Below are 72,089 nucleotides of genomic sequence, written 5' to 3'. Positions count from 1 at the left end.
AAGACGTGTGAAGGCAACATTTTCAATTTTTCTTAACAAGAGTTATAGTTTTATTCAACTAATTCATGAAGACATTGGAAGACAAAAATTCTGATTTGTAGAACATTTGAAGAACAAAGCTTCATAAACTCAGTGGGGAAAAGACAAGCTAAAATGAAATTTCTATGTAACATACAAAAGGGTTCCTATTGTACAAGGTGATACAATTGCAAACTGTGTTTTATTCTATACCATCTTCTCCATCTCCCTTAAAATCCAGTTTACCAACTCTCCCTTCAAGTTAATCTCCAGTTCTACAGGGCTGTAAAAACTCTAATTCTGATTATTATTCAAGGGTACAATCCTCAAAAGACTCAGAGGATGGTCAAGAATTCTCAATAGATATAGTAGTTAGATAATAACAGCATGATACTAAGATTAAAGTAATTATTTTTCACTGTTTTAAAGTGAAAATAATATATTCTTTTTCAGAAATGGGTAGATGTGCTTATTCAATTTTTGATCAATGTTTACCTCTGGGAAGTAATTGTTGACTTATAGAGTTCCCAGAGCTGGTCAGTCGGAGGGGCCGCACAGCTGCCCTTCTCATTCTGCCTCCTCCTTGCTCCAAATAAATACTGAAAGGCTTTCTGTCACTTGGAGGACATCAAAGACAGTTCTGAGCTACCTTTTGTTGACATGTTTTATAATTACAGCAAAAGGCATGCAATACTATCTCTGCCTCACCCCATCCCATCCTACCTACAGGATTCATAGAGTTCCAGAAATGTCTCCACCTAAAGAACAAATACTGAAGTAATTCCTTCAGCCACTGCCACAGATTTGCTCTGCATCTCACAGTTATAATTAGGAATACTCTTGTCCTCTCCTGACAGCAGAAACAGAGAGTCCTCCCCTCATAACCCAAAGACACATTGGGTAAGAGAAGTGGGATATTGTTGAGCTCCTTGATGGCAGAGACAAACACCAAAGCTTATAAATAATGTTTACACAGCCACCAGCATTGAGAGGGAGCATTAAGTAATGACATGCTTCTGGAGAGGCTCCTAAAAACAGCAACATGCAGTTATAGGACAGACATTCATGGCTCCCCTTCAATGTCTGGCAACAGCTATCTCCTCCACCACCTACCCATGTGAAAATGAGCTGCACAGAATTAACTGAGAACCAGGTCAGTGGTTCAGTAGTCAAAGAGAATATAATTAAAAGAGATTCCAGGGCTGGGAGCAGTGGCTTACACCTGTAATCCTAGCACTCTGAGAGGGCAAGGCAGCTGGATTGCCTAAACTCCCTACTTCCAGATCTGACTGAGCAAGAGCAAGACTCTGTCTCTAAAAATAGTCAGACTTTGTGTCGGGGGCCTATAGTCCCAGCTACTTGGGAGGCTGAAGCAAAAGAATCACTTGAGCCCATGAGTTTGGGGTGCTGTGAGCTGTGACGCTACAGCACTCTATCAAGGGTGACAAAGTGAGACTCTGTCTCAAAAAACAAAAACAAAAACAACAGTAACAACAACAACAACAACAAAAAAGAGATTCCAAGTAACAGTGGGTTGAGTTTTCAAGTGTAGGGCTTCATGGCATTTATTCAGTTTGTTTATCAAGAGACTGCTTCAGGAAATGGCTAAAACAGAAACTGAAGAAGAAGGGGGGGTGGAGTAAGAGAGGGTGTTGAGAATAGGAGGCCAGCCTCCACAGAAGAGGCAGGGTGGGACAGGACACAGTAGGTACACAGGGGAGGACATTTTGGAGGAAATGGGTGGGGCTGTGGATGCTCAAAAAACATTGGGTTGAGCCTTAGGAGTCAGAAAGGATAAATCCAGACTTGAGCGTTCTTGTAATTGATTTTCGGAAAAGCACAAAGTGGCAGACAACCCAGCAAGAGACAGAAATTCTAAATGCATTATGGTCTTTAAGAACATCTTATATCAAATAAACACTTCACACAGGACTGCCAAAGGGTTAAGTTCAATTGTTCTTCATTATGTTTCTGGCTTACAGGCAGCTTCACTTCATGTTTAAAAGTCTCTCTTTTCCAAAGTTGTGATATATGCACGATTCCAACAAATTTTTCAACAGATCAAGGAATTTTTCTAGTTATTTATTAATTTTCAGTGGAAAAATCCAATTCTTAAATGTTGTAAATAGCTAGAAGTGCTACAGGAGAGATCTAGGTATAATAAAACTCCCAGAGTCTATGGTAGATTTAATATTGTATGTGATATTCTCAAGTCCACTCCCAGATAAGTATAAATATTCACACTTTATATATGGTAATACTTTCTGAGAAAGGATAAACACGAGGCAGATTGTTATTTCTAGTATAACTTTTGACTTCCTTCGAAGTGACATGTGTTAACTCCCTCAAAGGCCATTAGAGCCTGTTATGCAAGCCTTTGTTTACTACATAAGCATCTGTACCCCACTGCAATATTGGGCAGTTATTCTCCCTGTGCATTCAATAGTAATAAATTTGTATTCATTAATCACTTACTAAACTGCCTTTCTGTGAGGTGACTTTCCAGCAAAAAGGTCAATGGAGAAGCTTTTTCTCTTCTTCATCAGTACACTACTATAAGGAAAATAGCATTCACAGATCTTTAGTAGTGTGTCTATCAGGGAGGAACTTGGGTAGGATATTTATAGGACTTTAGAGACTGAGCTGGGTATTAAAATTGCCTAGAGTCTTTCAGAAGCAGGACAAGTTGGGACTAATCTATGATGTAATAGGTCTAGATTCCTGGAGACAGCTAGGTAAAGGTCTTAAAACAAACCTTGATAAGTAAGCTCTTAGTCTTAATAAGTAAGTTGTTTTGGTTCAGTCTTTTATTTCTGAAGCACTTATTTCCTGAATCAAGTAGTTGTTGTTTTGATTTGTTCTTAGGATTGTTCAGCAAAAATAGGAAAGTGTTTTTATCTCAGGATTGCTTAACACAGAGATAGGGAAAATATATTTGACCAAAGAAATGTTTAGCATTGTGGCATGGGAAGTATGCTTGATCATAGCAGTGTTTACCCTAAGGACAAAAATTTATTTTCAGTTTAGTTCCCATAAAAATATATAGAACAACAGAAATGACTCAGGTTTAGATGAAGAGAATATTGAGGTTAACAGCAGAAATTTCAAGGCACACATAAAAATTTGCATATGCAAATTCATAAAATGTATGAATACATGTATCTGTAAATACACCTGTTACTCCAACCTATGGGATAATCTCCATGCCCTTTCCTAAATCCCAGGAGATTATAATCTTATTGACCAAATCTTTCCTCTGTATTGATTTTAATTTTATACAGAGAGAATGATATTTAAATTGGCAACCATAGCTTAGACAAATTAAGATAGCAAATTAAAATATTTTGAAAAGTAACTGTTTAAACAACCTCATTGTTTTTAGTGATTTTATTTTGAAACATAGGGACTTCTGAGCTGCTCTATGGTTATCTTCTAGATGACTATACACAGAGGTTTTTTGAGGTATTAAAGACATGGTAGGTAATAAATGTTTCTTATTTTTATATTTTAGCCATTATAATTATAAACTGCCTTGAACCTGTGTGCTAAAAGAAAGATGTTTTGGGACGCTGAGAGTGTCAAAGCATTAGGTCTGAATTTGAAGAAAACAAATCTTTGTACCAATACCCACTTGACTTCTTTTTCTTCAGAAAGAATACTCATTTTTGTGCTAGTAAGGAAAAAAATATCTTTTCAAGCCGAAGGTAGGAGATTCAGGAGAAATGTACATTTATCAACAAAATGTATAACAAATCTATTATAAATTGATACTAAAATTTTCATGGATACTTTTATCTCTTATAAATATTTTAAAATAAGGCATATTAAAAAATAAAGTGATTTTGATTGAAATAAAAAACTTAAATTCAGAGCAGTGTTTAGATACAATCCCAGAAATGAACATTAGTTACTGAGAGGTAAAAAAATATTCAGAGAATCGGATGGGCCTAGAAATATTTAGTGTTCTGCCTGGATAATACCACATTATTTGCAATGAAATTTCAAAAATCATGTAGTAGACAAACTTGATTGACCTAAATTAAATTGTGCCCATACTAATCAGAGCACCTGCTGGCTTTCTAGATAGTGACAGTCATTCATTAAGGAGAGGTACTGCATACTATAGCTGGGAATAATGACTGAGAACTTGATTGCAAAAACCTCAAAGCCAACCTAGAGAGGTCTGAGAGAATATTGGGGTCATTTATTCATTCATCCTTTTAACATGTATTCATACAGTGTCTTGTATGTGCTCAAGCACACAATATTCTAGAAAGAAGTTTTAACAAAGTAAGAAAGATTAAAATTCCTGTTATAATCTCATTTGCAAAGCATTTTGTGGAACATATTTTTAAAAGGTAAGACACAGATGGAGGATTCTGGGAAGCTGGTGAAGCAGGAAGTACCAGGAATCTGTCTCCCCATGTAGACAATAATTGCACTGGCAAAATCTGTCTGATGTAACTATTTTGGAGCTATGGAAATTAGTGAAGACTTGCAACTTTCAAGGGGACTATTGGAGGGTAAATTGTAGTAAATTTTTCTAACCAAGCACATTACAAAATAACAGAGTGTAAAAATGATGCTGAAGCTCAGCCTTGGCAAAGATTTTGGAGATGGACACTCTTTGCATGGCTTCAAGCCATGAATTCTTGTCTCTAAATACTTCCCTATAACCTGCAGTGAGGGGGTGGAAGGATGCAGTCTGAATCCACACTGACATGTTCTGAGGGAGATTTCATGTATCCGGCATCCCTAACCCCAGTCAAGGGTGTAACTGATACTAGAATGGAGGGAGATGTTAACTATAGAAAAGATAATTCATTTCTTTCCTCTACTAGAAATATAAATAAGCCAATGAGAGGGAAATAAAGGGGAAAAAAACTTGCAACATCATAAATTTCAGAACACAAATACAATTTTTTTTTGGAAATCAAGTACTTCCTAGTAACTTATTTCCAAAATACCTCTGAACCTACACCTGCATAACAATGTTTCCATTGTGTACCTGGATCCTTGGGAAATATACAGATTTAGAAAATAAAAGCAATATCACTGCCCCCATTCCTCTAGAAACCAGGCTTCACTCTCAAAAGGCTTAGGAGATTCTTCCCTTTGCACACAAAGGAAGAAGGGTGCAGGAGCACGAGAAGAAAAAGCAAGAGGGTGTCACAGTCACATGAAATGTGGCTACCTGAGGAGCAGGCAGAGCTCAACATGAGAGGGAAAGGATAACCCGAGTGTGAAGGTCTAACTGCCCTGCCCTCCACTTGATGCAGAAAAAGCTTTTGATAATATCCAGCATCCTTTCATGATTAGAACACTTAAGAAAATTGGCATAGAAGGGACATTTCTCAAATTAATAGAGGCCATCTACATCAAACCCACAGCCAATATTGTATTGAATGGAGTAAAATTGAAATCATTTCCACTCAGATGAGGAATGAAGCAAGGTTGCCCATTGTCTCTATTGCTCTTTAACATTGTAAGGGAAGTTTTAGCAATCGCAATTAGGGAAGAAAAGGCAATCAAGGGTATCCATATAGGATCAGAAGAGATTAAACTTTCACTCTTCACAGATGACATGATTATATACCTAGAAAATACCAGGGATTCTACTACAAAATTCTTAGAAGTGATCAAGGAATAAAGCCGCATCTTAGGTTACAAAATCAACACTCATAAATCAGTAGCCTTTATATATACCCACAACAGTCAAGCTAAAAAAATAGTCAAGAACTCTACTCCGTTTACAGTAGTGCCAAAGAAGATGAAATATCTGGGAGTTTACCTAACAAAGGATGTGAAAGACCTCTATAAAGAGAACTGTGAAACTCTAAGAAAAGAAATAGCTGAAGATGTTAACAAATGGAAAAACATACCATGCTCATGGCTGGGAAGAATTAACATTGTTAAAATGTACATACTACCCAAAGCAATAAATAATTTTAATGCAATCCCTATTTAAGTTCCATTGTCATACTTTAAAGATCTTGAAAAAATAATAGTTTATTTTATATAGAATCAGAAAAAAACCTCAAATAGCCAAGACATTACTCAGAAATAAAAACAAAGCAGGAGGAATCATGCTACCAGACATTTTATACTATAAATCCATAGTGATCAAAACAGCATGGTATTGGTACAAAAACAGAGAGGTAGATGAAGAGGACCCCCCAGGCAATTGAAGCAACATAAAAAATACACTACTGGGACCTCATCAAATTATAAAGCTTCTGTGCAGCCAAAAGCATAGGAAGTAAAGTAAGCAGATAGCCCTCAGAATGGGAGAAGATATATGCTGGTTATGTCTCCAACAAAGGTTTAATAATCAGAATCCACAGAGAATGCAAACATATTAGCAGGAAGAGAACAAGTCACGCCCTCTCAGGGTGGGCAAGGGACTTGAAGAGAAACTTCTCTGAAGAAGACAGGTGCATGGCCTACAGGTATATGAAAAAATGCTCACCACCCTTAATAATCAGAGAAATGCAAATCAAAACTACTTTGAGATATCATCTAACACCAGTAAGATTAGCCCATATCACAAAATCACAAAATCACAGATGCTGGTGTGGTTGTGGAGAAAAGGGAACACTTCTGCACTGCTGGTGGGATTGCATTCCAAAACATTCCTTTTTGAAAGACATCTGGAGAACACTTAGAGAACTAAAAATAGACCTGCCATTTGATCCTATAATTCCTCTATTAGATATATATCCAGAAGACCAAAAATCACACTACAATAAAGATATTTGTTTCACAATGTTCATTGCAGCCCAATTCATAATTTCTAGGTCATGTAAGAAGCCCAAGAGCCCATCAATCCACAAATGGATCAATAAATTATGGTATATGTACACCATGGAATACTATGCAGCCATTAAGAAAGATGGAGACTTTACCTCCTTCATGTTTACATGGATGGAGCTGGAAATATTCTTTTTAGCAAAGTATCCCAAGAATGGAAGAAAAAGTATCCAATGTACTCAGCCCTACTATGAAACTAATTTATAGCTTTCATATGAAAGCTATAACTCAATTTTAGCCCAGGAATACGGGGAGAAGGAGGGGAGTGGAGGGGGGAAATTAGGTGGAGGGAGGGTGATTGGTGGGATCACTCCTATGGTTCATCCTATAAGGGTACATGTGAATCTCTCTAAATGTAGAATATAAATGTCTTAAGCCAATAACCAAGAAAAAGATATGAAGGTTATGTTAACCAGTTGGATGAAGGTATTTAAAATTGTATATAGAAACAGCACACTGTACCCCATGATAGTATTAATGTACACTGCTATGACTTAATAAAAAAAATTTTTTTAAATGCAGGGAAGGGGAAGGAGAGGGGAGGGGAGGGGTTCGATAGAGGGAGGGTTGGTAGTGGGATCACAGCTATGGAGCATATTGCAAGTACAAATTGGATCTATCAGGTATAGAGCATAAATGTCATACTCCTGTAATTGGGTAAATGAGAGGAAGGCTATATTGTTTAGTAGGATGTAAGCATTCCAATTTGTACAAATAATCAACAAATTGAATCCCATAATGGCATAAATATACCTATGATTAATGTATGAAAGACTTAAAAAATGCACAGATTACAACTGGGTCATGAAGGCTGTTAATAAAGATAAATAAAGCAGATTTAATTTAATCTGCTAGTAAAATAAAAGCCTCCCACTCTTATCATCCAACTAAGAGAAAACATTTCTCATTCCAGCATTTGCAATACATTTGCTTTTCTTTTAGTCATTTAGGAATAGCAAATAGTTGATTTTAGCCTCAGAACTGAGCAAAGATAAAAGTTTTGGTCAGGAGAATAACTCAATGATCCCCAAATACAAAATTGGTAGAGAAGTCATTCAGATAAAATATTTATTTTAATAAAGTCTCTATTATTTCATCAGAATGACTCAAGTACATTTTTGTTCTGAGAGCCTCTATTCTCTTCCAGATTACATATATTTTAAAATAAATGAAACCACTTGGCCTCTGTCTCATTAACCTTTAATCATGTGCATGCCACTATGCACTCAGTAGTAACCAATATAAGGTTTTCTTGGGAAAAACTGAAAGTTTATTTATTTATTTATTTAGAGACAGAATCTCTTCTTATCACCCGTGGTAGAGTGCTGTGGCATCATAACTCATAGCAACCTCAAACTCTTGGGCTCAAGAAATTCTCTTGCCTCAGACTCCGGAGCTGTTGAGACTATAGGCACCCACCACAACATCCAGCTATTTTTAGAGATGCGGTCTTGCTCTGGCTTAGGCTGGTCTCAAACCTGTGAGCTCAGGCAATCTACCCACCTCAACTTCCCAGAGTACTAGGATTATAGGCGTGAGCCACCGTTTCCAACCTGAAAGCATATTTATTTGAATAAATATAAATGTAATGCAAGATTTACTTTTCTATCAAATTTCTACAATTTATTGTACCATTTTGTCTTCATAATATCCTCAGCAGAGAACAGCTTGGACTAATAAAATTATCAGTGATTTGGGGAGACTTGACGGTTACAATTTAGAAAAAAGGTTATAAAGCCCTTAGTTATTCCAAACATGTATATTTTATGTTGATAGTTGCAGATTGTATAATAATCAAGATAGTGAGTAAACTTTAAGCATTAAGCCTCTTGGGTTTGTGGTTTGTTGGTATTGACAAAGGTTGCTTGGCCAAACCTTAGTAAGGTTCTGCAACGTTCTCCTAGACCTAACTATACATTTCCTTGTAAAATCCAGCTTTAGCAAAGAACTCTGCTAAGTTAGTTTAGCAAGAACCTTCCACCCTTTATATTGATCACCACTGATATCTGGCCAGATTCTTTATTCTTCACCATCCCTCAGGTGATGTCTGATCACTTAACTAGAGTCCTATTAAGTTGGTTTAGCTGGAACCCTCCTCACTCTTGATGTTTCCTCACAGTAATTTTCTCTTATAGGAGTCAAGGCCCATGGCCCCTTGGAGGTTGGCTAACAATCACTGACTTGAGGCAGAAGGATGAATAGGGAAAAAAGTATACAAATTTATTTCACATGTATACACGAGAGCATTCAGAAAGAAGACCAATCCTCAAATGGGGTACAAAAACAGAAGCTTACCATCTTGGGGTTACAAAAATAATAGGGGCTTAGATCATGGTAAAACAGGCAATGGGAGGGAAGAGAAGAGGAGTTCAGTTGAGAGGAAATAAATGATTCTATAAGGGAGTTTTCAATGGGCGTGAAGAACACATAATGGTCTGGAACCTGCAGAATAGACAATGGCATATGACACATGTCTAGCCAGGTTTCTTGACAGACTTTAGACTTTCTTTCTGCAACATGAGTTCAGTTCATGACAACTCAGGGAAGAGACTGGAGGCAACTGTTTTTTTCTTTGGTAGGTGCAGATAGCAGGCAGATAAGGGAACTTTGGAGAATCCTATGCTTTGGGAGAGATAGTGGTGATGGAAGAGAGAAGGTCGTAGGAACTTTGAGGTTTCTACAGCTCTGTATGTCAGAATGCCATATTTTGGGGTATCAGTTTCTGAACCTGAACTCTGTCCACTGACACTCCCCCTCTCCCACTCCTGGGCCATAATTTCCCACTTGCCCATGGTATATTTAGAGTCAAGTTCAATCTCTCTCCTTTACTGCAAGACATCTATACCTATTGTGATAATCTGAGTAAAGTCTTCCTTACCAAGCTTTAACAAACATCATGAAATAAGTTTTTCTTTGGCAGTATACTTGCTTCTTTAACTATTTAGTTAGTCTAGCTCACCTGGACTGAATATGATGAACACACATTCTCTTCTAAATAAAAAGAGTAAAGAAAAGGTAAAGGACTCTAAGCCTCATGAGAAGTGGATCCCATACCCCACTCCTGAACTCTAAAGGGAACGGCTGCCCCTTTAACTGTGCACCAAGAAGGCAGCAGCTCCAAGACCCTTCAAAGATTCCTTCATCACACCTTACATTTCATTATGTATTGCTTTATAAAGTGAGAAACAAAAATATACCTCCCCAAAATATGCCTCGCTAGCATAAGGATTATTTTGAACTGATTGTTTTAGAAACAGCAGATATAGGAGAGGCTCTAAAAAAAGTATAAGTTATTGATATCTTTTTCTAAGACAAAATTTACATCTATCAAGTATATCTCCACTTATAATGGTGTTTTCCTCTCTGTGCCAATAAGAGAAGAATGACTAAATACTGGAAACTCTTACCAAGGAAGAAAGTACCAACTTAAATCCACACAACAAACCTTACTCATATTTGCTTTGCTTTTCCTGGTCATTTCCCCATAACCTTCCATCCTACACTCTCCTTTCTTTGTTTCAACTGAAGATGATATTTAAGCCTGATGTCTAAACCCTCTCTTTGGGATTTACTTATTTTTTTTTCTTATCTTTTTTTCTTTACTTTTTCTTTCTTTTTTTTTAATATAAGAGTCTCTCCCTGTTGCCCAGGCTAGAGTGCCATGGCATCAGACTAGCTCACAGCAACCTCAAACTCCTGGGTTCAAGCGACTCTCCTGCCTCAGCCCCCTAAGTAGCTGGGACTACAGGTACCTGCCACAGTGCCCAACTAATTTTTCTATTTTTCTTTTTGGTAGTGATGGGGTCTCATTCTTGCTCAGCCTGGTCTCAGTTCCTGAGCTCAAGCAATCCTCCCCCTTGGTCCTCCCAGAGTGCTAGGATTACAGGCATGAGGCACTGCACTGGACCAACTTATTTTTCATATATACCTACTTTGTTAAAACTTGGGTCTAGCATAGTTTGTGGGTTTCTTTAAAAAATTATTTGAGATATGTTACCTGAGGCAATAGGTCAATGTTAAGTAAAATTGGCTTAGTTAATGTGACTTAGTTAATGTTGTTATAGAAACTGAAGTTCTTTATCTGCCTTTCTGGTATAATGCTTTTGTTATTTGGTATAGAAACAAGGTTCTTGATTTAGACAAGGGGGGTGGGTGGGCATGGGGGTGTGGCTTGGGTGGGGAATTGGTGGGGAAATTATTTGATGACATATATAAACTTTTCCAGTTGGAAAATCTAGTCGTCTCAGCCTGCCCCCAGAATCCTGTGAAAAACTTATACCCAAAGCTGATTTGGAAGGGTAAATAAGAAAAATAAGTAAATTTGGGGGGGTACCTCCCATATATACATAAGGTATACATGTTGATGGTCTCAAATAAGAATCATTCTGAGGAACAGGTAGCTAAAACTCACTGTAGGGAAAGGAAGATCCTCTGATGGTTTGCTATCTTTAGTCTATGAAATAACTAACCACAGAAGAAAAGGTAAATACATTTGGTACATGCTCAGGAGCTTCCTAGGAAAGAAAGAAAAGTGAATACCCACAAAAGCAGTGAGATTTTGGACTTTGTATACTTTCTTCATTGGAAAGTGGTTGGGGAGGGGATGTAGGCAACTTAGGGATGAGGAAATGATTTTGGAGAAAGACTAATGACACTTAATCTACTCTGGCTGTTGGCTGTTAAACCTCTGGGGAGGGGTTTGATGACAATTGAGGTTTTTATGGAGTATTTGTTTTTATGCAGATGGGGGAGTTCAGAGGAAGCCTTTTTTTACATTTGCTTTTCAAGTGCCTTCAGTTCTAAGCAATCAAGTTATCAAAGCAGCATATTTTGGGGTGGCATTTTCTGGTTTCCTTCAAAAAGTAAACAATAGATATACGCATATGTCACTGATGTCAAAGTCTACCATACCTTGCAACACAAGCCTCCTGATTCCAAGGCACTAAGCAAGTTTAGACATGGACATGTCAGCTGTCAGTGGTGACATGACAAACCACAATGAGGTATCACCTCATACTTGTTAAATGGTTATATAAAAGACAAAAGATAAGTGTTTGTGAGGATTTGGAGGAAAGGAATCCTTTTGCACTGTTGATGGTAATGTAAATTAATATAGCCACTATGGAGAGCAGTATGGAAGTTCCTTAAAAAACTAAAATTAGAATTACCATATGTTCCAGCCAGCCCATTTCTGGGTATATATCCAAAAGAATTGAAATCAGTATGCAGAAGAGTTAGCTATATTCTCATATTCATTGTAGTGTTATTTACAATGGCTAAGATATGAAAGCAAACTTAATGTTTATCATCAGATTAATGCATATGGGAAACATGATATGTATATACAATACAAAAAGGGAAATGTTGTCACTTGCAACAACATGAATAAGCAAAGAGGATGTTATGCTAAGTGAAATGAAATAGACACAGAAATACAAATATTCTATAATCCCACTTATATGTAGAATTTAAAAACATCCAATCATAGAGAGTAGAATGGTGGTTACCAGAGGCTGGGGCGGAGATAAAATTGATGATGGAGAAGTGGATCAAAGGATATACATTTTTAGTTAAATAGGAGAAATAAACCTTAGTAATCTATTGCATAGAATGATGACTATAATAAATAATAACTATTGTATATTTCAAAATTACTCAAAGGGTAAATTTGAAATGTTTTCTCCACAAAAAAAGATAAATATATGAAGTGATGGATTTGTTAATTAAGCTTGATTTATTCATTTCACAATGTAAATATATATCAAAACATCACACTCACCCCATAAATATAAATAATTGTCATTTGCTAATAAAAAAATTTGAAAAGCACTCAAAACTAAAACAAAAATTGACAAAAATTAACAAACAGCTTGCATGCATACACACACAATTGGTAACTACATGGAGTGATGAATGTTTTAATTAACTTGACTATGGCAATCATGTCACAATGTGTATATAAATATACCAAATCATCACATGTGCTTCTTGAATAGATATAATTTTTATTTGTCAATTCTATTTCAATGAAGTTTGAAAAACATTAGCAAACTGAATCTTTTTACACTATGTAAAAAGAATTATACTGCATGACTAAGGGTGATTCATTCTGGGTATGAAAGTCTGATTTAACATTTGAAAATAAATTCAATCCACCAAAGCAACAAGCTGAAGGATACAAACCATATCTTCATAATGATCATACCATTAGATGTAGAAAAAGAATTTGACAAAACCCAATACCCACTCATGGTTTTAAAATTCTCAGCAAACTAGAAGAAAGAGGAATTTCCTCAGCTTCATAAAAAGTCTACAAAACCCTTACAGTTATTATCATAATCAATGAGGATAGATGCTTTTCCACTGAGATCAGGAAAAAGGAAAAGATGTCTTTTTTTAGCATTTCTACTCAAATCATACTAGAATACCTGGCTAATGCAATAAGACAAGAGAAGGATATGGGGGAAGGTACACAGATTGAGAAGAAAAGAAAAAACCTCTCTTGTTTCACAGATGACTAGATTACGTAGAAAATGTCAAAGAATCAACAACAGAAAAAAAATTCTGGAACTAATAAATGATTTTAGTAGGAATTCATGATACTAGATCAAGAAAAGTCACTTGCTTTCTGTTATGCTAGTAATACATAATTGAGATTTGAAATTAAAAACAATATCAATGACATTAGCACTAAAGAAAAATAAGTATAACAAAATTTGAACAAGAACTATCTGAGGAAAATGTAAAATTCTATTAAGGAAGACAAGACAAATCCAATAAATTGGGAGACATTCCATATTCATGTATAGAAAAGTTCAATAGTGTTAATATGTCAGTTCTTCCCAATTTGATCTATAAATTTAGTGATTAATAAAAATGCTTACAAGTTTAAATATTGTCAAACTGATAATAAAATTTTCATAGAAAAGCAAAAAACCTAGAATAGTCAATACAGTAATGAAGAAAATGACCAAAGTCAGAGAACTGCTCTTACCCAACTTCAAGGCTTACCATAAAGCTACAGTACTCTAGGCAGTGTGGTGTTGATGAAAGAATAGAAAAATAGTTGAAGAAAACTGAATGATGAGTCCATAAATAGATGCACACAAGTATAGCCAATGGATCTTTGGCAACATGGAAGGGAAATTCAATGGAGGAAAAAAATCTTTTCAACAAATTGCTAAAACATTTGGATATTCATATGCAAAAAGAAATTGAATCTAGATACAGACTTTAAAATTTTATAAAAATTAACTCAAAATGGACCACAAATCAAAATATAAAACTATAACATTTCTGTAAGATATGTCATCTGTAAGATGTATTATTCATAAGACAACATAAGGGAAACTCTAGGTGACTTTTCATTTGGTTGTGACTTTTTATATCCAATACCAAAAGCTTTCATTAAAATTAGAAACTTCTTTAAAGAGACTATTCAAAGGATGAAAGGACAAAAAATTATGGAAAATCTTTGAAAAACATGTATTTGATAAAGGATTGGTATTTAAAATATATGTAAAAAAACTCTAAGAACTAAATGAAAAGAAAATAAAAGGTCTAAATTGACATCTTACTAATGAAGTTATACAGACGGCAAATAAATGTTCAAAATACAGAAGGCAAATAAATGTTTAAAATAAAAGTTAATCAACATCAAATGTCATTAGGGAATCACAAATTAAAACAATGCTGTGATGTTACATATGTATTAAAGTGGCTAAATTTTAAAAACTGACAGTACCAGTTGCTGAGAAGGATGTGGAGCACCAGAAACTTCTCATTCACTTTTAGTGGGGATGCAAATGAAACAAACATTTTGAACAACAGTTTGACAATTTCTTAGAAAACTAAATGTGGTCTTGCCATATGAGTCAGCAATTACACTCCTAGTTATTTACTTAAATGAGTTTAAACTTAGGTCCACACAAAAATTAGCATGTGAATGTTTATTGCAGATTATTCATAATTGTCAATAATTGGTATCAACCAATCTGTCCTTCAAAAGACAAATGGGTAAACAAACTTGGTACATCCATATATTTAAAAATTAGGCATTAATGAAAAGAAATTAATTATCAAGCCATGAAAAGACAGGACAAAATCTTTGATACATGTTGCTTAGTACTATAAGTCAGTCTGAAATGGCTATATGCTATATGATTCCAATTATATGACATTCTGGAAAAAGCAACTATAGAGACACTAAAAATACTACTAGTTGCCAAGTTGTGGGTGCAGAGGAGGAGAGGGATGAAAAGATGGAGTATAGGGGAATTTTAGGCCAGTGAAACTATTCTGTTTGATATAGTGGGGCTTACATAGCATTATACATTTGTACAAACCTGTAATGCTATATAGCACAAAGAATGAACCCTAGTTGTGGACTATGTTTAATAATTTATAACCTTATATTAATCTGAAATTTAAAAAAATTACCAGTGTTGCTTCACCATTTGTAAAAAACATACTATGCTAATGCTAGACACTAATAATAGAAGAAACTGTAATGGGGGAGATGAGGTATATGAGAACTCTGTACTATCTGCTTAATTTTCTGTAAACCTCAAACTGCTCTAAAAATAATCTATTAAATTTATTTTGAAAAGCCTACAGTCTCCAGTGATACATGCTGTTACCCCCAAGTGTCATTTCCTCTCAGCTAAAGGTCTCTCTCTTTGTCACAGAAAGCACAAGGTGTCCTTCAAAATAAATATATATGAGCAAACCATCTGCAGACACACTAAATTGCAACTGGAGAGTCCAATTTCCAATATATTTTCTCTAAGAAAAAAGAAGGTTTTAAGTATATCTCTTCCAATTGCTAGTCAATCACTGGTTAAACACAAATCTTCCAGATAAGAACACGGAAAATTAATTCTCTTTTTTCACATCTAGTGAAAAATTCAGTAATTTAAAATAAAAAATCGCTTATGAAGAAAATAAGTGAATTTATCTCCAGAATGCACTCATCTGAGGTCCATTTTCTTTTCAGAATGCATTTCTCTCTATTGGAGTGATTCTCTTGGGCTTTGCTATGATTTCTCATTTAGCGAAATGCTCCTTAATACATCTTAATGTTCCTATCACCTCTCAGTTCCTGGGAGCAGCTGACAAAAGGCAAACTTTGTATCCACTTTAAAGCTCTTCTGGACAGACTTCTGATTTCACCCTATACAAACTGTAGGGCTGAAGAAATTGTGAGGAAAGTGAAAATATAAGGTTAGCCAAGGAATTGTTTGTTCGAAGTTGCTCACATAAGCAGATTTTATTCGAGGGAAAGATTTACCTGTCAGATTCCTGGTATACAAAGAATATGTTCCTGGTTATACAAGGTTTACCGCTAAGTAGCAGTTGCTGGTTTGAAGTTTGCTGGATGGTCTCCTGTCTGTGCCTGGCCATTAGACAGACACAGATTCTAATCCTGGCTCTGTCAGTTCTGACTGTGTGATCTCACCCACATGCTGAAAAAATAATTTCCCTCCTATTCAATTGAGATAATAAGTTTTATTCGTAGAGCTTTTACAAGAATTTGAGCTGATAAATGTGATGTCTCTGTCAAGGTATTCAGCATTGAAAATATACATTTTTAAATAGTTGTTACTATTATATTATCTTCCATACTATATAAAAGAATGCCTTGTAAGTACTTGAATGATTTGTGAATGAAACACTTAATTTATCCTAAAAAATATAACTTTTATTTGCTTAGCAAATTTGGAATATTTCCCTTCTCTTTCTGGAGATAAGTAGAAGTAAAGGAATAGAAAAGGGAAATGGAGAAAGGAAGAAATCATCATAGTTTTTGTTACTGGAGAGGTAAAGTGCGGATTAGCTGTCTTTTTAATTTTTGATCTGATTTAGACCCAATAATGGTAATATTCTGATAGCTGGGCAAAATAAGATAAAGCACTAATTTAAAATTAGAATGTGAAATTTATATAAAGAACTAGCATTGCCCTCAACATTATATCCTACCCTAGTCACTTACCACCAATTTTAACAATATCCAGCTGATCATTTTCCCTATTCAGGTCCCATATTTACATCTGCCATGATGATCACAGTTGAACCTCTTGAAACAGGAATCATCACCATGACCAGTTTCTCTGGGAAGACTGCATTTAATGCTGTCCATTACAATATGTACATGATGGGCTTTAGCACAAGGAAAGTGCCCTAACTTAAACAAAAGATGTCTGGCAGGCTATGGGATATCAGGAAGTCCCTTTTTCAAGCCAGAGAATGTGCCTGTTTAAAGACATTTCATTATAGCCTGTTGAGGCTGGGTAGCATGGAAGATCTGCTCAGTTTCCTCATTCTGCTGGTGAAGGAACTGAGGCTACAGAAGGGTTGGGCCAGATTCCTTTGCTTTGCATATAATGGAATTTTAATCATACTTGAGTCCAGGTGGGTGACTTTTAAATTGTGAAAGGCTGAACTTTAACACATAGGATCCTTGATAAATTGAACAGCTGATGCAGGGTATTGACAATCACATTACATTTTTTTTTAACGTTATTCAGCATTGCTTTTTAGTCTACACATTTTGGTATTTTCAGCTCATTCTTGGCCTCAGACACTAAGCCAAGAGCACTTTCAGTTTAACTACTCTTTGGTGTACAGAATTCATTCACTCTTCAACAACCTTCACCCAGTGTACAACCATACGCCTGGCACTATGCTAGGCACTTTGATAGAGGAGTAAGAAAAAGGCATGGTCTCTGCCCACATGGAGCTAGCATATCAAATGTCAGTCCAGTAGGGGACAGAAATAACAAGGAAACAACCTAACTAAAAAATGGTTTCAGTGTTATGAAGGAAATGGGTGGAATGATGGCAGCTTCCTAGAAAAAGGGAGCTTGTATCTGAGAAAGAGTGCATATAAATAGTCTGGTTTTACTTTATGGAGACTTATTCATGATTTATTTAAATGTCATTTCAAGCCTTAATAGAACATACTGAAAATTCAAATTTCTTTTCACCTCAAACTTCATTAAGATATAATAGACAAATAAGAACAATTCATCACATCAGCTTTCATTAGTGTTTGTGTATTCATGTGTGGTCCAAGACAAGTCCTCTTCCAATGTGCAGCAGAAAAGAAAAAGGGTTGGACAGCCATAAGTCCTGGCAACCATCATTGTACTCTCTGCTTCTAAGAATTCTACTTTATTTAGATTCCATATATAAGTAAAATTGTGTAGTCATTCTGTGCCTGGTTTATTTCATTCACTATAATGTCCTCCAGGTTTATTTATATTGTTACAAATGAAAGGATTTCCTTCTTTTTCAAGGCTAACTAATGTTTGTTTTTTTTTTTTTTATGCCTATACTGCATTTTCTTTATCCATTCACTTGTTGACAATCATTTAGGTTGTTTTGGTAACTTGACTATTGTGAATATGTTGCGATGAATATAGGAGTGCAGATATCTCTTCAAGATAGTGATTTCATTACCATTAGATATATATCAATAATGGGATTGCTGAATCATACAGTAATTCTATTTTTAATTTTTTTAAGAACCTGTTTTGGAGGAACTAACCATTAGAGAAACCTATGTTGTTTTCTATAAAAACTGTAATAATTTATATTCCCACCAATGGTGTACAAGGTTCCCCATTTTTCCATATCTTTACTGCTTATCTTTCATCTTTTTAATAACAATCACTCTAATGAGATAACATCTCATTGTGGTTAATTTTCATTTTTAATGACTAGTAATTTGGAGCATTTCTTCATACATCTGTTGGCCATACATGTGTACTGTGGAGAAATATTTATTTAAGTTCCTTGCCCATTTTTTAATTGATTTAATTATTTGTTGCTTGAGTTCCTTATATATTTTGGATATTAATTCCTTATCAGATATTTGGTTTGCAAATATTTTCTCCCATTCTGTAAGTTGTTTCTTCACTCTGTTGATTATTCTCTTTGTAGTGTAGAGTTTTTTTGGTTTGATGTAATCCCATTTGTCTATTTTTGCTTTTGTAGCCTGTGCTTTTAAAGTCATAGCCAAAAAATCATTTAGCATGATAATATCAAGAAGATTTTTCCCAATGTATTCCTCTAGTAGTTTTACATTACATTGTTAGGTATTATGTTTAAGCCTTTAATCAATTTTGAGTTCATTTTGCATACAGTGTACAATAAGGATCCACTTTCATTCTTCTGCATATGATTATTCAGTTTTCACAACATCTTTTATTGAAAAGACTATCTTTTCTCCAAATGCATTCTTAGCACTTTGTTGAAGATCAGTTTACTGTAATTGAGTGGATTTATTTCTGAGTTTTCTGTTGGTCTATATATCTGATGTATGCCAGTATCATATTGTTTGATTAATATAACTTCATAATATATTTTTAAATTGCATACTCTAATGCCTTCAGTTTTATTTTTCTTGATAAAAATTGCTTTGTCTATTTGAGGTCAGTTATGGTTTCATATGGATTTTAACATTGTTATTTCTATTTCTTTAAAATATTCCATTGGAATTTAAATAAGAATTGCATAAAATCTGTAGGTCATGGGTAGTGTGAAGTTTAACAGTATTAATTCTTCTAATCCATGTACACAGGGTATTCTTCCATTTTTGTTCTGTTATTGTTGTTGTTGTTGCAGTTTGACCAGGGCCAGGTCTGAACCTGCCACCCCTGGTACATGGGGCCAGGGTCGTATCCACTGAGCCATAGGCATGGCCCCCTTTTATTTTTTGAGACAGAATCTCAACCTATTGCCCTGGGTAGAGTGCCGTGGCATCACAGCTCACAGCAACCTCCAACCCTTGAGCTCAAACAATCCACTTACCTCACTTTTTCTATTTTTAGTAGAGATGGAGTCTTGCTTTTGCTCAGGCTGGTCTCCAATTCATGACCTCAAACAATCCACTCACCTCAGCCTCCCAGAGTGCTAGGATTACAGGCATGAGCTACTGCATCTGGCCTGTTCCACTTTTTGTGTCTTCTTTAAATTCTTTTATCAATGTTTTATAATGTTGAGTGTATACATTTTTCATCTTCTATTAAATTAATTTGTAAGTATTTTTATAATGCTATTACTCATGGGATTCAAAAATTCTTATTCAGGTAATTTGTCATTAACATAGAAACACAAGTGATTTTTGCATGTCAATGTGTATTCTGAAATTTTATTGAATTTTTGTATGCTAATAATTTTTTGGTGTAGTCTTTAGTAATTTCTATATATTAGATTATGTCATCTGCAAACAAAGATAATTTAACTTCTTCTTTTCCAATCTGGATACATTTTATTCCATTTTCTTACTTACTGTGGTTAGGACTTCCAATGTGGTAAGTGTGGGCATCCTTGTGTTATTCCTAATTAGAGGAAAAACTCTCAACTTGATTACATATAATATTTTTTGGTGAATATATCTTCATGTCTAATCTATTTGAAATTCCTTGGGTGGTCATAAATTTGGGTTTTTATTTTATTCATTATTTTCTCAAAGAAGATTTTCTCCCCTTTCTCTTTCTCTGCTCTTTCTGGGACTATGATTATGCATACATGCATAAAGGTTTGCTTGATGTTGTCTCATAAGTCTTCTGGCTTTCTTCACACTTTTCATTCTTTTTTCCTTTTGTTCCTGTGAATAAGTAATTTTATTTACTTATTTATTTTTTTGAGACAAAGTCTCATTATGTCACCTTCAGTAGAGTACCATGGCTTCACAGCTCACAGCAACCTCCAACTCTTGGGCTTAAGCGATTCTTTTGCCTCATCCTCCCAAGTAGCTGGGTCTACAGGTGCCCACCACAATGCCTGGCTATTTTTTGGTTGCAGTTGTTTAGCTGACCAGGACCAGGTTCAAGCCTGCCACCCTCGGTGTACATGGCTGGTGCCATAAACACCGTACTACAGGCGCTGAGCCTGAATAAATTTTAAATGACCAATCTCTGGGATCACTGATTCTTTCTTCTACTTGATGAAGTCTACTGCTGAAGCTTTCTATGGAATTTTTCAGTTCAGTCATAATGTTCTTCAGTTTCAGAATTTCTGTTTGATTAGTTTTATTATTTTCTATCTCTTTATTGAACTTCTCATTTTATTCACTTACTGTTTTCCTGATTTCATTCAGTTGGCTTTCTGTCTTCTTTTATATTTCATTGAGCTTGTTTAAGAAAATTATTTTGAATTTTTTCAGGCAGTTTATAGATATCTATTTCTTTAGAGTTGGCTAATGATTGTCTATTTTTTTCCTGTGGAGGTGTCAGGTTCCCCTAAGCATTCATGTTCCTTATGGCCTTGCATTGGTATCTGCTCATTTGAAGAAGTGGGTACCTCTTACAAGCTTTAAGAGGGTAGGGAAATCCTTCTACCAGTCAACTTATCTAGAGATTGTAGGCAAGCCAATTGGCAATGTCCATGAGTGAGCTTGTTGCTGGATTCTTTCAGGGGTACCTGGGTCAGTGGGTATGTGGTCCAGGCACCTGAATCCATAATCCCCAGGGGCAGGTCTGGAGCCTGGCTACACATGGGCCAATCTGATATAGAAGTAGGCCTTAAGCCTGAGTCCACAGGCTCTGGCCTAGAACTCAGCAAGGTTGGAGCCTGAATCATGGGGATTGGAACAATACTAAGTATATCAGGGCCAGCTATGTACCAGAGTCCTTCAGGACAGGCTTGGTACCTGATTCCATTGAGGCAAGCCTAGTAGCTAAGACCGTGAAGACAAGCCTGGAATTAAAGTCCATGGGTGAGGCCTTGTGCTAAAGTAGCCCTAAAACCTGCAATTGCAGGGACTACTATCCTTGAGCTTAAAACTGTGTACCAGTCTAACTCTAGATTAACTTGGAGTCAGGGGTCATATAAGTTGGCCTGGAGCCTGGGGCCACAGGGGCTATCCTAGAGCAGGTGTTGGCCTTGTGCCTAGGGCTGCAGGGTCTGGGTTGGTCCTAAGGTGATCCTGGAGCCTGAACCCTTGGGGATGAAGCCTTATACTGAGTCCATGGGGGTCCCTCTGGCTTTAGGATACACTGGGACAGTCCTGATACCTGATTCCTTGGAGGGAGAGCAGATGCATGAGACTATGAGGGTGGTCCTGGAGTCTGGGGCAAAAGAGCTGGCCTGATGCCAAGATTCACTGGTGGGAGCCCAGTGCTGGAGTTGATGCAAAGTTGGGTGCCTGGGTCTTTTTCCTTCCCCCCCCGTGCAGAAGGTGTCTCTATGCAAACTTGGGGTAGATATTACATAGGTAATTGGAAATTGTCCTTCCCTCCTCTTCAATGTACCTTTTTAAATTTATGTACTCTATATAGGTGCTATAATCCTCCCACAGCAGGATACCTTAGCTCCTATGAAAGTATTTTCATTCATGGATGGTTGTTCAAATTGCTTTTTCTCTAAGCAGATGAGTTCTGAAAACCCTTATTTTACCGTCTCATTAAAATCACTCAAAAATTGAAATTTTGTCTTATGATGCTGATTTATGGATGTCTTTACAGAACCCAGCCTTATAAAGAGGCAGGGAATGAACACATTCCAAGCAGAGGAAATAGCAATTGATGGAGAAATTTAGTGATTTCAAAAAACTGAAATGATGAATGTAGATCTCCAATTTATAGAGAATTAAAAATGATAAAGAGACCAGAATAGATAATGGTGGAGATGTAATGGGAAGGTATACAGCCATACATGACCTTGAATGTCATGATTGTAGGTTAAATAATGTTTGGTTTCATATGTTATTTTTTAACATCAAAACTTACAAAATCATTTCAAAAGTTGCTAAGTGACCAAAGCAATTCTGAAAAAAGCTATAGACCTTTTAAAGATTATTAAAGTGACTAAGTGAGCAAGTTCTAGATTTTAACTGTTTTCTAGAGGTTTGGTTTGGTACAAATTAAGATTTTCCTGTATGTCCTGCTTATACTGGACATTTACTTACAGACATGCTTTACCTCTAAACTAGTTCTACCATGTGTGTTTTATGTAAAAAAGAGGTTTACAGGAAAATACATCTGGTAAATACTAATTCTAAACAAATGTCCTTTTTGAGCCCTTGATCTGGTGAAACATATCAAAAATCGCTAAAAATGGTATGGAAATGGATCATTTGCTACATTTACTTGGGCACTACTCACACTTTTATTGAAATATATTGAAAGATTAGATTATAAAACACAATCTCTGGGTATTTTCTGTTTCTACTAAGTAACACAGACTATACAACAAGTGTCATGATAAGGGTATTAGCTATAGTAATAGTAGTAAGCCATTTCTTTTATCTGTTTTTTTATTGCACTAATTTAGAAAATCTTACTCTGAAAGAGTACTATATGAACTTCTTACTCATTTTGCCAGAATGGGTAGACTAATTCAATCAGCTTATTTGGATTTTGGTTTTAACAAAGGCACAAGCTAACTCAGGGCCTGGAACAAGGACAGAGTCAGGAGCTTCTGCTTAGCTCCAGCTCACCTTAGTTCATTTTTTGCAGAGCTAATACCTGGAATCCACAGGGATTATAGCATATAGCATATTAATTAGGCTGTACGTTATGGTGACCAATTATTTTAAAAAATACTAACTTAAACCTCAATAGAACACATTGAAAACTCAGATTCTATCTGATAGCCCTGGGATTAAAGAATATCTTCTAAGGAAATGTTTCACCTAAGGGACTTCAATGAAGGTAGCTGGAAATAATTTAATAGCTATCCACCACTAAATACTATGACTTTACTTATGATATGAGATAACAGATTATAGTATGAAATACTAATTAAATACTTGGAAGTGCTTCACAATGTTTACATGCAATCTATATTTACTTCTTTTTTTTTTTTTTTTTTAAGACAGAGATTCACTCTGTTGCCCTAGGTAGAGTGTTGTGGAGTCATCATATCTCACAGGAACTTCAAATTCTTGAGCTTGAGCCTTGCCTCAGCCTCCCAAGTATTTGGGACTATAGGAATGTGCCACCATGCCAGGCCAGTTTTTTTTATTTTTAGTAGAAATGGGATATCGTCCTTGCTCATGTCTCTAGCTTCTGAGCTCAAGAAATCCACTGGCCTCAGCCTCCAAGAATGTTAGGATTACAGGTGTGAGCCCCTACACCCAGCCTATATTTAATTTTTTGGTGCCAGTCATCACAGGATAATTATATTTATTTCACTACGCTGACTGACCAGTTCACAAATTCTTCTTAAAGTTTACTTCAGGTTTAAGAACAAGTTAAGAAAATAATGTGACCACATGAAAGATGATCCTCAGTCAATAAATGGAGGTTGGGCAAAAAAAAGAAAAGAAAAAATGATGTCCCTTTCATGTATTTTCAGACCACACACTTTAGCCAGTGCTTCCTACAACTGTTGTGGTCAAATTAGACACACAGCTAAGGGTCATGAAGCTGTGGATACATGGCTATGGATCTTACTTGCCCTTCTTCTAAACTTTCTCACTTTCTCAGAGTTGTCTTTGGTTCTGGCCTCGTTTTTTTCAGAGGTCTGGGTTAAGTGTATTGGCTAATATGGGTGCACACAGAAACTCTTTAGGGTTCAATAAAAATTACTCACTCTAGGTACAGTGTTAAAACCAAAACAGTGAGCAAGATTTTGCAGTCCTGATCATCTGTGCTCAGGAAGACAGACCTGATATTTTATCCAAAATATCATTTTGATTTCATTATTCTCTTTAAAGATTTAAGCTTCATAATATGGCAAAATCTGATGATTTTTAAGATTTCATGTCTTGTTCTAACATTTCCCAATTTGTTGGTAACAGCCTGTCTGGGAATCTTGGTTTCCCTGTACTTTGTCCTACATGCTCTTAGATCTGTCTTTTTTGTATTACATTTAATGTCAGTTGAGCTGATTAAACAAAATTCAGAATACTTAAATAAATTGTAAGTAAATTGAATAAAATTATGATCTATTCCCTCAAATTTGGATTTTCTTTCTCCAGTTAAAATTGGTAACATTTTCAGTATAATAGAGAAAGCAATTTTGCAAGAAGGGAGTTCTTTTGTCAAATTACACATCTTCACAAATGTAAGACCATGTCCAAAGCATGCACACTTCCCCTTAGACTAAGACCCTTTGGGATTATGTATAACAAATCCTCACAGTATGAAGCACTGTAAGCATGTTGTTGGCCAGACTGCTTTAATTGGTACTTTATTACACATAAAGGGTGGACATAAAGTTTGTGTGCAATTTAAAATAGTTTAACATAGTAAATTGCACATGAACTTTATGTTCATCCTATATATCAACTGACAACCCAAGTGTGTCTATGAAGGACAGATTAGAATTTGTTAGTCATTATAAATGAAGTTTTTCTCTTTATCTTTCTCTGATTACTATAAAAACTTTCTCTTAGTTTATTTTGGAAGAAAACAGAAACCTACATTAAAAACAAAAGAGTTTTTTTTTAATATAATATATACCCCTGAGCAAATGCATCACAGGAAAAATGTTAATTATAAATGAGCTGTCATTCCCACCTAAGATTTAATTTATCTGAACACAAACTTTAGCAGTCAAGCTCAAAGATAATGCTAATTTTTTTTATAGCCATGAATACTTAATGCTAGGAAAACTGTCATTTTGTTTTAAAATATTCCCTAGAATGTAGTATTTCATTTCTATGACATTTCATAAGAATACAAAAATACATACCTTCTGATATTTATAATGACAAAAAAATCCTTCAGGTGTGATATTTTGGCAGAAATAAAGCAGAATGTTCCAACTTTTGAATAAATTAATTTTAAATGTTTTTTCTACAGTTAAAAAATAAAACAAAAATTCTGATGTTAGACTAGAGCCATGTTAAATTGGTTCTGCATCCTCTCTTGATTACTCACTTCTTTATATTCTTATTGAAGAAAAGTTTATCAGTGAAAACTTGCTAATATTTCTATACAAGCTGAAGTCATCTCTGTGAACTTAAAACAATTTAATATCACTATTCCATCAGTAATTTACAAAAATGCAACTAGAGTTCTACCAGTATACTTCTGTATCTGTGGTTTGATTTTTGTTATAATTTCCAACCTTCCTATATGCCTGGGGATGTTTTGAATGAGTATATGTCTTATCATAACTATTATTAGAACCCACAATCAGCATCTTAAAATGGATTCATGCATCTTTTCTTTATATTCCCTATGATATCATTTATACCAAACACATGCTTTTTAGCAGAATGATCAACATAATTCATATTAAAATTATCACTCAGTTTTATTAAGTTCTAGCCACTAATATCTTTATCAAAATGTGAAATGTGTCTGAACCTCTAACAATTATGTAGTGAACACCAAGTATATGTAGGCAGTAACTTTGACTCTATACTAGGGTGGAAAAGTAGGAACAGTCTAAAATAGCTAGAAGACTTAGTAAATGATATATTTTTTTCAGTGATTTAAGTGCTAAGCTGGAAATCTGGGATTTATTTTGCAATTTATATTTAGTAGATTGTCCTAAGAAGCAGTATTAAAGAGGAAAACTATTTGGTAGCACTATATACATTAGATTAGAAGGATCACCTAACCGGAGGGTGGGTTAGTGAAAGAATTCATAATCATTTAGCTCAATGTGTGGTGGGGAGAGCTTCAGTAAAGACTATTTTCAAAAACTAAATGTGAGGAAAAGTAGCAGAATTATATATGAGTATTCTGTACTCATTTAAAGACATAGGTTATAGGGCTTTCAGACAAATCATTTTATTTCTGGAAAGTCACTGTGGTTCATTCTCTATTTTGGTCTATTTCATACTGAATATTCAATGTCTTCATTGTACAGTGTCTAGATTTCAGTGCAGAAGTTGTAATTAGGTTCAGTATCCTTTTATATAGAGAAATATCGAGTATTTTACTGAAATAACTCACTCATTCATTCGAATAAAGTCTTCATTATTCACTGCCTCCCTTCTCTCACACGTACCTCTTCCAGACTTCCCAGTATGGGTGAATGTTGGCACCAACCTTCATGTGCACAGATCAGAAGGTCTTACAGTCAGCATTGACTCCTTTTCCTCTTAGCCTGCACATCCACTCTCTCAGCACACCCTTGAAGATCTATATTTAAACCAAATCCAAATTCTCTCACCTGGATTGTTATAATAGCCTCCAAAATAATCTTACTGCTTTAGTCTTTGCTAAAAATTCTCCAAGAAGCAGCCTCTGTGCTCTTTTATAAAAAATCAGACCATGTCTTTTAAAGAAGAAGAAAACCCAAAGTAAATTTCATGCTGTAAAAGACCTTTGGTGATCTGCCACTAGCTACCTATGGTTTGCTAGCTTACTACATTCAAGTTCCTACCCTGATGGCCTGTCAGGAAGGCCTTCTATGGCCAATCTTGGTAAAGCTGACAGTCCTCAAACATGGGGTGACTCTTTCAATTGTAGTCCTACCTCTTCTGCATTTGATTTCTAATGCATTGATGCTTTTTATTCATAATTGTCTCTCCACATTGGAACAGAGCTCCTTGGAAGCACTGACTTTTGTTCGCAGCCATATCCTCTTGACCAATAATATCTTAACTCATAAAGTTGTTCAACAATTACTAGCTTATTCTCTCAATAAGTGTTTTGGACTGGGCATGATGCTTGGGGCACAGTGGTGAACAAAGTAGATCTGGATTTGACCTCAAGAAGCACATGATTTATTCAGAGATCTGCTTTAATCAAATACATAAACAGAGGCAAAATTAAACCTAGGTTAGTGTTTAAAGGAAGGACATAAGACTCCTTGGAAGCATAAAATAGAAGGGCCTGACTTACTATAGGGACTCAAAATTATTTCCCTAAGGAGTGACATTGAGCTGAGGCCTGAAGAATGAAGGGAAAGTAATGTGAGAGTTTTTTGTAGTGAGAAAAGAAATTCAGAAAATAGAAAGCAAAATTGCTGCAGGGGGGAGAGCAAAGTGTGTCTCCCTGAGGAAAGTTTGGTGTAACACAATGAACAGAGGATGGGGATCCTTGGTGTGGTTAGTCTGGGGAGAAGGACAAACCATGTGAGGTTTTGGATTTATTTTCTAGGAATTGATATAATCCTAAATGATTAACACAACTGGAATAATTGACACTGTTTTCTTATTTTTATTTTTATTTTTTTGAGACAGAATCTCACTCTGTTGCCCAGGCTAGGGTGCCATGGCATCAGCCTAGCTCACAGCAACCTCAAACTCCTGGGCTCAAGCTATCCTCTTGCCTCAGCCTCACAAGTAGCTGTGACCACAGGTGTCTTCCTAACAATCCCAGCTAATTTTTCTATTTTTAGTAGATACAGGGTCTCACTGTTGCTCAGACTAGTCCCCAACTCCTGAGCTCAAGTGATACACCTCCCAGAGTTCTAGGATTACAGGCTTTGCACCATGTCTGGCCAGTTGGCACTGCTCTAAACATGTGGATGACATGATAAGGTTTTCATTTCAAAAATAATTTTGGATACATTGAGGTTAATTAGCATGAAATGATCAAGAGTATGTGCATCCATGGAGGTAATGGCAGTTATAGAGAAAATATAGATCAGCTCTAGAGGTAGAACTGACTGGTTGAATAGACACAAGTGTGAGGAAGACAGAAAAAGTCAGGAATGTCTCATGGGTTGCTCATCTTCAAAGGTGGGGGTCATTTTTGACACTTTTTGAAATTGAGAATGGTTACCAATATGGGGTGAGAGGAGAAATGGTGACTTTGGTCACCATTTACCTACTTTTCTCATGCTTTTCTCATGGTTTTAGAGTCTATTTTACTGTTCTTAGAGAAACCTTGATCTCTGAATTATAAAAATGTGCTTGGTAAAATGCTTTTGCTAAATTTGAGAAGTTGATAATGAGACTATATTTTTTTCTTAACAGTATAGTTCAAAACTGTTCTTAAAAGTGTTCTTTTTAAGCTTACTTTTCTTTTGTTGTACTGCAAAATAGTAATTTACTCATGCTTATCTTCATGATTGAGTGGGAGAATTTGAAACTCAAGATGACTTTTTGTGTGTGTGTGTGGTTTTTGCTGGGGCTGGGTTTGAACCCACCCCCTCTGAAATATGGGGCCAGTGCCTTACTCCTTTGAGCCACAGGCACCGCAGACTTCTTTTTTTTTTTTTTTTTTTTTTAGAGACAGAGTCTCACTTTGTTACCCTCAGTAGAATGCCATGGCGTCATAGCTCACAGCAACCTCCAGCTCTTGGGCTTAGGTGATTCTCTTGCCTCAGCCTCCTGAGTAGCTAGGACTATAGGTGCCCACCACAGTGCCCAACTATTTTTTGTTGCTGTTCAGCCAGGGCCGGGTTGGAACCCTCCACCCTTGGCATATGGGGCCAGAGCCCTACTCACTAAGCCACAGGTGCCACCCCTCAAGACGACTTTTAAAAATATTATTTATCACCAAGAGAAGTAATCTTTAAAACATGGAATGACAAGTAATATGCTGTCTGAAAATAGTTCTGTGTAAAAAAAATTTTTTAAGAGGTGCCTGTGGCTCAAGGAATAGGGCACCGGCCCCATATGCCTGAGGTGGTGGGTTCAAACCCAGCCCTGGCCAAAAAAAAAAAAAAAAATTATTTTAATTATTAGATTGTCATCATTACAATAAGAAAATCTTATATTAGTTGACCTGAGGCACAAATTCCAGCACTTAAAATATGAATAAGTAAATAGTAAAAAACAGATAAAAAGTAAAATGAATTTCCATTTAAATTCAGGTGGAAGCATATTAAGTACATTTATTTTGAGTAGGTAGTAGTGATTGGGCTTGTCCCTAAAAATGTTTATGTAAACATTTATTAAAAACAAAACACTAAATCAAATACTCAGGCTTTTAAGTTAATGATAACCAAAATACCTGAATAATTATAAAGGATTTTTTTTTTTTTGGCAGTTTTTGTCTGGGGCTGGGTTTGAACCCACCACGTCCAGCATATGGGGCCAGTGTCCTACTCCTTTGAGCCACAGGCACCACCTAATTATAAAGGATTTTTATCTTTTATCTACATGACTTTGGCTCCATGAAAATAGTCACAGATATGAACATCATGGCTATATCATAAAATAAAGTGATATTTACCTTTTGGTTCAAATTGTTGAATGAACGAAAAACAATAAATATAAGTTTACTTCAGAAAAAATAATATGTCAAAAAGATATATTTTTTAAAAACTTACACAATGTTTAATTAGGAGAAAAGTAGAAGTGACTTTTCTCTGACCCAGAGCCACTTGCAAAAATTCTAGGGAGATTAAAAAGAAATTATCTTTTCTGAAAATAACTTCCTCTGAAGTGAGTCTAACACAAAAAATGATTCAAATTCACTCTGACTTAGATATTTAGTGACTCAGAGATGACATTCCATCCTGTGTGTGAGACAGGATGAATGATGTCTCTAAGCAACTATAATAGAAAAATGAATCACTTATCTCTTGATAAATTAATGAGAATCAATATAAAATAACACACAGAATTCTCATGCTTTGCATTTGTGTAAATTCTCTTCCTTTACCTCTATGAATTAACATATTTGTAAAGACTGCTTAAAAAGAATGTATACAGTCATCACTTATATGAAGATTACTTCTGAGAAATTATCTACCAAAACATTTTAATAGATATGTCATATTTTAGTTGTTTTTAAAAATATTTTTTCCATAAACTTCTGTTCTAAGATCATATTTCATTCAGAAACTAAAAGTATTTGTTAATAATAATCTGGATAAAGATGTTATCTTTTAAAAATTTTGCTATTTATTTTTTAATATCTGAAACATATTTTTACTTTATATCTGGCCCTTATAAAAAGAAATAATCAATACTTTAGTTCTGACACACAATTGTACTGTATTTTGATCAAAGCTTATCTGAAAATATTCCTTTCATTTAATCAAGTACATCATTCTAATTTTCATTTTTCAAATTCAAACCTTACCTGTATTTCCGATTTCTCAATCATTAGGAACTTGGTATATATGTAGGCATAACATAGTTTCTCAGTGAAATAGTAGCATACAAAAATAATGCTGGTAATGAAACTCTTTCTGGAATAAATAAGAACACATCAAATTTCTCATAATGTCATGGAAGTAAAGCTTAAAGAAGTAATTTTTAATATTAAAAGAAATGAAAGAAAAGAGAAAATGCTTAGAAACCTGGCAAAAGCCAATGTGATCTATTATTAGCAAATCATTTTCCCCAGGCTTTAGATGAAATTTTTCTCTAGCTATTATAGTGCAAATGGGCAGATAAATAGAAATATTAATAACTGTAAGTAACTGAGAGCAAAATTGCCTCTTATGCATTTTTTTCCAGAAAATATACATTTGAAACTTGAGACCTCAAAATGGGAAATAACACCTAATTCACATCCAAATTATTGATTGTGATAAGTGGCCTTCCTGAATCTCAATTTCAATTTTCCTGGTGCATAAGAAATGCTCAAATCTCAATGTTGTATTTGGACCATTTTAAGAAAGGTAGCTATTTGGCAGGTACAGAGTGATTTCAAGGGTAAATTCCAAGTAACCAGCAAGAAAAGAGTCAACTAATGAGCAAGAGATTGAGGAGCAAGAATGCCTCCTGGGAGTTCCTCAGGCAGGTGAGCAGCCCAGGATCTCTGGTGCCAAGTGTCACAGTGTCATGTGTCTTCTTGAACTTCTGAAGTGTTCTTGTTCAGGGGAACCAGGGCTCTTACACAAGGGAATAGAGTTCACAACAGATTGCTGCGATCACCTCTCTGTTACAGAGATTTGCAATAACAGATTAACTGATTTCTGACTGAATCCACTCTAACCCCTGGGGGTAGAAACACTTTACCGGCCTTAGATACTAGTCTATAGAACACATTACAAAGTCAGTTTTACTGGCATCTGCATAGCTTCCATATCCTCCAAATGTTAATTTGTATGTTGATTATGGAATATTTTGTGAGAATGTCTAGGAAAACCTGTCACATGTGGACTACACAGGAGGAAGAAGGGGCCTAGTGACTAGAAAGGCCCCCTCAGAGCTGTGTGTGTTGGTCACATGTGCTCATGCAGCACTTTCCTTGAGACCAACTCAGACTACGGGCTCGGAAACTGTGACTTAAGACCTGGCCTTAGGGAATCTCACCATCCCAGAGAAGAGGCCTGAGCCACCCCTTGCAAAGATAGCAGAGCCTGGGCTAGAGCCAGTGTCCAGTTCCCACCCTGCTTCTCTAGGAAACAGCATTACTCACTTCCTCACTCTGGAGCTCTTTCTGTTAAATAAGGGACTAGATTTCATGATTAGCAGGATTCTTCCAAACTCTAAAATCCTCTTTTCATGATGACAAGGTGGCATATAATTAAATTTTGTAGTATGTTAATGTAGATGCCAGAAAGTTGTGATTCCTTACCTTCCCCATCATAAGAGTCATGGCTAGCACTCCTGCAAAAAAAAAAGAGAGAGAAATTAACAAAAGAAAAACACAATAAATGTATTTAATCAAAGTTTTATGTAACATGAAAGACCCAAACACACGGAAATGAAGACCCAAAGACATGTTGAACAGAATCTTCTGCTTAGGTTCAGTGATGAATGGGCAGCTGTGTAGGAATGTTGCTGTACAGTCTAATAGAAATAATCCAAAGGTGGGCACCCAGTAAGGCCTGTGTGTTCCAATTCTTCTTGGGCAATCTGGGTAGCATTTCTTCCTTCCAAGTATAAGGCAGGATTCCTCTGTAACAAGGGTCTTTATGACCTACAATCAGACAAGCTGGGTCAGAGAATTTCTTTACAGGCAGCTCCTACACAGAAAGGCAGATAAGGTTAGAGTAATATTTCTAGGTGTTCTGGCTTGCTCTGAGAGATAGGGATTCCAATTTCTAAAGCTCACATTGGGGAAGAGGAATTATAGTTTCTATGACTCACTTCAGAGAGGAAGGAGGGGAAGGAAGCAGGAGGGAAGGGGAAAGTCAGAAAGAGGTTTTGCTTCTGAGGCCTCCAGTCTCCTTTAGTTCAAAGCACTTTGGTTGCCAAATCCCATACTTTGGGGTAACATTTTCTGAGCCATGACAATAATAATCAGTGTGGAAAGTCAGAGAATGGGGAGGATGTGTGTGCTGGAAAAGCAATGAAGGAAGGAAAGATGCCAACCGAAATCAGCTTTTACCACACGGCAGGGGCCTTTTTCTTTCATTTTATGGAAAAACAGTTGTGAAACTCAGCATTTCAGAAAAACCATATCATTCCTTTAGTAAATACATGAAGCTGTTATTGTACTAAGGTTCAAAATAGTTCTCTTCTCTCCACCTTGTCCCTGAAAAGACCAATATACAAGATATGACAATCAAGTTCATAAACTCATTGTAGAAAGAGCGGCACATACCTCATTGCTGAATATCACTACGGTCAATTTTGAAAGAAGCTATGCACCAACACCAGCTCCTAGTCCACCCTTCGAAGCAATTTGGGAAGTCTTTTTCTGTAATGATCATCAGAGCTGCTGTAATATGAAGTTCTGAAAATTAAGTTTGAGAACTTGCCATCATGCATTTACATTGGCAGTACTGTATAAACAGCTCAGTAATGTTTCATAACCTTGGTATATCAGCATCTCACAGCTGTGTTCATGTTGATGTGTGGTGGTGTCTTGCTGAATGGCATTCATTATTATTGTTGTGCATTTTTGTGTGCCAAATGACAACAGCTCTTATGGACACTCCAAAATGTTTTGAAGAGTGGACTAGGCACCAGTGTCAGGGCGTAGCTTCTCAAGGGGAGTGCTTCAAAAGTGACTGTAGTGATATTCAGCAATGAGGTATGTAGCACCTTTTCTAGGATGTTAGTGAACTTCACTGTCAGACCTCATATATTTAATTAAAGGGTAAAAGGCAGAGGGAATGTGAGGCATGACTTTTCCCCCTTTAGGCCAAATTTCTAACTTTGTTGTTTTTTCCTAATAATGAGCTATCTAGGTCAAGCCATGCTCTGACCAGCTGGATAATAAAATTGGCTATTTGGTTGATTCCCAAAGAAGTCCAGTGCTTTTTCTCTGCACTTTATTGGCCCTGAAAATAATGTGACTTCTCACTTGTACTCTGATTATCAGCAGGTAGAAGAATAAACCTAATGTTACAAATTTTCACCCTGCCAAGTGCTGCTCCAGATACCGATTCAGCTCAGAAGTGAAAGGAATAGTTTCCATTGTATGGAGCTATGGATTTATGAAAATTGCTTCCTTTGATAGGCAGCCAGGCATGAAGCAGCCTTCTGCTTCTATTTTCAGGAAAAATACTGAGGGGTAATGGTGTTAATAGAAGACATGGCTGTGTTTCTTTGATTTAGATTTCAGTGCTCCTGGAGCACAGAACAGTTCCTGTGATTGAAAACAGAAACCATAAAATGTATTCAACATTCTGTCTTTTGTAATTTCTTAAAGTACATGTTCCACATCAAGAATCTAGGATTGTGTTAGATATAGGAAGGAAATCTGAAACTCACATGGAGAGGTAAGTTGAGGTGTAAATGCTGCCATTTCACTCAGTTCTCTTGGAATTTATGGCAGGGGCTTAAAATCCTTTTCATTAATCATAACTTAGAACATAACAAAAGTTTTTTAGTCTTCCCATGAGAATTGAGAAGCCTAACATGCTACCAATCTTAAGTTTCATTTTTTGCCTCCACAAGGAACAGATTCTTAGTGGCATGAAGAAGTCCTGTCCAGACTAAATGCTACTAGCCAGGTGACTCTACTGAGAAGGTTGTTGAAAGGATCAGAAAAAGCCCGGGGCCTCAAGCCAGAGGAAGTGCCAGGCCTGTGCCACCAATAGTATAAGGGAACACAAACAGGTCACTTTGTATCTCTTGGTCATGACAGCTTCATCTGTGACATAAGTAGGGGAGAGCAGGTGATTCTTGCAGGAGCTTCCCCTCTTCTTGACATCTCCCAGTATATTTGTTACAATTGATGAGCAAATATCAATTCACTGTTACTAACTAAAGTCCACAGTTTATATTAGGGATGACATTTGTGTTTCACATTCTCCAGATCGGAAGATGTGCAGAATGACATGTGTCCACCATTATTGGGCCATACAGAATAGTTTCCCTGTCCTAAAAAGCCTCTGTGCTCCACTTATTCATCCCTTCTTCCCCTTAGAAGCCCTTGAAAACACTGATCTTTTTACTCTTTCTGTTATTTTGTCTTTTCAGAATATCTTATACTTAGAATATAGTTTGTTGCTTTTTCAGATTGGCTTTTTTCACTTTAAAGTATGTATGTAAGTTTCTACAATGTCGTTCCACACCTTTGTTAGCTCACTTCTATTTATCACTGCATAATATTCCATTATCTGGATATACCAGGTATTGAATATCTGCTTAATGAATTAACTGAATACCTACTTAACCAATTTATTGACTACCTACTGTTGTTTTATTGAATTCAACTTTTGTCCGAATTTTCTGACCAGTTTTGATTAAACATTTCATTTACTACCTCATATATGTACAGACTCTCTTATCTTACATCAGAAGAAAAGATTATTTATCCAGTCAGCTGCCAAAGATCATCTTGGTTGCTTCCAAGTCTGGGAAATTATGGATCAAGCTGTTATAAACATCTTTGTAGAAGGATTTTTCTGTAAACATAAGTTTTTATCTCCTTTGGGTAAATAGCAAGGAGTTCAATTGCTGGATCATATGGTTAGAATATCTTCAGTTTTTCAGGAAACTGTTAAACTGTCTTCCAAAGTGGCTGTACTGTTTTGCATGCCCACCCATAATGAGGTGAGTTTACCTCACATCCTCCCTAGCATTTGGGTGTTGTCAGAGTTTTGCATTTTAGCCATTCTAATAGGTGTGTAGTGGTACCCCATTGTTAATGTGATTTGCATTTCTCTGAGAACATATCTTGTGGAGCCTCTTTTTGTATACTTATTTGCTATTCTGTATATATATTCTTGGATGAGGTATCTGTTCAGATCTTTTGCTACTTTTTTTGTTTTTACTTTTTAAAATTTCAGAATATTGCAGGGGTACACACATTTGGGTTACATACTTTGCTTTTATACCTTTTAAGCCAAAGTTATAAGTGTGTCCTTCATCCAGAATATATGCATTGCATGAGTTAGGCATGAATTTACCCTAATCCCTCTCTCCCTTCCCATTTATTTGATTTCTGTTGGGTTATACTTCCACATGTGAGTATAAATGTTGACTGATTAGTTCAAGCTTAGTATTGAGTATATGTGGTATTTATTTTTCCGTTCTTGCAATACTTCACTTTAGCAGAATGGTCTTTAGTTCTATTCAGGATGTTACTAAAGATACCAGATCACCATTTTTTATGGCTAAGTAAGATTCCATAGACTACATATACCACATTTTGTCAATCCATTCATGTATTGATGGGCACTTGGGGGTGTTTCCATATCTGTGCAATTGTGAATTGTGCTGCTGTGAACATTTCAATGCAAATGTCTTTTTGATAAAATGCCTTTTTTTCCTTTGGGTAAATAACTGGTAGTGGGATAGCTGGATGTTTTAATTCTTTAAGGTATCTCCATACTAATATCCACAGACCTTGTACTAGTCTGCAGTCCCACCAATAGTGAATAGTGTTCCTTTCTCTCCATATTCACACCAGTATCTGTGGCTTTGGGACTTTTTGATATGAGCCATTCTCGCTGGAGTTAGTTAATATCTCTTTGTGGTGTTATTTTTCCTCCCTGGAGTTAGATGATATGTCATTATAGTTTTGATTTGCATTTCCCTGATGATTAGAGATTGTTGAGAATGGCTTTGAATTCCTTAGTTCTTGGTTCCCAGAGTCAAAGAGTAGAGTCCGGGACCCTCTTGGTGATGCATGAAACTCAGATGCACTCAGGTCATTCACCCAAGCAGTCTGTATTATAAAGGCAGAAAAACAAGGCAAAGGCACATCCCAAAAGAAGGATGGATCTATCTCCATGAGTAGAGAAGGCCTTTCTGTCTTAACTCATCTCTGCTTTTATGTTTATGGTTAATGATATCATAAACAGTGGAAGGAATATTCTTTATTTTTCTTAGAAAAAGGTGAGGGTTTCTTAGAACTCAGCATCCTCTCCATTTCTAACCTTATAGGGTAACTTCTAGGGGTTGCCATGGCAATTGTAAACTATCATGACACTGGTGGGTGTGTTTTTTACCATGCTAATGAGGCTAAATGGGATAAAAGTTCACCTTGGGCTGGTTCTGTGCATGCTCCAAATCTAGAAAAGTCCTTAACCTCAAGTTTACTGATGTTGTGGGTTAAGTGCTAAATATTCATAGGTGTTCATTGATGTCCTCAAGTTTCACTGGCCACCCTTTCTGTTGTGAGGAAGCTAAACTCCTCAGCCTGCACTTGCTATCTGTCCTTAACAAGATTTTGAGCATTTTTTCATGAGCTTTCTGGCTACTAAACTACCTTTATATGAAAAATTTCTGTTCATGTCTTTTGCCCACTTTTTAATCAGTTGTTTGATTTTTTCCTTGCTAATTTGTTCAAGTTCTTTGTAGATTGTGATTATCAACCCTTTATTGCATATATAGCATGCAAATATTTCTTCTCATTTTGTAGGTTGTCTATTTACTCTATTAATTGTGTCCTTGACTATGCAGAAACTTTTTTATTTGATTGAGTCATATTTGTTTATTTTTGTTGTTGCTATGTTTGCTTTTGAGGTCTTCTTTATTAATTCCTTTCTTAGGCTAATATCTACAAGAGTTTTTCCAATACTTTCATCTGAATTCTAAGTTTCATGCTTTAGGTTTAAGTCTTTTATCCATAGTGAATTAATTTTGGGGAGTAGTTGAGAGGTGTGGATCATGTTTTGATATTTTCCATGTAACAATCCAATTTTCCCAGAACCACTTATTGAACAGGGATTCTTTTCCCTAGTGTATGCTTTTGTCAGCTTTATCAAAGATCAGATGGGAATATGAGGATGGTTTCATCTCTGGGTTCTCCATTCTGATCTATAGGTCTATGTCTCTGTTTTTGTGCTAGCATTTGCTGTTTTGATCACTATAGCCTTGTAGTGTAACTTGAAGTATGGTGAAGTGATGCCCACAATTTGTTATTAGTTTTAATTTAATTATTATTATTATTACTATTTTTATTTTCTTATCTTTATTAGTTTTTATAAAATCAAGGTCGTGTTGGCTTTGAGGGTCTTTTCTATTTCTATATGAAGTATTAATTTATTGAATACCTACTGTTGCTTTATTGAGTTAAACTTTTGTTTGAATTTTCTGACCAGTTTTGATTAAGTATTTCATTGACTAATCATGTATGTACAGACTCACTTGTCTAACAGTAGAAGATAATATTGCACAGCAATTTTTCTTGAGTCCCTTATATTTCTGCATGTCTTAAAAGCAGAAGAAGAGACTGTTTTTTGTTTCAGACTATCTCTTCAAGGCTGTTAAAATCACCTTCAGGAACAAAGAATAGACATGCTTACTGATCTTTACAACATGTTTGTAGTCCCTGAGCTCAGGGTTCATCTCCTATAACACAGCTCATTGCAAGTGCACACATCCATCTAAGTCTCTCCACATCACCCCCATGGGACTTGGGGCAAGAAGAATTGATATGCTGGTGCTTATTCTGCTTATTGTTCCATGAATAATAAAATCCCTTTTTTCTAACCCATGAGCCTCAGGTCTTCTGCCAACACCCATGAAACTTGTTGGTCCATGAATAATAAAATCCCTTTTCTCTAACCCATGAGTCTCAGGTCTTCTGCCAACACCCATGAAACTTGGCTTAAAAATAGCATACAATTTTAGACCTCTTATGGTTCTTGCCAGAAAGAATAGTATTGAATTGGGTGAATGTTTTTGAAAATATGTGCTTAAAGACTATGAATGAGAAGAACTATTACAAAATATACAATAAGAGGAGAGATAGAGAGTTACCTGGTGCAGGTGCAGGGTAATAGGATGAATATAGCTTCTGAAAAGCCACAGCTTGTCTGTGATGCCACATTACAGAAAGTCATTGCATTTTGCAAGTGTTTTCCATTTATGTTTTCTCATAGATGAAAGAATAATTAGAAGTTTAAGAATTTTAAAAGTAGGTAATTTTCTACAATTCTGCATCTTTAGCTTTTACTTTTCCAGCTATTAAAAATTCTAGGAGATCTGTATTTCTGTGGACTAGTTAAATATATTTGTGTTATATTGTATTTTTAGGGGAATTTGATGGGACTAAACCCACTGTTTAAGTGCCATAACTAAAGGCTATGTCATAGTAATTACAATCCTTAGAGTGTAGTTTTAAAAGAGACCATATTTTTTTAATTAAATCATAACTGTGTACATTAATGCAGTCATGGAGTTCAATGTGCTGGTTTTATGTACAATTTGAAATACTTCCATCAAACTGGTTAACATAGCTTTCATGGCATTTTCTTAGATATTATGTTAAGACAATTATATTCTACATTTAGTAGATTTAAATTTTACCCTTGTAAAATGCACCCTAGGTGTGGACCCACCCACTACCCTCCCTCCTCTCTCTTTCCTCTGTCCCCTTCTTCATGGGCTATAGTTGGGTTACAGCTTTCATATGAAAGTGTGGGTGTTTATAAATTGGTTTCATAGTAGGGCTGAGTATATTGGATACTTTTTCTTCCATTCTTGAGATACTTTACTAAGAAGATTATATTCCAGTTCTATCCATGTAAACATGAAAGAGATAAAGTCTCCATCTTTTTAGGGCTGCATAATATTCCATGGTGTACATATACCACAATTTATTGATCCATTCATGGGTCAATGGGCACTTGGGCTTCTTTTATGACTTAGGAATTATGAATTGGGCTGAAATATACATTCTGGTACCAATATCTTTGTTATAATGTGATTTTTGGTCTTGTGGATATATAACTAGTAGAGGAATTGTAGGATCTATTTTTAGATCCCTAAGTGTTCTTGAAACTTCTTTCCAAAAGAAGCGTATTAATTTGCATTCCCACCAGCACTGCAGAAGTGTTCCCTTTTCTCCACATCCACACCAACATCTCTGGTTTTGGGATTTTGTGATGTGGACTAATCTTACTAGAGTTAGATGATATCTCAAAGTGGTTTTGATTTGAATTTCTATGATGATTAAGGATGATGAACATGTTTTCTTGTGTCTGTGGGTCATGCACCTGTCTTCCTCAGAGAAGTTTCTCTTCAAGTCCCTTGCCTGCACTGAGATGGGATCACTTGTTCTTTTCTTGCTAATACGTTTGAGTTCTCTGTGGATTCCAGTAATTAAACCTTTGTCAGAGACATAACCTGCAAATATCTTCTCCCATTTTGAAGGCTGTCTTCTTATTTTACATACTTGTGTTCTTGGCTGTGCAGAAGATTTCTAGTTTGATCAGACCCCAGGAATATATTTTTGGTGTTGCTTCAATTGCCTGGGGGGTGCTCTTCATAAAGTATTTGCCCAGGCCAATTTCTTCAAGTGTTTTCCCTGCACTTTCTTCTAGTATTTTTAGTTTCATGTCTTAAGTTTAAATTTTTAATCCAGTGAGAGTCTATCTTAGTTAATGGTGAAAGGTATAAATCCAGTTTCAGTCTTCTACAGGTTGCCAGCCAGTTCACACAGCACCATTTGTTAAATAGGGAGTAATTTCTCCAATGAATGTTTTTAATTGGCTTATCTAAAATGAAATAACGGTAAGTAGCTATGTTCATCTCTTGGTTCTCTATTCGATCCCATACATACACTTCTCTGTTTTTGTGCCAGTACTATGCTCTTTTGATCACTATTGATTTATAGTATAGTCTGAGGTCTGGTAGCATGATTCTTCCTGATTTGCTTCTATTTCTGAGTAATGTATTGGCTATTCAAGGTTTTTTCTGATTCCATATAAAATGAACTATTATTTTTTCGAGATCTTTAAAGTATGACAGTGGTACTTTAATAGGGATTGCATAAAATTGTATATTGCTTTGACTAGTATGGACATTTTAACAATGTTGATTCTTCCCAGCCATGAGCATGGTATGTTTTTCCATTTGTTAACATCTTCAGCTATTTCTTTTTTTTTTTTTAATTAAATGATAGCTGTATACAGTAAAGCAAACATGGGGTACAGTGTAGTGTTTTCATATACAATTTGAAATACTTTCATCAAGCTGGTTCACATACATTTCATGTCATTTGCTTAGTCATTGTGTCAAAACATTTATATTCTAGTTCTAGAAAAGTTCACTTGTACCCTTGGGAGGGGAGAAGGGCAGCTGGGTGGTGGGAGGGTGACGGGAAAGATCACCTATAGATCTTCAGCTATTTCTTTTCTTAGAGTTTCGTAGTTATCTTTATAGAGGTCTTTCACATCCTTTGTTAGATGAACTCCCAAATATTTAATCTGCTTTGATACTACTGGGAAATGAATAGAGTCCTTGACTATTTTTTCAGCTTGACTATTGCTGGTCTATATAAAGACTACAGATTTGTGAGTATTGGTTTTGTAACCTGAGACATTTCTGTATTCCTTGATCACTTCTAGGAATTTTGTAGTTGAACCCCTAGTGTTTTCCAGATATACAATCATATCATCTTGGAAGAGTGAAAGTTTGATCTCCTCTGACCCTATTTAGATACCCTTGATCATCTTTTCTTGCCTGATTGTGATGGCTAAAGCTTTTATTACAATGTTAAAAAGCAGTGGAAACAATGGGCAACCTTGCCTGGATCCTGATGTAAGTGGAATTTAACTGCATTCAATATGATATTGGCTGTGGGCTTGTTGTAGATGGCCTCTGTCAGTTTAAGAAATGTCCCTTTTATACCTATTTTCTTTCGTGTTCTGATCATGAAAGAATGCTGGATATTATCAAAAGCTTTTTCTGCATTAATTGAGAGAATCATATGGTTTTTGTTTTTTAATTTGTTTATGTGATGAATTATATTTATAGATTTACATATATTGAACCAGCCTTGAGACCCTGGGATAAAACTTACTTGGTCATAGTGTATAATTTGTTTGATGTGTTGCTGGATTCTGTTTGCTAGGATCTTGTTGAATATTTTTGCATCAATATTCATTAGGGATATTGGTCTATAATTTTCTTTTCTTGTTGGGTCTTTTCCTGGTTTGGGCATAAAGGTGATGTTTGCTTCATAGAATGTGTTGGGAAGTATTCCTCTTTTTCTATATTTTGGAAAAGGTTAACTAATATAGGTAATAGTTCCTCTTTAAAGGTTTGGTAGCATTCTGACATGAAGCCATCTGGTCTCAGGCTTTTCTTTTTAGGGAGGTTTTGTACAGTTGATGCTATTTCAGAACTTGATAGAGGCCTGTTCAACATTTGCACTTGATTCTGGTTAAGTCTAGGAAGGTGGAGTGTTTTTAAGTATTGATGTATTTCCTTCAGATTTTCATACTTCTGAGAATAGAGTTTTATGTAATATTCATTAAGGATTTTTTGAATTTCTGAAAAGTCATTGTTATTTGGCCTTTATCATTTCTGATTGATGGAATTAGGGATTTTACTTTTCTGCTTCTGGTTAGGTTAGCCAAAAGTTTATCTATTTTATTGACCTTTTCAAAAAACCAACTTTTTGATTTATTGATCTTTTATATAATCCTTTTGTTTTCAATTTCATTTAATTCTGCTCTAATTTTGGTTATTTCTTTTCTTCTGCTGGATTTGGGATTGGAATGTTCTTCCTTTTCTAGTTGCTTGAGATGTCCCATTAAGTTGTTAACTTCCTCTCTTTCTGTTCTCTTGAGGTAGGCTCCCAGTGCTATAAATTTCCCTCTTAGGACTGCCTTTGTGGTATCCCAGAGGTTCTGGTAATTCATGTCTTCATTATCGTTTTATTCCAAAAATTTGGTAATTTCCTTCTTAATCTCGTCTCTGACCCAGCTATCATTCAGCATAAAGTTATTTAGTTTCCTTGTTTTTGTATGATTATGCATATTCCTGCTGTTACTGAGTTCAACTTTTATTCTATGATGGTCCGAGAAGATGCAAGGAATAATTTCTATTCTTTTAAATTTGCTGAGGTTAGATTTATGACCTAAGATGTGATCAGTTTTGGAGTATATTCTGTGGTCTGAAGGAAGAATATGTATTCAGTTTTGTTAGGATGAAATGTTCTGTAGATGTCTGTTAAATACAATTGCTGAATGGTTAATTTTAAGTCTAAAATTTTACTTAGTTTCTTATTGGAGAATCTATCCAACACTGCCAAAGGGGTGTTAAAATCTCTGACTGTTATGATGCTGGAAGAAATCAAGTTGCTCATGTCTGTTAGAGTCTCTCTCATAAACTGAGGCACATTCTGGTTGGGTGCATAAATGTTAATAATTGAAATCTCATCCTGTTGAGTGTTACCCTTAACAAATATGAAGTGATCGTCTTTATCGTTTCTTACTTTTGTTGGTTTAAAGCCTGTTGTATTTGCAAATAAAATTGCAACACCTGCATTTTTCTGATTTCCATTTACCTGAATTATAGATGACCATCCCTTCACCCTTATTCTATGTTTATCTTTTAAGGTAAGATGAGATTCTTGTATGTAACAGCCATCTCTGGCCTGAGTTTTTGTATCCAGTCAGCCAACCTGTGCCTCTTTAGAGGGCAATTTAATCCATGTACAGTAATTGAGAATATTTATAAGCCTGGTAGTATTTTGGGTATTAAGTTTTTCAAAAGTCCAGTGGACATTTTTAATCCTTTTGCCACTGTGGAAGCTGGAATTTGATCAAAAGTTTCTGAGTGAGTTTACTTTGATGGTATAGGATTGTGCTGGTCAATATGGAGGACAGGTCTGAGAATATCCTAGAGAGCTAGTTTAGTTATGGCAAATTTCTTCAACATGTGAATGTCATTAAAGTATTTAATTTCTCCATCATAAATGAAACTCAGTTTAGTTGGATACAGGATCCTGGGTTGAAAGTTATTTCGTTTTAGGAGATTAAAAGTCGATGACCACCCTCTTCTAGCTTGAAAGGTTTCAGCAAAGAAATCTGCCATCATTCTAATATTCTTCCCCTTATAGGTTATGGTTTTCTTATGTCTGACTGCTTGCAGAATTTTCTCCTTCATATTAACTTTAATGAAGTAAGTTATAATGTGTCTGGGAGATGCTTTATTTGGGTTGAGTCATGCTGGGGTTCTGAAACTGTCTGCTATCTGAATTTCAGAATCTTTTGCCATGTTTGGGAAGTCTCATCCATTATCTCTTGGAATAGAGCATCTGGGCCCTTCAAAGAAACCGTGTCACCTTCAGGAATGCCTATAAGGCAAATACTAGTTTTCTTCAAATTATCTCAGAGCTCTCTGAGAGAAAGATTCATTTTGGCTCTCCACTTCTCTTCCTCTTTGAGCTTTGGGAGCATTCAAAACCTTTGTCTTTAATGTCTGAAGTCCTTTCTTCTGCCTGTTCCATTCTGTTACTGAGAGATTCCACTGTATTTCTCAGATCTTTGAAGGCTGCAAGTCCTTGCTTCAATGTGCCCAAATCTTTGGCGATTTTGTCTTTGAATTATTAAGATAACTTTTGAAATTCCCCTTGAATTTCCAATTCCAACTTTACCTCCATTCTGTTACTCTTATTTGCAATTCAAATTCTGAATTTGATTTCTGGCATCTCAGCCATTTGTTTATGAATGGGATCTTTGGCTGTGACCACCTTGTCATTCCTTGGGGGAGTTGAACTAGTCTGATTATTCATGTTGTCAGAGTTTTTCTGCTGATTCCACCCCATGATTATTTTTTATCATTTGGCTAGATGAGTAGATAAGGTGAAATTGGGTTGGGGGCTGTTGGAGTAGTGATTAACCAGCCCTTTTCCCAAGGGCTGGGACTGATGTCTGTATCTTTTCCCCTAGAGCTTTACAAAGGACCCGTACAGTACTATGGCCAGAGACACTGGAGACCTACCTGGTGTGGTGGAGCTAAGTGGCTCTGTCTTGTTTTCATCTGGTCTCTGTCCAATCCTAGTGAATCAGTAACTTTGGGTTGAAGTCTCAGCTGTGGAGAAATACCAGCAACAAAGACACCCCACACCCCATGGGCAACAACTGGAAAAGGAAAATCAAACCTTCCCATCACAACACAACCATGGTACCACCTTGAGTGGTCCTAAGGTGATTGGCCCAGGTCAAGAGTTCTAAATCAATTGTCCGAGTCAGCACCCAGTCTCAAGTGGGAGAGTTCAGAAGGTCTCCAGCAACCATATAGCAGGGGTCTGCAGGCAGCTCAAGTTTGACTCGCTCCAGCACTCCACGGAGTCAGAAGAGCCAACCCAGAAAATAAATTAGTCAGGGAAAGTTGATGCCTCCTTCTCCACCTTACACGTCTGTCACACCTAGTTACTGGTAACACCCATGGTCTGTGATCAAGTTCTCTCCAATGGGCAGATGCTCCAGGGCTTTGCACCTGTCTGAGTCACAGGGAATCTATATGTCCTCGGCCAGGCTGCCACACTCTGCGACCAACCAGCAGGGGGACCTGAAGCCTGACAACCTCAGATGCTTAATGGAAGCCAAGGAATTTCACTCAATTCCAGCCCCACCCCAGATTGATGTTGTTGCCACTTATATTCTCACAGAATTTGCATTTCTGTCCTGGCTATATTCCCCTGTAGGCCAGGCATTTTTTGAGTTCATACAAACTGCAACTCAGCCCTGCCTTGAGCAGGTGCCACTGTCCTAATTCTCATGGAGCTGGCATCTCAGTCTCCGCTGCACTCTGTGTTAGGGTGGGCATGGTTAGAGCTCACAAATGGCTCTCAGTTCCTGCCCCTCCTTGGGCTGGTGCTGCTGCCATGCCTGCTTTTGTCCCAGCTATGCTCCCTTATGGTCCGGGTATATTTTAGGCTCACAAAAGCTTCCAACTTTACAATCTATAAATTAGATGTTGAATCCTGGCCTGGTCTCCTCCTCCTGGAATTGCCTCAGAGATATCTCAGGAAGTATAAGATTCTTGTTAGTGCCTAGCATCAGGCTTTTATTTTAAAGCTGATCATTGTTGTTCTTATTTGTCATTGAGATTTTGATGATGAGTGTGAGGTAGTAATGATAATAATGATAGATTGCTTAAATGTCTCAGGAATGATAGAAAATACTAGTAGTATCAGGTCACAAATATGTTCCTATCTAAAGCTTTCCCTCAAGATGCATGAATATTATCAAAGAAATAATATGTAAAAAACTGAAAAAATTGAATATGTGATAAACTTTTGAAGTGTACTTTGCAAATATTTTCACAGGAAGGATGGGCTTTTGCTAGAAAGATTTCCATTCATCTGGGCAATTCAATTGAATACAAATAATTGTAATTAAATACCATAAAAATGTTTATCCAATTATCAAAGCCAGTCTTATAAATTAAAGCACAAAAAGACACATTTTTAGCTTGACATATTGTTTCTTGTCTTTAGAACTTTATAATCAGGTATTGTATTTAAACATAGCCTTGGCATAAAATTTCACAATGATATATCAGTGAGTGACATGATTAAAAGCTGTTGTTCTTTCCAAATATAGGCACACAACCTAAACATGCCTAATTTATAAGAATATTCAACCTATATGAAATTAGCTAATTAATCTATTATCAAACCTAACTGATGCACTACTGTATGTTTAACTTTTAAAACAGCTGGATTTTGTAACACACAGTTACAATATTTCAGAGACCATAAATATCTTGTTTGAAATGTCTCTTTCAATTATAATGATAGAAAAACAATGACAGATGATGACTATTGTCTCTATCATAGAAGGAATATTGACAATTTTTCCAAGGAATAAAGGTGCTTTGAATATAGTGAAATCTCACATCTGGTAATGAAACAAAGTGAGCTCTATTATCCATATTCAACTAAATGATTCCAGTGGAAGATTAGGTAACTTGCATTTTGAAATGTAACTCATTAAAATATTTGTAGACATGCCAAATGCATTCATTGTCAGAATTTTGTTTTATTGGATAAATGGGAAAATGATGGACCCACCAGTGCTGCATTTGTAGATGCATGTTAAAGAGTCAAGCACAAACTTTAATTCCTGGAATAAAAAAAAAAGAATCCTGACCTGGGGAGCAGCGCCTGTGGCTCAGGAAGTAGGGTGCCAGCCCCATATATTGGAGATAGTGGGTTCAAGCCCAGCCCCAGCCCAAAACTGAAAAAAAAAAAATCCTGACCTGGATCTGGTGCATTAGTATCTTGGTTTGTTAGTTACTTTTGCTAAATGACTCTTTTAAGTTCAACTATGAAACCTCTCCAGGAGTTTTTAGAGGTTTTGAATAGACATTGTATATCTTTGGGGCTTGATGAAAGAATGAAAGTGGTCTGTGAATATAATTTTGTGCTGAAGGAAGAGAAAGATTTTGTTTATAGGAATAAAAATAAGCTCAGCAAAGAAATAAAGTCAATGCAATGGAGAAAAAAATGCTCTTCTCAAGAAATGGTGCGGAAACAACTGGACATCTACATTAAAAAAAAAAAAAAAGAATCCAAATACAGACCCTACACCCTTTATAAAAATTAACAGAGTAGATCTGAGACCTGAATGTAAAATGCAAAACTATTAAATTCTCAAGAATAACATAGGAGAGAATCTAGACGACTGTGGATATAGCAATGACTTTTTGCCCTCTCCAGATGATCCAGCAACTGTGCTAGCTGGTATTTAAGGAAAGGAGTTGAAAACTTGTGTCTACACAAAAATATGCACACAGATGCTTATAGCAACTTTATACATATTTGCCAAAACTTGGAAGCAACCAAGTTGTCCTTTAATAGCTAACAGGATAGGCTCGGTGCCGTAGCTCAGTGGTTAGGGTGCCGGACACATACACTGAGGCTGGCAGCTTTGAACCCAGCCTGGGCCTGCTAAATAACAATGACAACTGCAGCAAAAATAAAATAGCCAGGGGTTCTGGTGGACACCTGTAGTCCCAGCTATTTTGGAGGCTGAGGCAAGAGAATCGCGTAAGCCCAAGAGTTTGAGGTTGCTGTGAGCTGTGACGCCATAACACTCTACCGAGGTCAACACAGTTAGACTCTATATCAAAAAAAAAAAAAAATATATATATATATATATATATATACACACACATATATATATATATATATATGTAGCTGACTGGATAGCACAGCATGGTATATCCATATGATGGGATATTATTTAATGTATCAAGACAATGGAATATTATTTAGCATAAAAAGAAATGAGCTATCAAGCCCATACATGAAGGAACATTAAACTCATATTTCGAAGTGAGAGAAACCAATCTGAAAAGGCTACATATGGTATGATTCTAAGTACATGACATTCTAAAGAAGGAAAAACTATGGAGATGATACAAAGATCAGTGGTTGCCAGTGGTTACAGAAGAGAGAAAGACGAATAGACAGAGCACAGAGGATTTTAGAGCATTGACGCTGTTCTGCATGATAGTATCATGGTGGTGACCTGACATTATACATTTGTCCAAAGCCTAATGCAAACCTGGGACTTGGGGTGATAATGCTGTGTAAATGTAGACTGATTGTAACACATGTACCTCTCTGGTGAGGGATATGGATCACCAGGGAAGCTGGGCAGGAGGGGCGAGGAAAAGGGGAAAAGAGAATTCTCAGCAATATCCACTCAATTGTTGTAAAACTTAAACTGCTCTACAAAATAATGTGTATTATTTTAAGTAAACTTAGTTTAAAACTAACATTTGAGACTTGATAATTATTTTTAAAGGGAAACTGGTTCCTGTTGAGATTTCCTGGGCTTTACAGGTGTTTAATAAAATTAGAAGCCAAGGATGAAGAAAGTTAATGTCTGTGATAGGCAGGATATTTTGCAATGACTTCTTTTATAGCTTATATATTTTAAAAAGTAAAAGAGCCTTTATAGGTACTGAAAACTTAATGAGAAATACTGTCTTATTAGATGCTTATCACAGGCACTTAAGTAAGTTCAATGGTCTATAGTTTACCAAAAGAGTGACTATTCCAATTCAATTATATTGACTGTTTTGGTGAAACATAGATATTTGAAAAAACAGTCATGAACCAATAAAACCAAATAATTTTTCTCTGAAAAATGCAAATTTATTAATCATGTATAACATATTTCTCAAGAGACAGATCAAACTCCATAATCAAGGAAAGGCACACCCATTTTCAGACATAAAAACTATTTATCTCAGTCTTTACTATATAATACAACAGGTCTATCTTTAAAAAAAATTACAAGCCATACTAAAAGGCAAGAAACAACACATTCCCAAGTGACCAAACAATTACAAAAACCAGACTCAGTTCTGACACAGGTGTTAGAATTTTCTGATAGGTAATTTAAAATAACTATGATGAACACAGTAAAGGCTCTAATGGAAAAAATGGCACTATAAAAATTCAGATGAGTTATTTCAGCAGAGATGTGGAAACTATAATATGGGAAAAAATAGGAATGCTTTTTTTCTCTATAAAAACCATGACAACAAAGATAAAGAATTGACCAGGTGTGGTGGTTGATACTTGTAATCCTAGCACTTTAGGAGACCCATATGGTAGAATTACTTGAGGTCAGCAACATAGTAAGTCTGCATTTATACAAAAAATAAAAAATTACAAAATTAGCCAGGCATAGTGGTATGCACTTAAAGTCCCAGCTACTTAGAGGGCTGAGGCAGAAGAATCACTTGAGTCCAGGAGTTTGAAGTTGCAATGACCTAGGATGATGCCACTACCTGGCAACAGACCAAGACACTGTCTCAAAAAAAAGAAAAATTGTCTTTGACAGGCTCATGAATAAACTTCATGTAACCAAGAAAAGAGTCTTGCACTTAAGAAAGGTTAATAGCAATCACCCAAACTGAGAGAGACAAAAAAAAAAAAAAAGAAAAAAGAAAAGAATGGGGAAAAAAATTAGAACAGAGCATCCAAGAACTATGGGATATATAACCTATATCTATTAAGCTAACATAGATATAATTAGACTATATCAGAAATATTTGAAGAAGTAATGACCAATTTTTTTCAGAATTAAGTTAACAAACTTCAAACTACAGATTCAAGAAAATTTGAGGACATCAAATGGGAAAAAATCCAAATATAACATAGGAATATCATTTTCAAACTATTGAAAACAAAATATTTCTTATCCATATTTCTATACTTATTTTTAAGGACGTTTTAAGGAAGTAAAGGAAATAATTCTTAGGAAATTGTTAAAGGTATGATTTTCTGTTTCGATGAACAGAGAATCAACTTAAACAGGACTGGCTCATATACATGAAAAGTAAAAGGATATATTTTCAGTCCAGAATATGCCTGCATTCAGGAATTAAGTAGTATCATCAGGATTCACTAATTCTCTATCATCCCATCCTCTGTCTTTCACTCTGTTGGGGCTCAGAAATCAATACCCCAAATGTGGCACTTTGACACGCTGAGCTGAAGAAGCCTTGAGAGTTCACTGAACTTCTCTGCACTCCTGTCTCTCTCAAAGCACAGGATGAAGTTGTTTTTTGATGCTCCATTATCTGTCTAAAGTCTGGACTTATCAAAGAAGAAGACAATGATCTCTGGTCCCTTCCTCAAGTTTTCATGAACTAAACTCATATCACAAGAAGAAAGACTGAAGTCTGTCAGCACACCTGGACAGATTTTTGTCACAAGCCATGTCTTCTCTGTGGGCCCTCCAGACTTTGTCCCAGGACATTGCATGTTCTCCAAACCCATTTAATTTCTTTAAAATCACTTAGTACCCACCTAAAATCATCCTCACTTCCTCATTTCCCTTTCCCCTAAGAAGATGTGTATATAACCATCTGTACTTCCCTGCATGGTGGGGCAGTCACTCTGATTTTCCCCTATGCATATTAATAAATTTGTGTGCCATTTCTTTTTTTTTTTTTTTTTTGAGACAGAGCCTCAAGCTGTCACCCTGGGCAGAGTGCCACGGCATCTCAACTCACAGCAACCTCCAACTCCTGGGCTCAAGCAAGTCTCCTGCCTCCACCTCCCAAGTAGCTGGGACCACAGGTGCCCACCACAATGCCCGGCTATTTTTTTTGGTTGCAGCCATCATTGTTGTTTGGTGGGCCCAGGCTGGGGATTCGAACCCGCCACCTTGGGTGTACATGGCTGGCGCCTTAGCCACTTGAGCCACAGGCACCGAGTCGTGTGTGCCATTTCTTGATGAATTGATTGTAAATTTTTCAGCAAATCTTCTGAGCTAAAGGGAGAAGTTTGGCACCTACAACTCTATTGACCAGTAGAGTGTGTAATACTAAAGGATTTGTGCAAAGTCAAAAATCCAAACTCCATTTCAAAATTTTGAATTGATCATGTCAGCATCTTCTACTTCAATCATTACAGATTTAAAATGCTCTGAGAGTGGTTCTTAACTGCTAATGTTCATCAGAATCACATGGGGAAACCATTTCTAAAATACATATTCATAGACTATATGAATACAAAGATATATGGCTAAAAGATGTACATTTCTAAAATCTCTTTGTGTGATTTAATTTCCTTTTGGTGAACTAAATCTTTGAAATCCTGTATACCTCTTAATGTCCATTCAAGTGAAGGCCATATCAAGACATTTGCAATACAAAGTACTTAAGCATAACAACAAGAACAAACATTTCCATTAATAACTGAGCATGAGACATGAAAAGAATTGTTTCTCATGAGGATAGATGAATGGCCAACAAACACATGAAAGAATGCCCAACATCTCTAAGCATCAGAGAAATGAAAATCAAAACCCCCCTGAGATACCACCTAACCCCAGTGAGAATGGCCCACATCACAAGATCTCAAAGCTGCAGATACTAGTGTGGGTGTGGAGAGAAGGGAACATTCACACACACATTCTTGGTGAGACAGTGAACTAGTACAGCTTTTATAAAAAGAAGTATGGAGGTTCCTCAAAGAACTAAAAGTAGACTTTGATTTTATTCTGCAATCTTATCACTAAATATCTTCCCATTTGCACTCGAATGTTTAATGTTTATAGCAGCTCAATTCACAATTACAAAGATGTGAAAACTATTCAAGCGCCCATCAACCTGTGAACAGATAAATAAACTGTGGTATGTGTATACCATGGAATACTATTCAGCCATAAAGAAATATGGAGACTTTGTATTTTCAAATTTATCTGGAAGGATTTGGAGAACATTCTCCTAAGTAAAGTATCACAAGAAAGGAAAAACAAGCATTTCATGTACTCAATACTAAATTGAAACTAGTAGAATAACAACTACAGGACTACACACAAAAAATATTCATATAAATGCAAGAAAGGGAGAGGGGTTCAATAAGTTCCTACCTAATGAGTACAATGTAAGGGTATATGACACACTTTGGGGGTGATGGACACAGCTACAACTTGGATTTTACCTTACAAATGTAAACAATGTAACCTAATCATGTTTCCTCATATTAATCTGAAATAAAAGAAAGACCTTTGTAATAATGGTTAAGATTTGAATGATTATAATTATAACCCTATGTTAATCAATGTCTAGATATGCAGATTTTAAAAACAGTTTCCATAAAATCAACCTGTTCTGGGTGTTTATTACATGCTTAAATTAAATGAGCTCTCTCAAGGCAAGCAGAACCAATGACCTTCAGAACATGAAGAACTTTTCAACAATAACCCCTGCTAAAAAGTTTAATATGACTCTAGATTCTAGACTTTCTGCTCTGATATAGAATTTTCACTATTCTGAAAGTGAAGCATTTCTAGGTACAAAAAAGAATGTCTGCATTGCACAAATTCTTGGGCCAGTATCTCCTAGAAAAGAGCAAGATAGAATAAGCCTATCTCCCCTGTAGTGGGAGGACAGGAAAATAGAAATACCTGGGCATTGGACTAAAGGCAAGAAGCCTGTGTGAAAATGAGTAGTTTGGGGATCTTGGAAGTTATGGGTCATTTCTGGGTCTCATACTACCTTACTTACATATGAGGATGATCAACAAATTTCTCAAACTTATCCTAGAAAAATACCTCATTGCTGAATATCACTAATGTCACCAGATGGCAAAGGAGAGTACTTTGAAGATGACCAGAGTGATGCTTATTCAGCAATAAGATATGTAGCACTTTTTCTAGAATGAGTTCATGAACTTCATTGTCTGATCTCATAAGGTTTAGAGTAAATGGCTGCAATCTAAGGTTTCCATCAGCAGTGCTGACAGAAACTAATTCTACTTGGGGATAGATAAATAAGCCCATGACTTCCTTTACCATCCCCTGATTTTTGCTAGCCTTTTGCTTTACTTTCTACTAATTTCCTTTTCCACAGTTTTGTGGCAATAATGTTTAAAAGGCTGCTTGGTTGGAGAAAGCATAGCAGATAGAGTGAGTAAAGAGGAGCTTTGCAGAGGAGTGAACTCGAGTACTGGAGCTCCACAAATGCCAGTTTAGGTTGCAAGAAGGGAGACTTAGCAAAGAAATGATTCTCATAGGCTTTGTGGCCTGTGTTAGAGATTTGGAGTTTTATCCTGTGAGCTTCGGGAAGTAAATGGAAATTATTAAGTTCCCTCTGCCTGTCCTGGTCTGTTTGTCCAAATATGACCAGCTCAAAGCCCCTGATGTCTTTCTTGATTACTTGCTAAATACACTCTCATGAAACAGGGACTTGGTCAGATTCTACTTTTTAAAAAGGATACTTCTACTGTAGAGAGTTTGGAGGTTATCAGTGCTAAAGGCAAGAAGATAAGTTGGCAAATTATTGTAAATATTAAGTTATTCAAAAAGTACTGCTTAAATGAATGTTGGAAGTGGGGAAAAGGAGAGATAATAACAGAAAGCCCAGGGTAACCCTATATTTGTCTTATGTACCTGAGGGTCCATAATGCCATTCATTACAACAGGAATGTCCTCAAATTAGTTGAATTGAGGGAAGAGAGCTAATGAGTTCTGTTTTGCATATTTTAAAGATGATACTTGTCTTTGGTACTTAGCTATTTGGATGGCATTTGCTCAGGAGACAAGGGCCAAAGATTATAGGTTATTATCCAAGAGACATTAATGGGTAGCTTAGCTCCTCCCTTTTCAAAGTGTGTTACATGGCCCAGCCCCATGGACATCATCTGGAAGCTTGCTAGAAATGCATAATCACAGATCTCCATCTCATAATCACAGACCTTCATCATCTTTTGTACAAGAATCTGCAATTTAAAAAGCTTCCCATATAATTCATATGCACAGTTAAGTTGAAAAGCACTTGTTTAGATTGGGGGGATGAAGAGGAGTGGGGCCTTGGGGAGTGTATTAATAAGAAGAAGGTCAAGAACGGAGCACTAGAAACACCATGTTATCATGGAAGCCAAAGAAAGAGAGGGTCACAGGACAGAAGGGTGGTTAACTCCTAAAACTTCCAGAGTCAGATAAACTGAGATCTGACTGCTGAGAAACTGGTGCCTTCACTATTTCTAAGAGTGTATGGGGCAAAGAAGTGAATGAAGGCCTCATTAGGAAGTGATATTAGGCTTTTCTTTTGATAAGTTTGAGCTTGAAGAGGAAATGGCCAACGCTGAGGGTGTGTAGAGAGCAAGGTGGTTTTTCTCTAGAGGTGGTTTTTCTCTCTTCATATGGAGACTTTTTTAGCATGTTTATAAATTGAAGAGATTGAAATATGTAAAATGGGAAGACTGATGGTACCAATTGAAAAGCATCTAGAATGGGACTGAGAAAATAGTGTGAGGATGGATTGGCTTTGGGCAGAGGGTGTTTTCTCTGCAAGACTTCTGAGATTACAAGACCATAACATGAGCATGATTGCATGCAAATATTGGTAAGATCTTGTTGTCTTGATGTGGTTGGTTGGTCGTTTGAGGACATGGTATTGGCAAGATGAAGACTATCTGGCTGTTAATCCAATTCTCTTTGTGATGTGAAAGGCATGGTCTACTGAGGAAATGGACACGAAGAACTATGCAGTCCTTAAACAGCATAGTGATGATTTGGTAGAGATTCAGGGGAAGTGAACAAGGATGCCAAAGGGTCTAAAAACCTGCCCCTGTGGCCCAGGAATGGCCAGGGACTGTAGATCATAGAAGCACCAATCTAGATCCATGGGTGAATTCTTCTGGCAGCACACTATGGCCCAGGGTTAGGAATGGGAAAAGGTATGGTTGTCTTGATGCAGTATGGAAATTTGTACATTATGTAGAGCAGAAGGACTGTGGGTTGAAGCACAAGGAGGGTGTGGGAATAGAATAAATTGAAGCATTGAGGGGGGAAATTTAAAGTAAGAGGAGGGATTGGATGGATATAAGTTCAGAGTTTGGAATTTGGTGGGGAATCAGTTTCAAGGACTGCTACTGCTCAGGATGCTGTAGGTGAAAAGAACAGTGAGGAAGACTGATATGCTGAGGTCTCAAATTGGAATTATGTCAGGTAAGTTTAGATATCATTTTATGGCCACGAAGATATAAGAGACTTCTCTATATCTGAGGCAGGAAAACTTCTGAAATTCTGGGCTCCACTTTTCCTGTTTCCAACCACTTGACTTTGAGTGAGTCATGTGACCTTAGAGCCCAGCTGTCCTCACCCACTGAGATGTAGGTAATAATTCACTCCTATAATTCATTTTTAACCAATTAACTATGCAAAGAGCAGTAAGGGAGCTCAAAAATATATCTCAATAGTCATCAGAGCTGCCATGAAGACATCAAAATACAGGCCATCATTCTCAGTCTGTCTGAGAAGACAAGACTATCATGTATGAAATATGCACAGGAAAGTACGTAAATATAGGTAACCGCTAAATTATGAAAACAGACTCTGAAGGTTATAGAGGTCCATGTGAATAAGGAAATCAAATCAAGGAGAGGGGTGTAATCAAGGCATCTGTCCTACTGATAGATAGTTTTGAAACGATAGAAGCATCTGGGATATGAGTAAATGCTGGAAGGCATAAATGGACATGAAAAGATTATGCAGAGGGGAAGGGATGGGCCGAATTGATCTGAGGTGTTAAGTGTGCTAATTGATACATTTGTAAGGTCTAGTGAGGTCATATTAAGGAGGGAAGTGGAAACCAAGGAAGAGAAAAACTCACAGATAACAGAATAAGATAGTCATCAGGACTAAGCAGGAATAAAAAGTTTATCAATATAAAAGCAATAGAATATACTCCAAAAATTAAAATAGATAAAAATGAAAATATCTATATGACAAGATAAAAAACTATATCAGGAACACAATAATGTTGGGATTTATTGTGATAGATACTACTACCATGAGGGGTTACTCTCTATATTAAGTAACTAAATAGAAAGTAAATAAATTATTTCAAAAAATAGGAGGAAATTAAGACCAATAAAAAAGAAATGGAAAAAGATGTATTTAAAAAATCACATATAAGACAACATAGTTAGCAACCTTGAAAAAATGTTATCTACTAACATAGAAATGCAAATTACAGTAGTTCAAAGCTCTATTTTATATCTAATTACTCATAAAATAGTTATAAAAAGGTAAGCCTTTATTAGCCATCTCATGGAGAATAGGGTGCACTGGGGTGCTGCTTTGACATTGTAACCCAGTGGCTATATTCAGAAAATAACATAGAAACTCTTTATCATTGATAAAATTGTTGTAGTCCTTTGATAAATATCCTATTACCAGGAATTCAGCCTAAGACAATTGTTTTTAAAGTCACATTTAGAAGGTATTCAACATTATGCTGGAGAATTGGACATTGCTTAAATATGCAATAGTAAGAAAATGGTTAAGAAAATGGTAGCACTCAACAGGAAACAATAAACTTACACTTATTAAATGTAATAAATATGAACACTTGGCAGAAACACAAAAATGACAAGTATATGAAAGAAGCAAACCATAAATCTCTGTGTACAGTACTTTTAGGCACATGTAGCATATGTCTAAACACAGAGGGAGAATCGAGTACTACAATAGGAGTGGGGAATGCAACCTCCCTTTCTAATTTCTCATTCCTGAGAAAAGGTGGCCCCGTGAGGATCAGGGCATTTGAAGAGATTGTCCAGGCATTCTGTTGTTCCATTTTCTTTTCACCTTTATTTTGGTCTAAAAAGCTCTTTTCCTCTCTATTTTATTTTTTCTCTATGTAATGTCAAAGAAGTGTCTGCTTATTTCTGTTGAATTTTTCTGAGGGTTTTATTTTACATTGTATTTTCTAATACCATTCATTTGTTTTCTTAGCTCAAGTTGTTTTATTTTGTAGTTCACTTTACTTATTATGGTAACTCTGATTTTGAATAGCTATCGATGCTGTCACAGTATAGTTTTTAAGCATTCGGAAATCAAGTAATAAGAGATTTTTTTTTAATGAGGGAACAACAAGTTTCTGACAAACATTCAACTTGAGAATTAATCAAGTCTACTCGCCATATGTTCTGCTATGTAACCTTTTGAACTGAATACAATGTTAACATCAATTGTTCACATAGAATGACAATATATTCCTGGCTCCCAGAAACACCATGTATGCAGACTGACCTGCATATCCTTGAGAATTTTTAATAGATTTAATTGTTTGCTCTTAATCAAAATCAACCCTTATTAAGCTAGCTCAATATATATGGGTTTTTTCCTCACTAAATAAATTCAAGGTCTCTACTATCTATTAGCACATGGCAAATTAAACAAAATTTTTCTTCCCTTAAAATCTATGATTCTACCTATGTGGGAGAGTCTAAAGAATCCAAGCTTTGGAATTATACATCTGAGGATTAGATTTTATAGTCTACTTAACTACTCAAAATTAGACCCATTTTCTGGGTAGGCTCCAACCTCATTGTAAATTCCTCTGTGGCCTAAGTAAGAATAATGGATAGAAATGGCCTGGCACAGTGGTTCCCAAACTTTCCTGCACATTGTAATGACTTTGGAAGTTTTTAAAAATCCCAGTGTCAAGATTACACACTATACCTATAAAGTCAAAATACTGGGGCATGTAAACCTGGTATCAACATTTTTAAATGATTCCCAGGTGATCCCATCAGGCAACAAAATTAGAGAAGCAGTGCTTAGCATATGGCAGCTACTTAGCAAAACTCCACTTTCTTTGTCTTCTAATACTGTGATTTACTTGCTGGCTTTTGAGTAATACTCTCTTTCCTAATCTCAATTCCGTAAAATCCATAGGTAAATGTTACATTTACGTCCTATCATTAACAGTATTTTATAACAGTGGAAAATAACGAGGAGCGATCCAATACCCACAATTAAAGTGTCACACAAGGTATTTTACCTTGTTCAGTGACATTTCTCTGGGGCCTCCAATTCATGCTTTCATGAGCGGGGTCTTCTCTTCTTCCCACGATTAGATGAAATGGAAATAAATACAGACATGCCCTCAAGTATCATACTCGTGGAACATCTGTGAAAGAGTGTGATCTTATTGGTACCCAATAGACAAACTTAACCTTTCCTGGAAATGCACTGGAGCCTGCTATATAGGGAAGTAAATTTTCTTACAATCAGCATGAAAGGGTTGTATTATTCTTTTAGACCTGACATGTCCAATGGCCATTGTCCTTGGCATTGTATTTCTTCCATCTGTAACTGTCCTTTTATACATGTGTTGGAACTTCTTTGCCCTACACATTATTTTACCTATAGCAGGTTGAACAGGCTATGAAATTTCATCTTGCTTTCAGAAGCAAATCCTTGCACATATTATACCAGAAATTTTATTATGTTCCTCTGGCACTCTCATTATTTCTCACCAGGATGCAACCAAAGTCTGAGTTTGGGTGTACAGGGCAGTCTAATGGGAGAACCCTGTCCAATAAAGATTATTTTTCAAACCCATTGGACTCTCTTGCTCTCCATAAATATAAACCAGGAAAAGAAACCAGGATTTGCATGCATGAAAACTGAGAGTTACCAAAACAAAAGCAATAAACAGAAGTCACAGAGATAGTGATGATAGAAGAAAGAGATCAGAGAAAGCACTTTGTGTTGGCAGTGACAGCAACCAGAGGAAGAACCAGTGCAAGAGGGAAGCTGACCCATACTGCAGACCTTCACCACCCATAAGGAGCTGAATTTTAGCCTATTTCTTGCAGCCTTATAGAGTCCTACCTGAGGTGCTCATAAGCAATGGTTGAATTAATTATTTCACAACTTATCCTTAAAAAAATTATTAATATGATTCTAAAACCTGAGAATCAAGATTCCTCATGTTTAATATTTTGAGGTAATCTTAGCAGGAGGTGTTGACTTGTTTTGAAGAGGAGAATGTTATTGAGTCTACTCCTCAGAGTTCTATACTAGCTCAGTCATCAGTAACTTGGTCATTCTTCTGGAAGACATAATGAACTTAGCCCATCAGTCCTACTTATAAACACTGGCTATGGTTCTCTGCTTTGGGGAAGCATCCATCTGACCCTGTATTGCCATCATTCCTTTTTCTGTCTTTCTGTATCAGCCACCCTAGGATTCTACAGTATTTTCTAATCACTTGACCAGAAAGATAAGCAAATAAAAATGGTAAAAATAAATTTAAACTTAAAACTTAAGGGCAGGGAAAAGTATAAATAGGAATAGAGACAAAACACTGAACGTAGAGAGCTGAGAAGGGGTTGGCATGGTGTAATTAACAGCCAAAGGAGCACCTAATTAACATAATAGTCTTTTCATCAAAGACGAGAACCCATCATTTTGTCAGGACTATAATACTGTTTTAGGACTTAGCTCTAAAATTTCTCAGAAAGGACTTAAAGGATTGAAACAGTAACTGTAGTTTCTCAAATGAGTAACTCTAGAGCACAGCTTCTATTTTATCTCTGTTGCCACCCCTTCAGACTCATCTGCCAGCTGCCTAAGAGAGAAACCCAATATCCAGAGGCAGCAGAGTTCACAGCAGAGAAAGAGTTTATTTCACACGATGCCATGCAGGAAGACAGGATAGATTTCTCAAATCCACCTCCTTGAGAATTGGGGAGCAGGATTTTTAAAGAAAGTTTGGTGTGTAGAGAGTTAGGCAATCAGGATCTATTATTTGGCTGGTTTCAGGGTAGAAACATCAGTCCTTTGTTTGGTGTAGGCCCTTGTCTGGGTGGGTCAGCCCACCCACTGGAATGCAGGACCTGAAAAGTATCTCAAAAACTACCCCCAGGTTCCAAATAGGTAATGTTATTTCCAGAGAAAAGTTAAAAATCTTTACAACTACCATCTGTGTCCTCTACAGGAGCAATCATAGCGAAACAAACAAGAGGACTGTTATCAAGCAAATGAGGGGGTCAGTGGCAGGTTATTATTATTATTTTAGCTAAGCCTGTCCATTCACAGACTTTGGGGCACTTACTCTAGTTCTTGCCTTGTACCACTTCATTAACTCGTAAGGGCAGTTTTATCTCCACCCTTCTGCCCTCACCTCTTGTAAACTCACTTAGAAGTAAACCATAATAATAAAACTAAAATGTGGAGAGGTGTAGAGGCAAGGGAAAACTTGCCCTTTTCCCCAAAAGTTCACTGAACGATCAACTCAAAATTAAGGCAGATAAGTAAGAGAAATGTTTATTTTCTAATACCATGTGCATTGGCAGAATATAAGAGTGATTACCTCATATTTCAATGAAACTCAAATATTTTTATACCTGCCTTTTAGAAGGTGTTAGCAACCACTGTTAACCTGAACAGCCATTCCATTTAGGGCACTGCTGGCCTAACAAGGCCAAGGCCTATGTGCTGCCATCTGGAGATAGATTGTTTATTCATTGCAAGCCTACTGTCATAGCGAAGTTGGGGAACTAGACTCCATGGTCTCAGTCAAGGACTCCGTGACCTTGTGAGTGTTCACTAATTATAAATTTAGTACGGAGGAGAAGAAATGCTTTGAAGCCATAACAACTTTAAGATAGGAAGATATTGTGTAACTGTTACTGTGAGAATAAAAGTAACACAGGGAAACAGAAAGGCAAAACAGTTCTTTGGGGAAATATCCCCCACTACTCCAGAATTGCTGGCTTTTCCATAAACAAAAGTGAAGCTGTTGACCTCTCATCTACTTCTCAATTGATTGGTTTGGTGACAGACATAGGGACGCCTTGGTCCACAACAAAGGGAGGGGAGAATATGGGATACAGGTGCAACAATTGGTTGCTAGAGGATGAGGTAATTGATTGACTTGTAAATTAACCTAACAGACAGATATTGTGTTTAAAATGACTTTGCCAGGTCTTCAAGCATTCTTGGCCTTCTTTCCTGCAATATATTGAGATAACAGGGAGAGGAAAGGAAGTCAGTTGCTCTCATTGATCTTTTGATCTGGTCAGTTCAGTTTATTATGCAGATAGAGGGAAAGCTGACCTCCAATTGCCTTTGATTTAAAGGATTCTTTATACCCAGTAGAGTAGTCATATTTAGGGGTGAAATTTCCTTAGCTCCTTCAGAGGCTAAGCATGGTGATTAAAGCCACCAACTGTGAAGGCAGACTTCTTAGTTGGGACCCCAACACTATCTTAATTTCCTCACTTTCGGCCAAGGTAATATAGTAACCCTCCAACATAAGGTTGCCACTTAAGGTGGACCTGGTGAATAGAGAGGACCACAAGAGTACATGCTACAAATATGTGAAGAAAAAAAAGTGCAGAGCTATAATTGGTGGTGTTTGAGCTCAGAAACCAATGCCCCCAAATATGATATTTTGACATGTTGAACTGAAGAAACCTCAAAGTCCCTCTGACCCCCCATGATAATGACCCCCATTCCAAAATATAGAACAAAGTTATTCTCTGAAGTTCCCTTTATCTGCCTAAAGTAGGGTGACCAGAAGTCCCACTTTTGGCGAGACAGTCCCACTTTTGAACAATTTGTCCCGTGTCCTGCAGTGTTTTAAAAAAGTCCAGATTTTTGGAAAGAATGCATGAATGGGCGGGAGAACAGGAAGGGAATATACGGTTTTTGGCTGCCATGTGGCTATTTCGCCAGAATATGAGTTTTATATTATTTTTGTTAATTTTATAATGTTAAACTGTAATAATAACAAATAATTGCTGAGAAGTGATTATTGAGAACTGCTTATCAAAGTTTGCATTGTTGTCAGGCCCTGCCCTGCCCCGTCCCCTGCCCTGTCCCTTACCCTGCCCGGCCCCCACACCCCCCCCACCATGTTGTTCCGCTTTACAAATGTTAAAATCTGGTCACCCTAGCCTAAAGTCAAACCAGGGATAGGGAACCTTTTCACATTGGAAGGCCATATTACTTTAGCTGTAATCCAACAAGGCCACATTCAAGAAATTTCAATCAGACATACTTAAAAGTATATATTATTTTGTAGATATCTAAATATTATGTCCTTAATCATTTCAAAAATGAAAATAATTTGTTAATTTTAAAGTTAACTAACACTTTAATGACTTTATTGTGATGGCTTTTTTGTTGGAAAATATTTGAATATATGGAGGTCCACACTTTTAGTTGATACTCTAGATGTGTATCAGTCATTTGTGACTTGCTTTGGTTTAGGTAGAAGAATGGCAATTTGCAACAATAAATGGTTGAAATGCAAGAAAGCATTTTTGGGCATGTTGTCAAAGGTGTGGATATTCTACTGCATTTTTCCATGTTTAAAATGCATCTTTCTTAACATCAGAAAATGACTTTAAAATGTTATCTACTGAGAGCTCAATCAATTCCATTTGTAGTTCTTCAGGTGCCTTGGTGATATCAAGTAGGTAAGGTTGAAATTCTAATTTGAGTGTGATATCATGATTCTCAAAGTCCATGATCCTTTCATTGTATTCTCCAATTAATAGATCTATAACAGCTTTGTATTCTTCAAATGATTCCATATATCATTTTTTTCATCAATGACCTTTGCTAACTGGGGAAAATGTTCATTTGAAATTCCCTTTTGGAGAAGACATGTTTTGAAAAAAAGGGAACTTTTCTTGAAATGTTTGGATTTTTGCCACATATAGTTTTACCTAGGAAAGAAGTATTCAAGTCATTTTTCTTGGACACAATATTACACAGAAATGCTTCGTGTTCATAGAACTCTTTCAATAATTCACATTGCTGATTCTATTCATCATAAAAGTTAACTATATGTTCTCATAAAGATAAAATTTTGGCTAACACCTATCCCTATGATAATCAACACACTTTAGAATGATAGGGCAAATTCACACTGAATACTTTATTATCCAACTTTAATATATTATGAAACTGACCATACCCTGTTGCATTTGCACAAATATAATTAATATTTATAACTTGTTGCAAAGTGTCACTTAGCACAGAGACTTTACTGGTGCAAGAATACACGTACAATGAAAAGAAACGAACACACTTGGAGCTATTAATATTTTTTGATCTGCACAATAAAATTTCCCTGTCTTGGAAGGTACACCATTTATACTACACTCATTTCATTTACCAAATTCAGGTTAAGTTCATGACATTTATCTTGAAAGTTATTGAGGATATCTATTCCTCAGGTTCTGTTAACAAGTGTGTCAAAGTGAGTAATGTTTTATAGTATTATGACCCAAATGAGGTATAAACCTACATCTAATCAGTAGTATCAGTTGATTCACCCAAAGTGGTTGAATAATTATATTTTCCTTTTGAAGATGGAAAAAAAATTGCACAGCTCTTGTTAAAGCTATATTGATAGGTACTTTCTATTTTGGTTGCTGATACAATGCTATCTTTCTTTGTTTAATATTATTTTGTAATTCTTTTTTATATAGGAATATAATTGATTTTGTATAGTTATTTTGAAGTTAGCTATATCGCTGAATTTTTCTATTGCTTTTGGTAACTTGCAAGTAACTTGGTAACTTGGAAGTAATGAAATTTGTATTTTTTTTTACAAACTATTGGGATTTTTAAGTTTTCATAATTGTGCTAGCTAGGATCTTCAACTTTACTAGGAGTGGTGGTAATGAGTACACTTATCTCATAATTGATTTGTAGATAATGCTTTTGTTTCCTCATAAAATTAATACATTTGTCCCAAAGTTATCTTCAATGATTATGTCAATGTTTTGCCTATAGTTGATGTTCTGTAAATATTCATGGAATAAAGGAGCCTTTAAAAAAAAAAAACACAGTGTAATAAACATCACTAGTTCTGAAGAAAAAAAAAGATGAAGCTGCTGTATTATGTTGAAGGCTAATTCATTATGCCAATTGTTAAGTTTCTCCTTCAAAGAGGCAGTTGTTTATACTTTGAAAGATTATTGAGGTCTAAGCATCCTTCAACTTTGACAATAAAAGTCTTTCATAATTTCTACATCACTGAATTTTTTTTTGTTTTGGTTCTATTTTTTTTTTCATGTATAAGCTATTTTATAGGTTGCCTCAGTGGCATTATTTCCAGATCTTATTGCTACTTGAAATAATTGTCTTTGCTTTTGCTTTTCATTTTCTTTTTATTTCTGCAATACAACTTTTTGTGCCTCTCTCTCTAATTTAAAATATTTGGGTCCTTATGAGTGTTATAATGATAATAAAGCATTGGATTTCTTTAATGTTGATACAACAGTATCTCAAAGCAAGTATATCCTCATATCTTTAGCAGAAACAAGATATTATTTCAATTCCTGATATTCTTTAAAGCTTCATTTCTTCCTTCAGTGTTCTCTTGGTCTTCTTTGACAGCATGAGCTGTTAAGAAGACAGAATTAAAAAATACTTTTGAACCATGTGACAATTTACCAAATCAACTTCATACAGGAGCACAGTGAGCTGTTGTCAAAAGCTGATTAACAAACTGGCAGACTCAACCCCCATAAACTCTCACCAAACAGCCTATGCAGTAGTGGTACCCATTGAGTGAAGGATGTTAGAACTGAATCATGAGTATAGAAGCCCTCAATTCAGCCCTTGTGACTTACTTATATTCTAATAATGCCCTGATAAATGGTAAAGTTTCATTGAAACTTATTTTATTTTTTGATATTTGAGAAGATACACTAAGAAAGGGGCTTCAAGGGGGAAGGGTGGGAGGAAAACCTTGCCTGCTGAACCAGGCAACCAGGCAGTCTGGACGGCCCAGAGTAACCTAAGTAATCAGTCACCAATAGAAGGAGAAAATCAATAACCTATAGAAAAGGGCAATACTGCCTGGAGGTGTAGAGAAGCCAATGAAAGACTTGCAGCCAATTTCAAACAAAGTATATTTATATTGCTACAGAACTTTGAGTCTCACCCTTCTCACCTTTTCTCCTTCTGAGAGGTGAAACACTCTCTTTGGAAGTACTCTAAACTTTCTCTTTGTTCTAACTAAATAAAATATCTCTTTGTTATGCTGAAACTTGTATAAGTTTTTTTTTTTTCTTTTGAGACAGAGCCTCAAGCTATCCCCCTGGGTAGAGAGTGCTGCGGCATCACAGCTCACAGCAACCTCCAACTCCTGGGCTCAAGTGAGTCTCCTGCCTCAGCCTCCCAAATAGCTGGGACCACAGGTGCCCATCACAATGCTCGGCTATTTTTGTTGTTGTTGTTGTTGCAGCCATGGTTGTTTTGGCGGGCCTGGGCTGGATTCGAACCCGCCACCTTAGGTGTATGTGGCTGGCACCTTAGGTGCTTGTGGCTGGCGCCTTAGCCACTTGAGCCACAGGCGCCAAGTCAAAACTTGTATAAGTCACTTTTACTTTCTATCTATACTGCCTGTGCTGCTCCAGTTTTATTTTCGGTTTTCACTCACTTTTGCTTTCAGTTACTTCCGAGCCTCAGTTGAACTTTCTAGCTCAGCTGAGTAATTGAACCGAGTCAACTGAGCTCAGAGAATTGGGACCCCTGACCCCCAAAGTATTTTAAATATGTTCATTTTTAAAATGAAAATATATATATATAAGAACAAAAAAAGTATTAATAAAATAAAAGCTAGAAAGGCCTCATGTTATCCAACCCTGGTCTGGACCCACTAAGGAGACCAAAAGGTTCCCCTCCCCCATTATCTCATCTATTGCAGAAAGAAGAAAAAGGATGTAACCACACCTGAACAGATCTTTTTACAAGATATGGTCTTCAGCTCAGACTCATTCAAATTTCAAAGACAACTATTTACCAGTTAACCTCTGTTCCTCATCTATTCATCCTTTCCAGTAACTATTTCTTGCCCTTCAATAGAATTCTTCTGCCCCCTCCTATAAACTGTTTTTGGCCATGCTCCAAGCTCCCATTCTTCATACATCCTAGTAGAGGATTCAGTCTTCATTCTTAAGGCTCACATGTATACACATTAAATAATTTGTGTACCTTTTCTCTTGTTAATCTGCCTCATGTCAGCACTGAAGTTCCACAAAATTTCAGAGGGTCTAGGGTCCTTGGCTCCTGTAGTGGCCATTTAAATTCTTCACTAAATGAATTAAAATAAAACTTTAAGCCTGCCAGTTAATGGAATAGACACTTTGTGGACAAAGGAGACCTGAGAAAAACCTTAAAGCTGAATTGGTGGCTATGAGGAGAAAAAAGTCAGACATCCTTCACCATGTCCCTTTACTTTGTTTCTGGAGTTGTTCTTTGTAACAATAAGAAACTAAATAATTAAAAGCCCTAGGGCCATGCAAGACAAAGGTTAAACAGTATCAGCATGTCATCAAATTATTTAATATTGCCACCCAACCAGGTTCATGTGCCCACTGCTCAAGAGGAAGCCAATAACCAGAGACAGCAGGGTTCACAGCAGAGAAAGAGTTTATTCTGCATAGTGCTAAGCAGGGAATCTAAGAGACAGGAGAAATTTCTTTCTTTCTTTCTTTCTTTTTTTTTTTAGAGACAGAGTCTCACTGTGTCACCCTCGGTATCCACCACCCTCCATATATGAGACCAGCACCCTACTCACTGAGCCACAGGTGCCACTCAACAAACTTTCTTAACTTAAAACATTCCCTCCATTTAGGAAAAACTTCAATTCTTTAACCAATTACAAATCAAAGAATCATTAAACCCACCTATAACCTGTAAGCCCCTGCTTTAAGATGTCCCTCCTTTTGGGGCCAAATCAATGTATGCCCTCCATGTATTGATTTATGATATTATATGAAATTCTGTCTCCATGAATGCATAAAACCAAACTGTAAGCCAGCTGTCTTGGGTACATTTTCTCAAGTCTTCTAAAAGGCATGTTTCCCTGGGCCACAATCATATACACTGGGCTCATAATAAACCTCTTTAAATTATCTTAAATAATTTAGGTTTGTTTCTATTGACACTTATCAATAACACAATAGATTACTTCATCCAGAAATCTCCAGTATATTTTAGATTTATGACATAAATATTTAAAACTGTCTCATCTCACTGAAAATTCACCCCACAAATGACCTTTACAAAATTGTAATCTTTATGCTTCAAGTTAAACTTGGTTTCTGTTGGTCAACACAATGAATACCATGCTTAACTGGGATTTATTTGTAATTGTTAGCAATGAAGCAAATCTGTCAAAAATCAATTCAATTGAATGTTGTGTTCTCAGAAACTTTGAGTTTTACAGAAATTGGCCTTGTTCGTTCAAGTGGATCAGAGCTGAGGCCAAATTTCCACATTTCAGTTCACCTAATCAGTCCATGAGTATTTAAAAACCTTTCCTGAACAAATAATATATGCCAATGCAATGTCAAGTAATTTATTCTTATATCTGAAAATATAACTATTGTTGTCAAACTCCAAATTCAGGTTTGAGTATCTGATGTGCAGCTAAAGCCAAACATTATGACACTGGTGCCAGATAAATGTTTATTCAATTTAGCCACAGTGAGAAAAGGGGGGAGCAAAATCTCTCAGATCCATCCTAACAAAGAAGTGAAACAGGGAACTTTTAGGTGGCTAGGGAACAAGGGAAGGGGAATTTTAGGTGACTAAAGAGAAAAGGCTGTGCTGCTTTTTGTCTCAGATAATCCCTGGAGTAACCAATTTTCTGGGTGTCAACATCTAGTAGCAACTTTCTCAAAATCATTCATTCTTTCTGTGAAACAGACTCATATATTTTCCTGAAGATCCTGGAGTTATCTCCTCCTGCTTGGCAGGGAAACAGCACATCAGCAGTTAGTAATTATTGTGGGAACAAGGGGTGCCAGGCAGGAATTGAGCGCTTAACATGTGTGAGAAAACAAGTGCCTGGTCAAATTTAACATTATTTCAGTCACAAAAAATGCTGGGATACTATAATGTCAAGGGGCCCAGCTACACTATTACTGCACTAAAACAGATTAATGAAAGAGGATGTACTAGATATAGGAATGGAAATAGTGGAAAATATAGAACATTTTTAGAACATGAGAAAGGGACTATTTATGAGTTAATCATTTAAAGTAATTAAGGCAACAAAGTAAAATAATTAAGCCCATGGCAATTTCACATTCTCAGGTCTAGAATTTGAAAGAGCAAAGCAGCTTAATGAAAACAAAAATATTTTTCCCCATTATGCTTGAAAATGTAATAGGCAGCATGGTAGGAAAGCCAGGAAACATGTCTCAGTCTTCTTTTGTTGAAACCTTGAGCTGGCCATTGTCCATCTTTAAGAGATTCACAAGCATGAATTTATCACTCATATCCTGCTTGTTTTCAGATATGTATTTCTAGTCCGGACATTTCTGCCAAGCTACAAATGTGAATATTCATGTACCTTTTGAATTAACTACTGTTGGCTTTTTCTCAGACACCTAAACTGCAACCTGCCCTCAATTCCCTTCATTTCCTTCTAAATCATCCCCCGTTCCTAAGTTCCCCCTCTCAATGATTACCATCATATCACCTCCAGACATTTCCTTCTTACCACCCACCAACCCACCTCCTCCTTCCACAATTAGGTTCTATGAATCCATCTCCATAACAACTCTTATTATTTTTGAATTCATACCATCATTACCTCTCACCTTTACCATTATAACAAAAGTAATATGTTTTTCCTGCTTCTGTTCTTTCTTCTAACATTTCCCTAACAGTTGTCTTCTAAAATAAAAATCCAACCCTGTCTCCCTTTCTTAAAAATCCCTTAAGTGCTTCTTTGAGAAGCTTTGAGAAAATGTCAGGCTTTGTAGTGCCCCACAGAAGGTGCGTGTTGGTTGAATGTTGAGTGAATAAAATGTTGAGGTTGTGTCAGGCAAATTAAGGGCACCTTAACATCCCAAAAGTCTAGCATGCAATCCCAGACCCTCTACTACTGGTACCATGACCCTTTTTCTGCCACACCCCATACATTTACCCCAGTCAGCTACTTAACTATCCATAAGAAAACATAAAGAAGACAGAGAAAAACAAGCCTTAAAGAAAGGCCCAAAGCTGCAGAAGCTGGCATGGATGTGGAGAGAAGGGAATACTTTGACGCTGTTGGTGGGACTGCAAACTAATACAGCCTCTTTGGAAAAATGTATGGAGAGTCCTCAAAGATCTCAAATTAGATCTCCCATTTGACCCCACAATCCCACTACTAGGCATCTACCCAAAAGAGAAACAACCCTTTCATCATAAGGACATTTGCACTAGATTGTTTATCACAGCTCAATTTAAAATCCCCCAAATGTGGAAACAACCTAAATGTCCATCAACCCAGAAATGGATTAATACACACAGGCATATGCATACCATGGAATACTATTCAGCCATAAAAAGATAGTGACTTCACATCTTTTATATTATCCTGGATAGAGTTGAAACACATTCTTCTTAGTAAAGTATCACATAGAATGGAAAAGCAATTATCCAATGTACTTTATACTAACATGAAGCCAGTAGATGATACAATACATGCCCACATAGGAGAAAAACTCATTTCAATTCAAGTTGGGGGAGAGGTAACAAGAGAGTGGGAAGGAGGTGGAGGTGCTCCCACTGAATGCAAACAGTGTGGGGGCATTTGGCACATCTTTTGAGTGGGGGACACAACCACAAGAGGAACTCTATGTAATAAAATAAAATATTTCGACCTGGTTGTTTGTACCCTCATATTAATTTGAAAAAGAAAAAGTTTAGATACTTTTTGTAATCTCTTGATTCTCACAGTACCTCAAGTGCAGATTACTCTATATGAGATTTGACTCTTAGAAGCAAACTTTTAAAATTATTTTAGCGATGGATTTAGTCATATTAGAATATGGTCCTCTTGCCATCCAGCCCTGCACCACACACTAACACTCCACATAACATAGCAAATGCTTACCGCATAATAAATCCTCAACAAGGGGCAAAAACAGAGACTTTTGATGCTTATCTTGGGAGTCTGTATCTCCTAGATAATTCATTTTACATGCACGCATGTTGGGACACAAAATGATACCCCCAAATATGTTGCTTTGACATGCTGAGTACTTCTGAATAAAATTGGAGGGCCTTAGGAGCTGCTTCAGAACCAAGAACTTTCTAATCTCTTACCCTTCTCCCCAACCCTGAAGAGCAAGGAGGGGCTTTCTCTAGAATTTTTCTCATCTGACTATGGAAAACATCTTCCAAAAGAAATAAAATCGTCTTAAGTCCCCTTTTCTAGTGAGAGCACATGTAGTGAGAATAAGATGGAGTCAGTCAGGCTACAGCTGAGATAACACAGCTTGTCTGCTCAGTTTAGGTCCTACGTGACATTCACCTCATGTCTTCCATTCTCATTGTTTTATAAATTTAGCTTTAACCTAAAAGTGTATATCTTGAGTAGTTTAGGGCAATTAATTTAGGAGATTAACTTTTGAATTAGAAATGTGGTTTTAGGTCATGGATTATACTGATTATTGTTCATTATGGATCATGGGCTATGCTGATTATTGTTGTGTAAAATAAAGGTAAATTATTGTTGTTTAAGATAAGTGCTAAAATATTTTTGGCTTTGAACTTTCGTGTATAAAATTGTGGTTTTGGAAATGGAAGGGCAGAACAGTTTTGGAGGTCTACTTTCACCATTCTCCAGAATTGTTGGCCTTCTGATAATATAGCTAGTTGGCCTATACCCCACTTCTACATATTGTCTGAACAGTGACAGGAAGCCAGACCCTCTTCATTCAGTAACTTCATCCAGTAACACTGGGAATATCACCAAATAACCAGGAAAGATTAACTACTAGAAAAGAAAAGAGGCTGAAAGTTGTCACCACACTCAGATTTTCATCTATCCTTCTGAGGTTACCTGATCTTACTACCTCTCAAAATTACCTAAAGCCTCAATCTCTCCTTACCTCTTTGAAGAGAGTACTAGTTAAGCCTCAACTATTTGGCCTTGCTTTGAGTCTCATATTTACCAGACTCCCAGGTCTCATGTCCATGTACATTTTTTATAAATTTGTATGCCTTTTTCTCCTGTTAATCTGTCTGTTATCAGTTTTTTCCAGCAGGATGACTCAGTTATCAAAACTTTAGGGGGAAAGGTTAAACCCTTGTACATATATTACATATAATTTTAGCCATAATCTCCTAATCATTCCAAAGACTATGTTCTTATATGATTCAAATGAACTTTGTTCTCTCCTTACCTACAACAGAACGGATAAACATCTATAACTCATATTAATAAGTTTTATTTATACATAGAATTTATATAGAAGACCTTCAAAACTAGCCCTAAATATGAGGCATTATATTGGCCTAGGGTTATTTACATTCTGATAAGCCAAAATTACCTCAAAGTTGTATCAGTAATTAGATTTGTTCTATATAATGTAAAGAGGCAGATAAAAATGTAATTGCATTCCTAATTTTTTATTGAAATCAATTAAAACAATCAATTAAAATTCACATCTTATGGGTACAAAATTCAATGATCTACGTGTAGCTGTATGTGAAATACAGTTTCTGAGCTGCTTTTGGCTAGTAGAGAAGATACATTTTTCAAAATCCCATTCCTATTCTACTTACATAGTCTTCAGGCTATATAACAGTAAAGAAAAAAGCAGTGTACAGCAAACAATGGTATTCTCATCTTAATGCACAATCATTTCTGGTTATCATTTCCAGTGGGAATGTTCCAGAATCAAGCTTCAGGTCAATTGTTTTTAATTTGTTTTTAGTGCTTTTGAAATTAAATCATAAGTTATTTTTTAAATAAAATGAGAAGTATAAGTAAAGTATAATAAATATAAGTATCATAAATTTTTAGGTTGGACATCAAACTCAAATGTTAAATGATACCGAACAAGAAAATAAAGAAATTCTCCCTTGAGATTAAGAAAGGTGGAAAGAATGTACCAGCACTAGGATGATGGTTCACATAGATTTTTTTCCTGCTTGACTCTATGTATTTGACAAACACACATCTTGCCTGCTTTTGACCTAAGCATGTTGAAATATTAATTAATCTTATAGCAACCAATGAGGTTTAGATATTATTATTTTACCCATTTTTAGATGGGAAAGGAAAACACATAAGGATTAGGAGACTTTCTCAAAGTCATACACCTGGT

Source organism: Otolemur garnettii, unplaced genomic scaffold (genome assembly GCF_000181295.1).
Source record: "Otolemur garnettii isolate 467f Iridium unplaced genomic scaffold, OtoGar3 scaffold00088, whole genome shotgun sequence".
In the NCBI taxonomy this organism is placed as follows: Eukaryota; Metazoa; Chordata; class Mammalia; order Primates; family Galagidae; genus Otolemur; species Otolemur garnettii.
Note: the sequence above shows the minus strand (reverse complement) of the source record.